Source organism: Trichosurus vulpecula, chromosome 5 (assembly GCF_011100635.1).
Source record: "Trichosurus vulpecula isolate mTriVul1 chromosome 5, mTriVul1.pri, whole genome shotgun sequence".
NCBI classification, from domain to species: Eukaryota; Metazoa; Chordata; class Mammalia; order Diprotodontia; family Phalangeridae; genus Trichosurus; species Trichosurus vulpecula.
This window is the reverse complement of record NC_050577.1, coordinates 264,444,918-264,505,725: the sequence shown is the minus strand read 5'-3', so window position 1 is coordinate 264,505,725 and position 60,808 is coordinate 264,444,918. Positions and strand designations below refer to the sequence as shown.

At 43.8% G+C, this 60,808-nt stretch overlaps 2 protein-coding genes across 2 annotated transcripts; both read right to left on the bottom strand.

Moving 5' to 3' along the window:
* Positions 1 to 1,757: 1,757 nt before the first annotated feature.
* AVIL (advillin) lies at positions 1,758 to 24,066 on the bottom strand. The gene is made up of 19 exons (XM_036761154.1): positions 23,992 to 24,066; positions 22,153 to 22,227; positions 19,866 to 20,062; positions 19,267 to 19,375; positions 18,804 to 18,914; positions 17,463 to 17,665; positions 16,853 to 16,931; positions 16,648 to 16,746; positions 15,546 to 15,699; positions 15,321 to 15,421; positions 14,672 to 14,809; positions 14,389 to 14,547; positions 6,572 to 6,751; positions 5,205 to 5,350; positions 4,902 to 5,046; positions 3,850 to 4,038; positions 3,445 to 3,513; positions 2,388 to 2,513; positions 1,758 to 1,871 (listed from the first exon to the last, which is right to left on the bottom strand). Exons 1-19 carry the CDS (start codon positions 24,055 to 24,057, stop codon positions 1,758 to 1,760), a joined length of 2,460 nt encoding a protein of 819 aa, XP_036617049.1. The 5' UTR covers positions 24,058 to 24,066.
* Positions 24,067 to 28,009: 3,943 nt separating this feature from the next.
* On the bottom strand, positions 28,010 to 57,077 carry CTDSP2 (CTD small phosphatase 2). The gene is made up of 8 exons (XM_036759341.1): positions 56,985 to 57,077; positions 37,879 to 38,027; positions 36,457 to 36,495; positions 35,696 to 35,797; positions 34,599 to 34,655; positions 32,888 to 32,980; positions 32,583 to 32,768; positions 28,010 to 32,230 (listed from the first exon to the last, which is right to left on the bottom strand). Exons 1-8 carry the CDS (start codon positions 57,046 to 57,048, stop codon positions 32,105 to 32,107), a joined length of 816 nt encoding a protein of 271 aa, XP_036615236.1. The 5' UTR covers positions 57,049 to 57,077; the 3' UTR covers positions 28,010 to 32,104.
* Between the last annotated feature and the right edge of the window lie 3,731 nt (positions 57,078 to 60,808).

The following is a 60,808-nucleotide window of genomic DNA, read 5'->3' as shown; positions in this document are numbered from 1 at the left end:
AGAAACCAGAAATATCCCAAGGACACTGAAGTGCCCTCTCTCCTTCTCCCCGTTAAATATATTCACCTTGAGCTCAGGTATTGTCTTTTTATGGGCTGCCATACCCTGCTCCTCCATTTCCTCTTGTAATGATCCTAATTCACCTCCACTAACATTAACATTCCTTGTACGTGGCAGTATACTAGGTGCTAAGGATACAAAGACAAAAAGAGGAAACAACCTCTGTCTTAAGGGAACTTTTTTGGGGGGCGGGGTGGTATAGAGTACACCTTGGGCCTGGCTGACCAGAGCTATAGTGATACACACAAAGTAGCATCATAACTGTACCAACAACTAGGCACCTGGAAGGACTCAGGAAAGCCTTCTTGTAGTAGGTGGCACCCTGAATTAAGTCTTGAAAGGAATCTAGGGATTCTAAGTGGCAGAAGTGGACATGGAGTGCATTCAGAAAAACCTGGAAAGACGTGTGAACCACTGTGGAGTGAATGAAGCAGAAAAAGAAGATAATTTGTGCAATGATTACAATGTTGGAAAGGAAAACAACTTAGAAAATCTAGGAAAAGACAGGGAGAGGGGAGATAGCATGTCAAATTAAGAGAATAGCTAGTAGGCCAGTTTAGTTTAATGGAATGTAGTCTTTCTGGAGTAGTACTATGAAAAAAATTTGGAAAAGGTGGGTGGGAGCCTGGTGGGATCTTCAGTGGCAGGCTGACCTTTTTTGTATTTTATTCTAGAGGTGATTTGGGTGATTGGAGTAGAGGTATGATGTAATTAGATACGTGTTGTGGGAAAAGCAATTTGGCACCTGTGTGGAGGACACGTGGGAGAACAATTTTGCTACCTTTGTTTATAATTTGCATCAACCTCTAAGGTTACAGATCTATGTGTTTGTAGAAGTTACATCATCAGAAACTAATGAAAATGTAATTTGTGTGAAACATGATTCCTTTCTATCTGAAACTGAAAAAAATGCAGAGTTCACTGGAAAATGGCTTGTTGGTTGTGTTTATGGCATCCTTTGAAGATAATTCTCTAGAGAGGCCCACATACACATGTGGTGTTGGACTTGTTACTGAAATGAATACCAAATGGCTTCTTTCTTGCTTGAATCTTTTGGTATGACCAAGATGTTTATTTTTTAGACAGCTATCGGACAAACTTTATTCTGTTACAATAGTTACTGCTCTATTCTCATTCCTACACCCCAAACTTCCCAGTACAAAAACATTCCACAGATGTGAAATTCATGCTGTATTTGTTGTATGTGCAAATGAGGATGTTGATAATCAGTCCCTCATCTTATAGATAGGGGCCTTGATTTGAAAAGATGTCTGGGCCTACCAGGAGGTGTATGAAAATTACTTACAGATTTCAGTGACTTGTGAATTTTTTTTTTTGGCATTAATGATCTTGATATCTAAACCTTATGTCTGAACACCAAAATTAAACCATTGCCCTCATGATAATTTTTTAGGATTGCAAAGTTTGATGTGTGAACTACATACTTCGTGTCTTTGTTTTCTGCTCTGGTTTCTCTAAATTCATACAGATCATGGAAATCAGAATGGATAGTTAGTATATGTATTTAAACAACTAAACAATAGCAAAGATATTCATTCTAGGTAACATGCTGCACTTGGCAAAACTCTCTTGCTGTAAGTAGCCAAGTACATTGTGCTAGACAGATAAATTCTTTCCTCATAATTGGCACTATCTATTCACTAGTATTGCCTCAGTTAGTCATTTGCTTCCATTCTTTAAAAAAGCCCTTTTTCTTTCTTCAGGTTGAGCTGTTTCCAGCCAGGCAAAGCAGCAAATTTTCCTCTCGTGATGCCAAATACAGCAACAAAGTCTTCATCAGAGAGGTAATTCTAGGAGAGAGAAAACAGAACATTTCTGACTAGAGGTTCTGGAAAATCAGGCACAAATATTTTGCTTGAATAAAGTATCTCCTTTATAAGTGCTGGAGGGAGAAAGATGACAATCTATGCCCTTGAGCTTAGGGGAAAAAATCTAGACTTTATCTTTTTGGTGTAAGTTAGTAATCCGGAGTCAGATTTTTGGCTTGAAGAAATAGGCATAGTGTCTAGTATATTCTCATTGAACAGAACAGGGAGTTTATGCCAGGAAGACCATAAAATGGGTTATGAATGATGTATGAGCCACAAACATTGGGCAAAGTGGAGAACTCAACCTAATTCTAATACTGATGCTTCTAGTCTAATTTGAGTTCTCCAGCTGCTTTAAAGAGCAATTTTGATTACAAGATTGTATGCATTATAGGAATTCTGGTTCAGAGGTTCTTCCCAATTAAGGATATTCAATAGGAAGAACCAGACTACGGAGAACAGGACCTTTTTCTACCTAAAAGAAAATCCTGTACTGACCTCCTTTTTGGCAGGGTCTACATCCTTAGGTAGCTCTTGCTGCTGATTTTTCAGCAGCACTTCTATAGGGTAGTATTTTTGTTCACTGCCACCAGCATTCGGGAAGAGGGAAGCACCAGTCATGTCCTAGAAAGAGAGATTTGCATGTGTTTACAGTAAAGGATTGTTCAGAGCAGCCAACTTTCCAGTTGCCCCAACAACCATGCTCTCCTGTTGTTTACTCCTCACCTGGAAGATCACATTATCTGCTAAAGAGCTGGGGAGTTTTTCATGAATTCAGGGATTTTAAGTCTCCTCTGAATACTGGTATTACTTCATTTGCCGTGGCGTTTTGACTCGTGCCTTTCATACTGTTTCAGGTCTACTCAGAACAACATATCCCTGCATGCTATGTGTAACTGTCACAATACACTATTTTCATGATCAGGAGATCATACCTGAAAGTCATTGCCTCAGTGACAGTGTTTGTCCGTGTTTGTGAAGTAGAGTGCTAAGCAGTTTGAATGATTTTTAAATAGAGTGTCTGGTGACATGAGTTTGAGAACTGGGGAGGGGCAAAGATAGTGGGGCAGACTACTTCTGAAAACACATAACCTGACAATTAAAATATTAGTGGTAAATCATTCCACTCTGTTGGATCTCTTTTATCCTTTTAAATGGATATAAGTAATTTAGGGTGTTAGTTGGATTATACAACAAAAGCCAGCGGGGGAGGGGCAGGGCCCAGTGGATAGAGCACTGGACCTGGAGTCAGGAAGGGCTGAGTTCAAATCCAGCCACAACACTTATAGCTGTTACCCTGGGCAAGTCATTTACCCCTGTCAGCCTCAGTTTCCTTATCTGAAAAAAAGGAATAATAGTAGCACCTGTCTCCCAGGGTTGTTGTGAAAGTAAAATATTTGCAAAAGCCTCCTGTAAACCCTAAAGTGCTATGTAATTGCTAGCTATTTAAAAAAAAAAACTAATGGAAATGTTATTTCTGTTAGAAATGGACTGGCCTAGACTGGCTTTGTGCTGTTTTCCCTTTATGATATCTTTGAGAATAAGTCCAACTCACAGCAGTGATTCTCACGATTGCAGCAGTGTCTCCCAGCTCTTCCTTTAACTGTTCATATGATTTGCCTTCCTGTGGGAATATGGAACACACAGGGTGAGGCTGTAAGGAAAGGTCATTTGTCGTCCGGAACGAGTTATTTCAGAGATAGCACATGGGTCAGAGTTGGAGAATCCTTATTTTCATCCATTTGCAGAGATAGATTTTGCTTAACATGATTTCCATTTCATTAGTATAGAAATATTATTCAACACACAGAAATTAGTTGCTTTGTTAGTACCTTGTAGGCATATATAGAGCCTGCTCTGGGGACAATACTGGTTACTATGGTAGTTAAGGAGCGCGATATAAACTAATGCCCATATCCACCCAGTAGCTCTCTTGTTCATTTGCTCCCTTGGCCCTTACACTCCAGATATGAGGGTCCCAAGCCAAGAACCAGCCTGTAAAGATGGGTGGTTCAAAACCCTGTTTGATGATCAGGATAGGTGTGTCAGTCTCCCGGCCACTGGGGTGAGTGTGTAGGTACTCCTGGGCTGAAGTGAAGGCTCCCTCTTTTTCTGTGGCATTAGCTTCAGCACCAATCCATAGGAATACCTGTTGTGTTAAAGATTTAATATTTTATGTTTTAGATGGTGGCATATATGGTGACTGGCTTTGAAGTCAGAAAGACCTGCCTCTGACATATTTTAGCCAATGACCCTAGGTAAGTCACTGAACCTCTTAGTATCCCAGGTAACTTTCTAAGACTGTAAGTTAGACAGTTGCCCATTTGTATTGGTGGAGGAAATTTTCTTCGTGGATGGAATTCACACGTCTGGACCAAAATATATGTAACATGTATTATATAATATAGGTTTATAACTGGATGGTCCCTTAGAGGTCATGAAGTCCAAAACCCTCATTTTACAAATAAGGCAGTAAGTGGTAGAAGTGGGATTTTAACTTGGATCCTCTATCACCAAATCCATAGCTCTTTCCATTGTATTATACCTCTTCTTAAATCTATATATGACATAGGCCTCCTTCCAGGAATTCATATCCTCAGGAAGCTTTTCCTCATGTGGATTATCAGAGAGGCTATTGGGTAGCTATGTTTTACAGATGAAATAAATTGAATGAAGAAGAATGGTGGGTTGCCTTTGAAGAGTGACTTCATGACTACTCTCTAGCCCTTCCTTCTCTCTCTTTTTTACATTTTGGGGCTTGCAGTTAATTTTAGTGGAAAAAAAAGTTCTTTCTGTAAGATAACTTTGGCAGAGCAAGCTGTAAAAATGACCATGCTTGCTAGGCTGAGTTTCCAGGTACCTTACTGCTCTTTCTTACCTTAGAAGAATACAAAAAGGGCAGCTTATCCCATTGACTGTTGCAATTGACCTACTGTCCTCTGACTTGTGAACAGATAAGCCAAAGTGCATGAATCTTTGTCATCTGTTTTGGACCCTACAGATGCTGCTTACCTGGTCCCAGGTATCCAGGAGCATCACATCACTTGGATTCAGGTCATCCTGTATGAAATCTGTGATCTCAGTGACAATGAACCGACCAGTCTTATTGGAACACTCAAAGAGACGGGGCTGGACATCAAGGATTTCCTGTTGGAGTCTGCAAGGTACAGGCTATTATATGAAAACAAGCTTACGTGAAAAGTAATTTTGGAGCTTTATGGGACTTAAAATATCATATAATCTGAATATGATAAGCTATTTGTTAATCCTGGATGTTTAGGAGTTGAAGGGTGATAATTGTGTGCTCAGATTCACCTTTTGTCATTGGCATAAGGGACTTTCCCTCCAAGTGAGTCCCAAAATGCTGCTGGTTCCTGTCCTTCAGCCACAGTGTCCTCAGTGCCATCACAAAGCACTCCAGCTAATTCCTTTGCCATTGCTCGCTCATCACCACTGGAGCCCTGGGGTTAGAATGAAAATAGGAGAGCCTTAGCCTCCCATGGGCTGCTTGTAGAATGAGAAATTTATGGGACTTCACATAGGCTAGGTATTAAGCCGTAATCACCAGTGATTAGGAATATGATTATTTTTAATGTACTGCTTTGAAAGAGGGAGAATTGAATATGGAGGTTATTCTGTTTGTTTTAACCAGGGAAAGGAAGGAATACAGGCAGTTCTTATTTTACATAAATTCACATTATGCAAATATGACTTTATGTAAAGAATTCTGAAAGAAATCTGCATTCTAGAAAAAAGCCTATGTTAACTTATGAAATACACTACTGTGTTCTTTCTGATCCTGCTACTCAGCTTGGCATTTTGCAGCCTCCCTACCACCACCAATAAAACCCCCTCTAAGTGAAAGTAGAAGAATGGATGCTCAGAGAGGCCACCACTGTGTCCATGGCAGGATTGGGGAGCTTGATTTGAGACTGAGACGTTTGCCCTGCCCACCTACTTATGTGTCTGACCCCCCCCCCCATGTCTGTCTTCCATCTGTCTGTGCTCAAGTACTATATATTTGTCCCCAGCTTCTGCATATTCCTCCTGCTCTCCATTCTCTGTCCTTGCCCCTATGTGTCCTTGAACCATGTGCTGGCCACTTCCCTCCATCGGCACACAGCCCCTTTCCTGTCTTCCTCCTTCCCTCCTTTCCCCACATACTCAGGCAAATTCACATTACATAAAAATTGCTTGATGTAGAGGTTTACAGAACAGGCCACTTATATAAAGCAAGAACTGTCTGTAATAGCAAGATTCTTTTATCTTCAGGATAGATTGATATATACCATATTTGCTTCAGTTTGATTTTAGTAGCCATCATCATAGCTCTATTTTAAAGTCATTTTCTAAATGCTTTTGAATGAGCATGCAAATCTGAATTGGGGAATGGAGATGATTAGTTTACAGTTTTAGCTGTAGAGTACAAATAATTACTCAACTGAGATGGAAAGATCTTCATGTCCAGCTTGCATCCTAATGAACATCACACAATAGAGTTTGGTCTACCCTGGTATTTCCTTTGGCCTTATGGTGTGAGGTTCTGGTGAAAAGTAATTATATGAAATGCTTATTTTTCTTTTTAGGATCCCTTGGGGAAGGTGGCTCTTTATTCATTGTCCATCCTTTCCTTCAGTTCCTTTTGGGAAGGAGAAAAGAGGAAGAATGCTATTCCACTTTACCTTTCCATACCAGAGGTAATGTTCATTTTGTGTCCGCAGCAGAAACACATCATTGGAATTCAGGGAAGAGGAAAATGCTGGCACCTCCACAGCTTTGGTATTGTATTTGTCATTCCCTTGGATCTGGAAGAGTCTCACAGGAGGGTCAGGCTCGGCACTTGCCTTCCTAGATGTTCCACCCTATGGAGAAAAGAACCCACTTTGAGCCTGTCAGTTCACAGTGTACCTCTACCTAGTGATGCAACAGAGAAAAAAATAGCTTGGATTAACATAGGAGATCAAGTGCATATCAGAGAGAACAGCCATGGATTTAGAATGTTAAAAGTTTGTTGGTTGGAAACTAGTTGTGAGCTTCTTAATTATTAAATTTTTATTGAATACCTATTGTGTGTCTAACTCTATGTAAGGTACTCTTGGGGATATACAATAATAATTTTATGTGTATGTGTGTTAAGTGATTTCCATTCAACACTTTCTGAGGTATTGTAAATATCCCCATTTTATAGAAAAGGAAAGTAATCTCAGAGAGTTTAATTGATTTCTGCAGGGTCACACAGCTTGTAAATTTCAGGATTGGGAATCAAATTCATGTCTCCCACCATCCCAAGGCCAGTTTCTTTTCTACTATGCTTTGCTGCCTATTTAAGTATATTCAATAAGAGTTCTAACAAATGGCAGAATGAGTAGTTGCAACTAACCCCAGGTCCCCTGCTCTATCAGAAAAGTGACAAATGCACCAAATTAAGTGAAAGAACAGCCAAAAAAAGGGGAAAGAAGAGACATCCTCATAGGACAAACCTCACAGAAAGGAGTAAAGAAAAAGCACCAATACAATGACTATGTAATATGAAATAAAAGTAAAGCTAAATCTCCAAAAAGAAGGAATGTGAATACACCAATAATATCCACACCTCCAGAAGAGGGAGTAGACATCTAACAGGAACCTTCAGAGGGGTCCAGAATCACTATAAGATATAAGGGAAGAACTAGCATTAATAAAATTAGAATGACCAGTGGAGAGAGAATTCAAGACATGAACACATGAACTGACAACATAGAAAAGACAATGGAAAATTTCAGTGAGGCGGATAATTTCCAATGAGCAGAGAGGATCATCAGGAAGAATAAAAACATGCAGTAATAGAAGAAAAAAAAATACAGCAAAACAGTAAATCTAGAAGTTGGAATTTGGTGAGACAGTCTGAGGATTACTAGTCTGAAGAAATAAAGACTTGAATACCATATTGAAGGAAATAAAGAATACTGCTTGGAAATATTGAAATCAAATGGCAGTGTAAATTGCTAGAATCCACAGGTCACTGACAAGGAGGAATCCCAAGTTTAACTCACCTAGAAATGTAGTTGCCAAGTTCTAGAGCTTCAGTGTCAAAAAGAATCTTGTAAATTGCCTGGAGGAAGCAGTTAACATATCAAAAAGCACTAATTTGAGTTGTGCAAAACTACTCATTGATAGTGATAAATGAGAGAAGAGGCTGGAACTGAATATGCTGAAAAAGGGAAATTAGCTGCAACCCCAGATTACCCATATGAAAAAATTAAGGCTGTGCGAGCATGGGAAAAGATGATGCTTCAGTGAGGTCCAAAAATGTATTTCCTGCTGACAGCCTAAATTGGATAGGGCCTTTGACATATCACATGAGTAAGCAGCTGAAGTTAAATATGATGATTTAGTTTTGAATATAAATAGTGAATTAAAAATGACAGTCTATATGAGCAGTAAGGAGGTAGCTTCTAAGTCATACTATAAAGGTCATTAAAAATAAGGGCTGGGGAAAGAATCTTTTGAAATGGGAATGGACAGAACTAGATCATCTGAAGAACAAAAGGAAGGTGGAGAGAGAAACTATATTTTTAAAATCTGGGTACAACTAGTGAAGATTAAACAGAAGTAAAAATAGAAGAGAAAGGGTGATTTTTAAACCACATGCCTGGGGAAGGATTTTTTTTAAAAAGATTGGAGAATACTCTTTATATAATATAGACAATTCTTGCTTTACATAAATTCATATTACACAAATTAGACTAAAGAATTCTGAAAGAAATCTATATTCAAAAAAAAATTATCTTAAATTTGTGGTACAGTACTGTGCTCCTTGGGCTGTGTTCCAGCCCCTTCCCTCTAGATGCATATGGTCCCCTTCCACCTGCCTTCCTCCCCCACATCTTCAAGCAAATTCATATTATATAAAAATTGCTTTACAGACAGGTCTGCAGAATGGTCCACTTAAGTGAGCAAGAACTGTCTGTAGAATATCGAATTATTACAAAGGACTAGATAAGTTTTGCTGTGTTTAGTTGTAACATGGTGGGAGAGTGGTAACAGTTGATGGGTGTTAGTGTAAAGAGATAAGACTCAGTTATTAAATAAACATGGCACTTGTACCCATAAAAAAAATCTGGGGTGGGAGGGAGAAATAATATCAAAGAATCTAATGGAAGGAAAATCAATCTTAACAATTGTACTCTTAAATGTTAATGGGCTGAATATACCCATAAAAAGTAAACTAATTGCTGACTAGATTAGAAAATAAAATCTGTTAATCTGATGCTTACAGTAAAACACATTTAAAGCATAGAGATTTATGCAGAGCAAGGGTTAGAATAAAACCTGTTATTCGGATCAATTTTTTAAAAAGCAAGATTTACAGTTATGATTTTGGATAATCAATAGAAAGCATACATTTTAGAGACCTAAAAATTAAGCTAAATAGTTAAATAGATAATGGAAAATATTAACATTAACCATATGTGCACTGAATATAGCAACTGAATTGTCGAAGCAAAAGCTAACAAATAACAAAAGACCTAGAAATAAGATACTGATTTTAGAAAGCAGTAATGTTCTCTGCAAAGGCTTGAACAGTCAGAAAAAAATTATAGGCTTGGACAGAAAGACAGAAAAGAAAGTATAGGCTTGGACAAAATGTTAGAAAAACTGGATTTGGTAAACCTGTAGAGATTTCTGAATGGATTTTTTTTTAAAGAATTCACATTTCTCAGTCCTCCTATAGTATTTACACAAAAATTGATCATATGTAGGACACAAAGAACTTACAAATGCAGACAAAAGGCAGGAATCTTACATACATCAATTACAGATCCTTGTAAAAGAACTAAAAATGCATAAGTAAATGACATCCTAAATAATGAGTAGGTCAAAGATCAAGTCATGGGACCAATAAGAAAATATATGTTAAACAGAGGGATTTCTTTTTGGTCCTGAAGCAATAGGAAGCCACCAGAATTTGGCAGGGGCTAGGAGGTTTGACATCAGAAAGTCACTTTGGTAGTTTGTGGGATGGATTAGAGTGGGGAAAATCTTGAGGCTGGGAGACCAATTAGAACTGCTTTTTGCAACAGTCCAGGCAAGACTTTGAAAGTTACATCTTGAATTTATTATATTTTTAAAAATAAAAGGAAGCTGTACACAATAGAGATTTATAGTTTCATATGTCAACCTCTTTTTCTGTTATGTATGTGGAAATACTAATTTTATTTGGTTTGTGGTTCAGAATAAAAAAAGAATTAAAATAATCCAGGCAAGAGGAAATGAGAGCTAAAACTAAAGTATTGAGTAAGTAGCGAGGAAGGTGTTGCTGTATGGAAAAGATATTCTGGACATAGAAAGGATGAGATTCGACAACCACTGAATATCCTATTACTAAGGGGATACTTTCAGAAATAAATAAAAAAATATATATGTATATGTATGTATGTATATAAAAGGTCAAGAATACCTAGGGAAATTTTTAAAAATTAAAATAAAGGAATTCAACATTACCGTAGTTCAAATTTTAAAGCTGTAATTATCAAACTATCTGGTAATAAGTAAAAATAAGTTAATCCATGGAATAATTTAGATGAGTGTGAAATTGGAGAAATGCCATAAAATACAGTAGTAAGTGAAAAGCCATAAAAACTTAAACTCTATGAAAGGTGGAAGCCCAGACATGGTGACCTGTTAAAAATCATAACTTAGATACTGAATTATAACTTGGACACTGAGTCATAACTTAAAATACCACGACCTACGAAAGCCATAACAAGAATATCGTGACCCACATGTAACTGGTATGTGATCAATACACAAACTTATGTTTGGGCATAACGTTGGCCTAAAGCCCAAGCTCATTACGAAGCAGAAAACCAAAAATATCCACCAATCAGTTGTGATGCACTCTCTACCTCTTCCTCCCTTTTGTTTTCTATAATTACCACAGGGATTTTGGGGGTTCATTTGTGGGGATCCACTGAACTGTCCGGCTGCCACCCCAGAGCAAAGATTGCTCTTGTTTTTAAGTATTCATAATGATTGATTAAATTACTACCTAGAATAAATCTGGAGATCCTTGGCCTCTTCCTTTGGTATCAAAAAGAACACCCCATGGTTATGGGGGAGGTACAGGGTTCCCCAGCCAGGGGGATTCTGGAGCTTACAGTGAACAAGTCTTAGAAATTAATGCGGTCATTATAAATTGATGAACACAATACTTCGGAAAGAACTCTTCAGCAAGAATTGCTGGAAAAACTGGACAGCAATTTGATGAGAAAGAGGTTTAGACTAGGATCCTACAACAGATTACAGCTATAAGTTCCAAATGGGTAAATGAGCTATATATTTGAAAATCCATTAAAAAGAGGAGAATGGACAGAATTTTTAAAAGAAGAAACTATCACCACCCATTTTTAAAGGTGCTCAAAAACATTAATATTAAGAAATCTAAAACTCATCAAATAGGCAAAAGTGGAATAATTCAATGTTGGGGACACAGGAAAAGTGATGCCACTATATATACTCATAGGAAGTTACTGACAATAAGGAAAAAAACCTGCATATATGAAAACAGCAATATTATTAGTAACAGCAAAATGCTGTAAACAAAAGTGTGGGGCCTAATACTTGGGAAGAGGCTAAAAAATAAAGCATATGAATTTTACAGAATATTACTGTGCATTAAGGAAATGATTGATAAAAAGTCAAACAAATATGGGAAGACCAGTATATAGTGATGACAGAATGATCAAAGAGTCACCCCCCCCCAAAAAAAAACCCCAAACCCGTGCACAATTATTACAGCTAGGCAAATGAAGACAACTTTAAGTGGCAACAAAACTCAGATTAAAAATTTCACAATAATGCTATTAACATAGCACCTCCACCTCTTTTTAAGGTTGCACATACTCTTAACTATGATCAATTTTATGCTTTTTTAAGGGGATTATAACATTGTGGAGGATTCAGTGGTGAGGATGCTAGGGGTTATTGTGTAAAGCATCTCGTTTATAATTGATCATACCATGAATAAAAATATTTATATTTAAATATTGCCTACTGGGTGCTGGGAATTCAAAGATGAAAACTGGCATATAGCCTAGCTCAGAGGAGCATACAGCCTACTAGGGTGGATGAAACACACACAAGTAACTATAATACAAGTTGGAATGTTATGAGCACTTAGGAGAGGACAAGAGTTTGGGGAGACAGGGATCACTTCCAGCTGAAGCATCAGGAGAGGTTTCATGGAGAATGTAGCTCTTAGGACAGGGACAATTTCATCTGAGTCTGTACCTTCAGTGCTTTGCTCGTAGTAGGTGCTTAATAAATGTTCCTTAAGAACTGTTTATTGAATTAAGAAGATATGACCTGAGCTGGATCTTGAAGGACAAGAATTTAAAGAGACAGACATGATATTTCACTCCTGGGAAATGTCCTGAAAAAAGTACAGAGAGGCCAGAGGGACAAGATAAAAGAAGACCTAGGGGTCTAACTGGTGAGAGCACAGAGTTCTGTGCATGGGGAGGAGGAAGAGGAATGTAAAATAATACTGGAAAAGGTAGGCTGGGGCTAGATTAGGACCCAGTTTGTATTTTGTCCTTCAGATCATGGTAGCAACTGAAATTGATGTGATCACATTGAAGCAGTACGATACCTGCATATTATGAAGGTTGTCTGGAAAAAAATAGGTTTTTTGTTTATTTTTGTAGGGCATGGGGGAAGAGGATGAATCTTTCTCCATCTATAGGCTGTTTCTGCCCTGGCCATATCCTTCCTCCTTGCCCTTCTGGAACTTCTGTATCTGTAATTTTCTATACCTGGAATCCTCCTGGTTCCCCTCCTCCTGACACATTACACCTAAGACATCAGAAGCCAATTAAACCTGAGTGGGCTTCCATCTTTGCCTATAAAGATACCTCTTTAGCTTCTTTGAGTGGCACCAAGGTACATGGAGTGGAAATGAACCCAGTGAGAGTTTGGTACAATGATGTACCAAGTCCTGGGAGCCAACTTCTTGCAAGGTCCTCATGGACCCCTTCCTATCATAGACTGAAGATTGACCTGACAGCTCACTAGTACTATTCTTCGATGAGTCCCTTCCCTGCCCAGCCCAGTCCTAGTTTGAATGTGTGAATGCTGGTGACATTGTGCCTGGGATGCGCAGGGGGCCATTGCTTGGAGATGTGGGTGCTGTCCCAGTTTGGGGGAGGGAGAGCCCACAGTTCTTAGTGTTCTTCCCTTGCTGCTGCTGCTTCCTCTTCTACGCTTCCTTGGTTATATCCAGTTAAACCATGTGGCCTTCCATTAAATGCATCAAGTAAAAGGGACTATTGTTTTCAGCATTGACTATTCTATCCAACTGTCCTATCTGCCCTCAAAACAGACTCCAGCAATTGGTACCATGAGTGAGGTTTCTTCCCATCAGATAAAGTGGTGGTCTTTTGCCAAATAGGTTCAATGGACTCTATCCCTCCTTTCTCCATCATTAGACATGTCTCTTTTTTTTTTTCTTCCCTCTCCCCTCTTCCTCCATCTCTTTTTATGGCTGTTCCTTCTCCCCTCCCCCATCCCCCCTGCTTTAGTTGAAGGCATATTGAGATGGCCTCGATGACATGGGATTCCCTGTTCTTTGGTGGGTAGAAAAGGAAGCCCCAAGGAAGGCTTGGATTAGACCGAATTGAAACTTTGGAGGCTGAGACTTTGGTTTTCCACCTTCAGTACTTCCTCCTTTCAGATTTCTCTGCAAAAAGCAATATGATACAAGTACAAGTTGCCATAGTGTTGCTTCAATCAAAAAGTGCCTTTAGTAGGCAGACAGAATGCAGAAATTTAGGAAGATGGGTTCTTCAGTTTGTGCCCCATATGTTTATTTCTCTTCTCTTGAGTGTCTCCCTTCCTGTACCTCAGAGTCCTTTGTCTCATCTCCAGTATTTCTCACATTAATAATAATAATCATCATAGCTAACATTTACATAGTGCTTTACAATTATTTTTTCATTTGATCCACCGAGAGGTATTCGATAATCCTGAGGCCTCCCTCACTTTCTGATTGGATCGTTCCTCCCAGAACCTCCAACTTAAGAAATCATTTCAGACGCTTTGTGACCCCATTTCGAGTATTCTTGGCAAAGATATTGGAGTGATTTGTCATTTCCTTCTCCAGCTCATTTTACAGATGAGGAAACTGAGACTAACAGTTAAGTGACTTGCCCAGGGTCACACAGCTAGTAAATGTCTGAGGACAAATGTGAACCTAGGAAGATGAGTCTTCTTGATTCCTGGCCTGGTGCTCTATCCACTGCCCAACTTAAGGAAGAGGCCCCAGCCAAGGGTGTTCTCATTCCTCTCTAGATGCAGAGATAACTCATCTTTGCCTTGCTCCAGGTGGAAAACATCCCTACCCCACTACTTTTTCAGCTCCCTTTTGTGTATTGTCTTCTCCCGGTAGAATGTAAACTCCTTGAGGACAGGGACTTGCTAGTAATTTTTCTTAGGGAGGAGAGGGGAAAGGAGATCTCACCTCAAAAATGACAAGCTTTCCTCTGAAGATGGCCATAAAGTGGCGTGGTTCTTTCCCCATGCTGACCAACACTTGCACCGGAGCACCCCCAAACTGTCTGTCCAGCTCCACAGCTTGGTAAGCTGAAGCTGCCAGCTCATCCTTGGAAGCATGTCGACCCTACCATAGAGAGAAGAGAGGACAGATACACCGTGGGAGAGATGGACCCCTGAGGCTTGTCCAAATCGAAAGACAGCAGGTGATACATTTGGATTCCACACTGAAGGTTATCTTTTAGACTGACCTGCCAGATGTACAGGATGTAACATGGCTTGTTGTTCACTTCATAAGTATAGAGAACCAGGTAGCAGTCTCCGCCATAGAAGAAGCCATACCACTGACGCTCAATGGGGACTAGTTCCAGATTTTCAATTCTCCAGACCTAGACAAAGGAGCAGGATGCATAAGTCACACAGGGATTGTGTTGTTAGGTGTGGAGTCAGCTGTAGAAATTAGTACAGCCTGAAGGAAATTAGGCCACAATGAAAAGAGATCCAGGCAGAGGGGCAGTTGAGACCATAATGATCATTCAAAAGACATCCAACATCTTTAGTACCATTCCTCTCTTAGGTGCTTTGGGCTATCAGGTGCATCAGATCACGGATTTAGAGCTCTTTACAAGCTGGTAGATTATTTGGATCATTTTGTAAGGGAGAATACTAACAACACAGTTGGGTGGCCTACCTCTCATTACCCAGAGGAACTGGGGGGTGGGGAACCGCCACCTTGAGAACTTTGCTGTTTCTTGAAGGGCATGCCTAAGATCCCGGAGTTGAAAATAGGAGGTTGGAGTGGGGGAGTGGGGAGGACTAGAAGTAGAACCTACATTCCATTTTAAGTGGACTAGTGAGTACGTTTGTTGCCGTCCTTCAGTTTTGAGGGGTTTGTCTTACCTCAACATTTCCATTCCCATCATCAACCATCCTTTCTTGGGCTGCTACATCTGGCTTTGTGTGAAGCAGAGTCACATCAAACTTATCCTGAATGACTTTGGCTGTAGAAAAGATTTCAGGAAAAATCAAATAAGTGAGACACACAGTTATGAACAAAGACCATAGGAACAGTGCTGCCCTTTGGAAATTTCTGTCACAGCTAAAGATTTGGGGAGGTAATCTCACCAATTTTACTCATGCTGAAGGTTTTTCCTAAGCCTGAGGTCTGGTCCTTTACTGTCCACTTCTGGAACAGCTGCTTGAACATGGCAGACTCAGCTCCATCATTGACAGTTTCCACATTGGTGCTGCTTGGATAACCCTTCATCTTAATGAAGCCCTATAGCCCCATGAGAAATAGATTAGTCATTGCTGGATTTGTTTGCTTGCTTGGTGACTCACCCCTTTGGTTGCAGGTGCTAAAACAGCTCTCCTCCTGAAGTCAAACTCATGCTGACTCACTTTTTTTTTTTAAATAATATTGTATTGATATCTTTTGTTTTAACATAGGCTAAAACTTCCCCTGTATATTCCCTCTCCCTTCTCCCCAGCCATCTCTTTTAAAATAATTTTGCTGACTCACTTCTAACTTGAGACTGAATTGCCTACCCTCAGGATGTATTCATAGAAAACATTTTGGCATCTTTCCGTTGGGCTGTCACAATATTTTTTTGTGCTTATGATGAGCAAACTCCTTTACCCCATGTCTCAGCATTTCTATAATTTACTTTGTACTCTATCAATTTGTTCATTTATTACTTTGTGTTTCTCAAAAGGTGCATCTACTGGAGTCCTTTCTCCTCAAATAAGGCATAATCTCCTTGGGATCTAGAACACTATCCTTGATAATTTTTTCTATCTCTCTCCCTTTGTCCTAATGTTCATTCTATAATGTATAGGATGGTCCTCTGTGCACAGTTGGTGGTATCATTTACTCAGTAAGTCAATATCATTCCCCTATTAGAATGTAAACTTTTTGAGGGCAGGACCTGTTTTGGTTTTGTATCCCCAACACCTAGCATAGTGCCTGGTACCTAGGAGGAGCTTAATAAATGCTTATTGATTGATAGGATCATACTATCATAGATCCAAAGCTGGAAGGCATCTGAGAGGTCACCTAGTCCAAGCCTATCATTTTTACAAATGAAGAAGCAGGCCCAGATAGATCGACTTGCCCCAGGTTACAAGTTAAATGTCTGAGGAACCCAAGTTCATCTGACTGCAAATCCAGCTTTTTCTCCACTGCACACAATCATCCGGCCATTTTTTTAATATTAATTGCCCTTACCAGAGCTTTAGACATAGCAGTCTGTTTCTCAATCTTGGTGGCTCCTCTTCCTTTCCAGACATAGATTTTGCTTCCACCATGGTCCAAGATGTAGCAATCCTAAAACATTCCGATGGATAAATGACATTACCACTGGTGGAGATGGGAAGGAAGCCTTAGTCTTAGTTAGTCCATTCCAGGCTGACTCCACCTGTGTTATACTTACATCATGATTCAGTAAATCTTGGACAAGGGGCCTTGTGGACACTTCTGTGACTGCCAGCTGCCCACTTGAGTCAGAGACACTAGAGAAGGGAGAAATGTGGGTTGATTTGGGTCTCTTTCCTCAGCAGAATCTCACTGACTAAATGTTGCTTTCCTGTCTTTCCTTTGGTGGACAGTTTCTTTGTAAGGTTTGGATTATTGCTCCCCTTGCTATGGGAGTGTGTGTTTCATGGAGGGCTAACTTTTAAATTCTTTTTTTGAATGTTCCCTTTATTCTGAAGATTCTACATCTTTCTCCCCCAAATCTTGTCCCTTCCAGAGCCCCAGTGAACTTGAGTGTCTATCTCATGGTGCTATACTAGAGCTAGCATCTCTGCTATCACCTTTACAACTCAAAGAATGAGCAGGAAGCAGTGTACCAACACAAACACAAACGGTAAGATGTTTGAGTGGAGGACCTTTGGTACTAACGTTTATTATAGATACTAGAACTGAAGAGGGGTCAGAAGAAAGCTATAAATCTCAGAACCCAATATAGAGGTAATCCAAGGTATCTAGATTTATGAGGGGACCCTCAAGTCTCCAATCAGGCGTGGGAAACGGCCACTTACTGATATAACATGATGTTTGATTTCTGTTCTTGATCTAAGAGCTCATCAGAGGTTGCAGGCTTGATCAGGGAGCGTTCACCTAGCGTGTCCCGAAGAACCTTCATCAGGTTTGAACTGGCTGCCTCATTGTCTCCCTCAATGACACCGATTTCAGCACGGCCCCCACGTTCTCGGTCCCGAATATCCTTTGCTAGGAGCATTGCCTAGCATAAGGGAATCCAATGAAGAAATTCAGTGTGCCTGTATTACCACAAGAGCTTGGGTACTGTTAAAGAAGCAAGTCTCAGATCCAGGAGATAGGAATTTTTAGCATCTTAAAAGGTCTTGGGACTGAGTCATTAATTCCTCGGGCTGGAAGTAATGTCCTTCCATTAACTCATCTTCCCAGAAAAATCCTCCCCCCACACTAACCTTTCTCTGTTGTGGGTACCATCATCTTCCTAGTGATTCAAATTCGAAAGCTTAGTCATTTGTGACTTTTCCCTCTGCATTGGTCTTTATATCCAATCAGAAGGTTTTTGTTAATTCTGCCTCCATAAAATCCACCCTCTTTTCTCCTTTCACACATTTGCTGTCCTAATTCAGGCCTTCATTACCTCCTGGGCTACTGTGATAGCTTCCTAATTAGGTTCTCTGCTTCCAGTATCTTCTCTCTAATCTATCCTCCCTCTATACAGCCACTAAATTAATCTTCCTAAGGTCCAGGTCTGGCCGGGTAGCCTTTACGCCAAAGCCCCTAGGATGAAATATAAATTCAGCAATCTGTTTCCAACCTGCCTTTTCAGCCATATTTCACATTACTCTCCCTTGTGAACTTTCAGCCAAATTGGGACTATTCACCAAACCTGACATTCTACCTCTCACCTCTAGTCTTTTCACAAAAACGTGCCCCAGAATGCCTAGAATGAACTCACTCCTCGTCTCTGCCTCTTAGAATCTTTATCTTCCTTCAATGGTCCACTCATCTACCATCTTCTCAATGGAAATCTCTCCTATTTCTCCCACATAACAACATGTACCCCCTCCAGTTAAGTGCCTTTCATTTAAGACTCTTGTTTTTGTCTGTGTAGTTCCGGTGCCTAGCATAGTCTCTTTCACCTGGTAGGTTTAATAAATATCTGTTGTGGAAGTTGCTGTCTCCAGGCCAGACCCTACCAAAAAAAGGTAGGGTCTAATTTTAATCTCAGGGAAGATTGGCATGTAGAAATAATGATAATAAAAAACTCATAACAACACTAATACTAAGTACCGAGAAACAAGGAAACTGCCTGAAAGACCTTAAGCCACACCCTGGGGGCTCCAAGGAAAAGAGAGAGCTCCTGTGAGGAACAGCAACAGTACCTTCAGCCGTTCTCCAGTGTTGCTTTCTGGGCCATTCCACTGGATAATGACTCTCCCGAGGTCCAGCAGGAAGACATCACCCAGGTTAAAATTGTCCCAGCTCAGATCCACCTACAGGTTAGAGACAGAGACTGCTCAGGAATAGAGAGCTCCTGTTCAAACACTGTGAACAGATCTCACCTGCCTTAGAATGAGCAGAAGGTATGGGAGCTGGTCAGTTTAGTTTTAGCCTTTTTTGTGTCATGGATCCCTTTGGCAGTCTAGTGAAGCGTATGGTCCCCCTTCTCAAAATCATGTTTTTAAATCCATAAACCAAAATACGAAGAATGACAAAGGAAACCAATTATATTGAAACACAGTTATTAAATTAAAAAAAAAAGTTCACAGACTCCAGGTTAAGAATCCCTGGCTAGGTAATGCTAATCGAGCCCCTCAGAGGAGTTTGACTTTCTGGAAAACTTACTTCAGTAGCTGTTATGTGCCTTTTCCCTTTCACATGCAGTAAACGCTTCACATCATAGGTGTTGGTCTCCACATGCTTCATCCCAGAGGCCACACCTCCCTTCTTGTAGCTGATGGATAGACAAAAGGATAGTTATCTTTCATATGGGTTTTTTTTTCATTTTTTTGCAATTGGGGTTAAGTGACTTGCCCAGGGCCACACAGATAGTAAGTATCTAAGGCCTTTTCCTCCTTCAAGGCTCCCCTGACATCACTATCCTACTAGGAAAAGAATGAACTTCCTACCCACTCAAGGCCCACCTCTTCCAGGAAGCTTTCTTTGATTAACCTCTACCTTTTATCCAGTCTATCAGGATTTAAAACCAATCAGCCTTTTCCTCAGTTATCATTGCTATAATAGATACCCTAGAAGGTTTATCATTTGGGGAAAGGAAGGAACTGTTATGAGTTCTGCTAAAAACAACATTGTGGTTCTTTACTTTCTCTTTGATTTGCCACGCACTATATTATTTTCATCATGGTGCTGTGCTTTGTTCATATTAAATGCCCTGTTAGGGAGAGGATGAGTCCAAGAACAGTCCAGTTCAGATTGCTACTCACATGATTCCCTGTTTGAAGTAGCCTCGGAAAGTCTCTGATTCATGATACTGAACCTCTCGATGCTGCACTGGGCTGCCACCCAGATAGTCATCTAGCTGAGTCGTATAGATGGCAGCACAGCTCTGCTCATCTTGGGAAGAGTCCTTTCCAATCCAGTAGTGGATATCCTGGCACAAGAGACTTCCAGATCTCCGGGTCTGAAGGATGCCCGAAGAGATTGTGGGATTAGGGAATGGCTCATTTTTCTGCTCTGACAGAACTGTGGCATATTGGGGGTGTGGTGGGGGACTGGATTACTGTCCCTGAGCAGGGTCAACTGACCCCAGTAGAAATCTATAATGCATCTAGTTATTCTGTTCAAATTCTGTTGGCCCAAATCTATTTCCACATTTGGAAAAAGTGAGAAATTTTGCTGTCCCTCAAGATAAGTGAGACAATTGACCGAGAAGCCCTAATAAAGTATGTGCCTTCAGAATTTTAACAGCTCCCCCATTTTATTCAATGAGTATATATTAAAATGATATGCAAGGCACTGTACTAGGCACTGAGGACGCAAAATTTCTGTTCTCTAGAAGCCTATATTTTTATTAGTTTATACTCCTAAATCTCATTCCTCCATTATGATACTGTTCTCAAATACTTAAGAACACAATTTGCATTGTTAACTTGCACCTAAGATCAAGCTTAAAACAGCAATAGGACTTTTGTACTGTTATTTTTCAACTGCTGCTGCTGTTTGTCCTTTGTTCTCGAAGAGGACCATGACATCAGGGAGGTGATGCCATGACTTGCAAGTGAATTGGATTTAAGTGAGGGAGGGCTGTGCAAAGTCACTAGCCTCACTTTCTTCTCTGGAGCCATCTGGGTCCAGTGGCCAGATCCTTTGAAGCTAGGGCCTGGGCCTTTTTCATCCCTCCAGGGTATCTGGAGAAGGACTATGTAAACAACGGTGTGCTAGATCTTCATTGACTAACATCAGACCCAGGGACTTTTCTTGGGCTAACGAGATTAATTCTCCACTCCAGCTCAGCCATTCCTTACCCTTTGAACTGAATACAAAAGGTCAATTTTGAAGATTCACCTTGGACTTCTAAACTCTGGGAGCTCTAGAGGGTTAGATCATTGTCTCCCGTGCTGACCTTCTCCATTCCTGACTTCAGGAATCTCCTCTGGCCCTGACCGCTCTCCAGGGCTCCAGTGCTGCATTTCTAACCCCCAGCTGGACATCGCCAACTGGTTGTCCTACCTGAGCCTCAAACGGAGTTGGTCTCTCCGCCTCCTCTTCCCCTTGCCTCCCCCCAAACCTGTACCTCCTAACTTCCCACTCTTTTACCAGCACCATCACTTTCCCATTTTTTTTCATTCAGGATGAATTCAGAGTTATTTTTAATTTTTCCTTCTTCCATATAGCCTGCTCTGTAACTCTTCTTCACCTTCCACATTGCAATCTGTTACTAAGTTTTGCCCATTTTTCTACAGCCGTTGTCCTTTCTACCCCCGCTGATGCCATTCTACTTAAGGACCTTATACCTCCTTGGAAGGCTATTGTAACAATTCCATAACTGATCTTCCTGTCTTTAGGCACTCTCCTCACTAATTCATTTTCTCACAGGACTGCTATGGTGAGATTCTACATGCAATATGTAGGTTTGGCCTTCCTCTGCTCAAAATCCTTTGGTGGCTCCTCATTGCTTAGCCATTAGAATATAAGTCCCTTAGCTTGGCACGCAAGATCTTACACAACCTGTCTCCGAATTACTTCTTCAGCCTATTTCCCTCCTACAGTTTGCATTTGAGCCAAAATTACTACTTCACATTTTTGATCTCCTTTGTTCTTTCTTTGCTCATGTTGGCCTCCATGCCCAGAAAAGTCTCTGTCTGTTGGATTCCTTCCCTTCTTTCGAGGTTCCATGCAATTGAAATCATCTCTCATATTTCCTCTCATATTCTCTCTGTCCCACTGTCCTCAAAGGCAGGTGATTTCATCCTGAATATCCCTTTAAGCTCTCTTAAGAATTTAGCATATCATACCTTGTATTATTGTTGCTTGTATATTTCTTTTATAAGATCTTTGAGAGTTGGAACTATATTATCTTTGATCTTTGTAAACCTAGAACATTGCAAAATGCATTTGTATATAGATGTTTGGAAAATATTGGCTTGTCCCAAGGTTCCCTGTGGGCCATTACTCTCCATCACCAGCAGGTGTCTCCATGGCTCCTGCGAATAGATGACCAAGGGAAGACCAAGGGAAGGCTAGGGAATTAGGTTACTAGGGTCTGCTCACCGACAGAACCACATAACAGTCTCCCTCGTAGAAATTGCCATGAAGGCTCAGTGGCACCAGCACCAGTTCCATTTTCTGCAAGGACAAAAAGTGAGGGGTCACATGCCGGTCTGCATTTCTTCTAATCAGGGCTCATCTTTGCTTTACCCAACCCAAGGGGTACAAACCTGGCCAATTCCTCCTCTAGTCCGGGGGTAATGCTCCCCGCCCCAGCCCTGCCAGGGAGCATGACAAATGAACTGTTCTGACCCAGACATGTGATTTCATTGGTAAAGGGAACGGATAGGGAAACTCTCTCCATCCTTGCAGAGAGTTGTCTGAAGCCCTGAGAGGTGAAATAATTTGCCCATTGTGGGGGCTGAGGAAGGGTTTGAACCCCAATCTTCCTGACTCCAAGGCTGGATCTGTATTCAATAGGCCACACTGCCTCTCAACAAAAAAGAAGGTATAATAATGATCCTGATCTCTTTGTAGCATGGTGTGGTCATTACTTATGCCTGGGAAGCAGAGCCCTGGGTCCAGGCCAGTCCCTGGAGCTGAGACTTGTCCAGATTTGCGGAGGGAGATAAGTCCCCTGCAGTCCCCAAGCAATTCTGCCACACAGGTGCAGCTCTTATGTCACTACTAAACCAGGACAACTAGGGAGTCCCCCACCAGCCACAAGGTAAGAAATTATCACTTGGGAGTATCACTTCAAGTCTTGCCCTTTGGGAATGAGCTGATTTTGCTAAAAGAGGATCAGCTGTTCACATGTATAATTGATATCACATTGCTAGCCCTGTCATTGGGGGGGGGGGGCAGGTAGGAGAGAATTTGAACTCAAAATTACAAAGGGATAGCTACAGGCCAACCCAAAAGCCCAATCAGGTGACGACCCCAGGCTTTGTGATTTATTTTCTCTCAGTGATGACAGAAAGAAAATAGGTAGAATGATAAACTAACCCTACAACCTAGGGCAAATTCAGTAGGTGGGAATCCACCCTGTGCCTCTGTGAGGGTTTGAGGAAATGCAAGCAGACCCTGGAAGAGATAGCCTGACCATTGGTGCAGTTATGTGAAAGGAGTGTCTTCTTCTTCTCTTCCCCCAACTATGGTTGCCATTGACCCTGCTCCCTTGCCTGCTGTCAGGGCTACCTCACTGCCACCCTCCCAACCCCCAATGGTAAGGGCTGGAAGCAGAACTGTAAGGAGCAAGGAATGGGAATGACAATCTCAGGAGTGCTTGGGAGAGGAAATGTCCTGCCCCCTTCCCTTCCCCAGATGGTAACATCTGAACTTAAAGAGGCTAGGTAGTCTTTTACAGAATGTTTTCTCCAGAGGTAGGGATCTTAGCTCTGGGAACAAAGCAGCACTCCAACTCCTCAGAGAGGAAGTAGGACACTCTATTTCAATTAGTGAAGGAAGTCTACTATGGGAAGTTTTGCTATTACTATGACAAGGTGAGTGTGAAGAGCCTCCAAGCCTTATGGGCCTTCATTAAAAATACAGTCTCCAAGTTGAATGTAAAATTAAGATCATTCTTATTGTCTAAGTTGCTGGTGTTCAGCATATAAGAAATGCCTTTATCTATTTCCCTTAGGTGCCTGGGGCAGTCAGTGATAGCCAAGTACATTCATTCACTTTACTCCAGTCTTTTATTATCCTTCCAAACCAGAGATAAGAAGTCTAGAAGCTTTTCAAAGTAGACCAATTCTGCCAGACACCAACATTCAAGAGAGCCTAGTGATGGGTCAATGCCACAGACAGGCCCTGCCTTGAATATGCACCTTGGCTTATGAGAATTGCTAAGTAGGACGGAAGCTGAGAACTTCTGTCTTTGACCATGGGGGCCCAGCTTACCTCTATTCTCCAAGTGATCACTCCTGGGTCATTGCCCACTGCCCTGAAGGCGCCACTCAGAGACATGGTGTTTGTCTTCTCAGGACTAAACTAAAACGTAACTGAGGAAAAGGTATAATGAGGCATCCCAACACTGAGTATTTATACATTACTTCTCTTCTGAAACACTGGGTATCTTCCCAACCACACAGTTTATCCTTCCATATCCTTGTGGGACATTCCTAACCATCTCACAGATGAGAAAAGTAGTAACAGCATGATATTTATATCAGGATTTCAGGTTTACAAAATACCCGATGGACACTGTCTTATTTAATCCTTATGGCAATCCTGTGAAGTAGGTACTACAAGAATTATTCTCCCTATTTTACAGATGAGGAAATGAATGGACCATGGTCACACAGTTCCCAAGTGTCTAAGGTGGGATTTGAACATCACTTCTTTTGACTGGAAGTCCACAGTTGTTTCTGAAGAAGTGACTTGACCACAGGCTCACAATGAATTGGCTGCTGATCTAGATTGAACTCAGGAATCTCGGCTTCCATTTCTGTTCTTTTTCAGTTTACCTTTATCCCTTAAAGTCTTGTCTTAATTCGGAGGGGGGGGCACAAAAAAAGATTAAAATTAAGTTCAAAACAGTTCTTTCCTCTTCCTTCGCTGCATGCCATGCCTTGAATCTGCTTGTTTTCCCTACTCCCCTGGTAAGAAGTCAGTGGGGCGCAGTGGAACACGCATGTCCTGAAGACATCAGGAAATCTGTCACTTACTACAGTGGCAGTGGGGCTATGGGTCAATGTGTGAGCCTGAGTTTCCTCATCAGCAAAACAAAGATGATAATAAAATTTGTACTTCCTATGTTATGAGCTGGTTGTGAAGAGAGAGCACTTTGCAAACTCTACAATGCTGTGTAAATAAATGGAGGCTACTATTTTTCTGGCTCCTCCTTTCACTGAATTTTTAAAATAACAAACAAAAGCTATGTACATTTGCCTGAGTCATAGGAAAGGTTCCCTGGTGCCCCATGAATGAAAAGGGAACCGAGCAGCAGGGCTGGGCAAAGCACAAAAGGCCCCAGGTGCAAGGAGTAGTCAGGCACTGGGTGTGGTCCAGACTCCTGAACTCGATGTATCCACCGGGTGGTAAGCATGAGGTGCTCAGAATGTGGGGATGACTGACTCCATCTCCTTTTCCGAGTTTCTTTTTGGAGGAAGTTTTGGCTCCAGCCAGCTGTTTGGCCCTGGGGTGAAGGGAAGTCCCCGTAGGCCATATGGTATCTTTGTTATAATATTTTATTAAGCACCTATATCTAATCTTGTGTTTTTTACATAATTTAGAGACATGGATTTGGCATCTAGGCTTATAATCTAAAAGCTGTTACAGCTGATAGAAATAGAAGAAAATTCCTTCTTACTTACAAATAGTAAAGGAATACGATGACGGGGTTTATAAATAAATGCAGATACACACTAAAGGAAAACCAACCCTACAGGAATTGTTACAGGTTCTTGGAATTGGTGATGGGATAGGGTAACATGAGAAAATCTAATTGGATCCTCTTCCTTATCATTCATCTATCAAGCCAGATTTGGAGAACCAGCATCATTCTAGGGAAAGTCTTTGAGAAAGAGCACACCCTCCTTAGAGAGAACTCTGTTCTCTGCTTTTGCTTTGGGTTACAGGATGGATGGTGACGAAAAGCAGATCAAAGCAAAGGAGTCACTAGATAACTTGCTCTGCCCCACCTTGCACGGAATTTACCCTGGACCTAATGCCCTGTGTCTAGTGGGTACGGAGTATTTTCTCTCCCCTTTAGTGCCCGTCCCTTGCCCCCCAACATTAATTTAAAGAGTGGGCACACAGACAAGGAAGGGAAGCACTGAAGAGGCTTAACTTTTTTTCATCCCCAACTTTTCTAGTTCCCAGAGTAACAGGGCCAACTCATTAGCAAACCAAAAATGAAGTAAGAGCAATATATTCAACTGAGAATCGATCCTGTCTCTGTTTGAAGCCATGTTTCCTTTTCAGATGGCAAATGTAAAGGTCAGAGACCCGGTGGCCCCAAAGAAGGCACACCTTCCACGAAGGAACCTGGGGAAGGAGTTTGAAAAATAATTGGTCCATAGTAGGTGGGGTTCTATCCTGCCCCCAAACTAACTGCTTTTACCTTCAGCCCCTAGTCACTAAAGGCAGATTACTGTATAACCCATCCTGGAAATGGGGACACAGGCCAAAAAACCTGTAGCCCTATGAAGAGATACAAAAATGTTACCTTTGTAAAAACCAAACTAACTGGAATTGTTTAATTAGGAACATAGGTTTCTGAAGTCAAAGCAGAGTCAAGGTTTTTGAAAGGAGTATTTTCACACCCCTGGTTTATTCCTTTTGGCCACATCCATTTGGCAGTTTCTACCTCCAGTAACTACTGCTATTGCTAATCCCTCTGACTCCTCCCTAACCCTCCCCTCCACTCATTTGCAAGGAAGGACTTGAAAATGAAATTGTACAATTCAATTTAAAATATAGAATTCTTGAAACCCCCAACCCCACAACTAGGCACCTTCCTTACTCAAGTCATTTAGTACGTACAAAATCATTTTAAAATTGAATTTCATTTTGTTTTGAGCCATCTGTAGTACTTCTTGTGATAAAGCAGACACCCAGGGGATTGCAACTGCAGCATTAGAAACTGTTACCCTAAGCTGGGGGATACCTTTGCACCTCAAAATGGATTATGGGTGTCTCCTCCCATTACTTCACCCACCGCATCTTTCTCCAACAGAGAGATGGAAGAGCCGAAGAATCCTCTTAATCCTGCCCATCCTTGCCAGAACTTGACCCACACCCCTATCTGATCTAGTTCATTTACCCTTTATTTAAAAAAATCTTTTAAAAAGAAAAGTAATTTAAATCTTCCAGGATCTGTACAGGATTGTTCCCTCTGAATTCTAGAATGATATTCACCCATGAACCAAACCAGCCTTACCTGGTCTTTTCCCCAGACTAGACTCCTCAGCTTCCCTGTGAGTAGAAGGCAGGTGGCTAGTAATGACCAAACTCATCCACAGCCACAGAACTGGGAGGGTACCAGATCCTTGTTCTTTGCCCAGGATAGCTGACCTGACAATGGCTCATATTTGCTTATATTTGCACCTTAACCGCATTTTCTCAGTTCTGACCAATCACAGCCAAGCTGGCCCCTGGCTGGACTTATGAAGAGAAGGCTTTATGTGTGCCTATTCAAAATAGCAAAAACCAGGAGACTTTTAAAGGCCTCTTTTCTCTTTTAACTCTGTTTCCACACCCTATTCTAATTGATTTTTCTAAAGTGCGCAGCCCATCAATAATGCAGGAAGTGGGGTGGGGTGGAAGAGTAGATATGAAATTAGCCATATTATAGATGGGGATACATTAGGCTGATAGATACTGTATGACAGATAGAAGCCAAAACAAACAACAGACACAGTGCCAGGAAATCCTGGACTTGCTCTGCTGAGAATAAGACCCTGGGAACTTGGAGCGAGAACACGGCTACCACAGGGAGGAATAACATGAGGGGTACAGAACCCTAAGATCTGAAGGGAAGTGTGGAAGGCAGATGATGTTACTGGGAAAGAGGTTTTTTTCCTACAAAACCCTCCTTGGGTTACCCTCAGTCCCAAGAGAACGGCTCAGCTCTTTTCATGGGGAGGTGAAGTGCTTGAAATACATGGGACCTCAGGTTCTTTTGGACTCCTCAGTCTCTCACAGAAAGTCAACAGAAAACGGGGATCAATGCTCAAGAACTAGATGGAGGTGGAATAGTTGCATATGGCATGGTGTGGGAAGGAGGTAGGAGGAGTTCATATAACCCTTGGGGAGAAGGCCAATGTTGAGCCCAAAGGCTTTTCTAGGCTGCAGTCAATTGGTTCAAGTCCTGCTGGCACTGCAGATGTAAATGTAGCATGTCTGGAGAATGGCACCTTGTATGACAACATGCACAAACTGGCTTGAGCACACAATCACAGTGATATATTCCTGGTTGGGTTTTTAAAAAAAAAAACCTTTTTATTATTTAATTGCAAGTAATACAAATATTCCAAAAATATAAACAGACACTTAATGGCGTCAAACATTTCAAGTTTTGGAATAAAACAAATTTCTCCAAGAAACCATTAATCTGTAACCAGGGTAGTCAGAATCCTATAGCATGGGTGATATGGGGACACAGTCCCCCCTCTACCCTCCAAATCCAGCATTCCCTCAAGTGGAAAAGCAGCACAAGACAGAGGAACTCTCACACCTAGGGTCCTTCCAAGCAGAAAAGCTTGCCTTTAAGGCTGGAAGAGAAAGGTGTGTCCTCTCCAGGGAAAAAGGTCTGGATTCATTAGAGAAGGGGGCTGGCCAACCAGCCCCCCTGCAGAGTTCAGGTTTGAGTGAGGCCAACTGCTTTTTAAGAGCCCTGTTCTGCAGAGGAGCCTGAGTCATGAATGGACTCCACGACAGCCTGGGACTCTGCAGTAACACACAAGCCAAACACCCTGGGTTCCCCTTATTCTCCCAACACCCTGGAGGCAGTGGGAATTGTAGAGGTACCTAGTCTCCAATTTCCCAAACCTTACTCGTTCAATACAAAGGGAGATGCTCTGCCCATGGCTTGGGCATGGAGAATTCTTTAATATGGCACAAGGGGCTCCCAGGAAAAAAGGCATGGGGCAGGGCAGGGCCAGGAGGCTGGCTATTTTTAGACTTTCCATGATTAGCACATCCGAAGTTTCTGGGTTTTTATATAAAATGGTAAAGGTAAATTTACAAGTTTACAAAATAGTCAACATCTTTGGGAGGCAGGAGGGAGCTAAAAAGTCCCAGACAACACTTAAGGCAAATTTACCCAAGAATATTTCTTTCCCTGTTCAACACTTGAGTTCATGGTCCAATTCTCAAAAATCTTTCAAGTCCAGGACACTGCTCTCTCTGCCTCCCCAGCCTGGGATCAACAGGCCTCTGAAGAGCATCCTCTCTACAATGTGCAGAGCTCAGATGCTTAACCCTGACCCTTTCCCAAAATGGCCCTTTGTTTAAAGCTTCCCCCTATGAGAGGGATGTGAACATCAGGCTGTTTCTAAAGAGAAGCCCAATCAGAGACAACTATTGTGTCACTGAAGAAGCAACTTAAAGAACAAAATTTGGCAGAAGGGTGTATTCCTGGAATGGTTGGTCTATGTGTGGGATGATCTCTCTAATGAAGCTCTTCAGCTGAGACCTAGTTTACATGGGGCACCCCAGCTGAGCTCTGCTCATAGCCAGGTGAGGTAAAGAACTCTGGTCACCCTTTGTAGAGAAGACCTCCACTTGCTTAAGGACTCTTGACCTTTTCAAAGTAGGGGTGGGGGTAAATTAACAGCCCACCAATGGGCAAAGGGAATACTTCTTCCCCTAGCCCTGGCTCATTCCAGAGTAAACCTAGTAATAACTCCTCTTGGGACCAGGTACTGTTTCAAACTACTTTTGGCAGGGCTGCCATGAGGTCCTGTTCAAATCTGGTTGAGGTGAATGAGTGATAGTTCTCTAAGGGAACATGCTTTAGCTGGAAGACCATGAAGATTGGATAGAGGGGCCAGGACACATGACATATTTACAGCTGAGTAAAAACTAGTGGCTATAGTGCAGGGATGCCAAGTATACTGGGCTTCCTATGGAAAGACAGTAAGTGTATGTACCAGTGGGCCAGGGAATATTGGCATTTGTTGCAGGCCACTTAAAGGGCATCTCAGTAGAAGCAAGATAGGAATGTCAACATTACCCCTCCCCCATCTTCTTTAGAACCATATTCAGGGCAGCAACGGGGTGGCACAAAAGGGCCTGGAAAAGAGGCTTAGGAATGTTTTTCAGCACAGTCGTCTTTCATTATTGCTCAGGTATGCTTCAGGAGGTCAATGTCTCAAAACCCCTAATAGCAAAGGCAGGTGGGCTTGGACCAGATGTCGGGAATGTTTTCACTACTGCTCACTCAGTCTTGAGAAGCTAGTAGATAATGGCCTGGAGATAGGGAGGATTAAGTTCAAAATCTACTCCCCTCCCCCCAACTCTTCTGTGATTGCTGGCCATGGAATCGGGCATTAAGTATGGGACTGATGATTAGGTTTATTTTTTTGGTTGTTGGTTTGGAGGTTTCTGTCAGCACCTAGACTCACCCTACATAGAGTAGAGAACCAGTCTTAGGAAAAGCTGCCACAGAGAAGTAGAGAGAAAATGGACTCAGGAAATTTTGTTCTAGATCTCCATAGCTTTTAGGTCCCTGGACATGTACTCCCTGGTACCATCTTGGTAAAAAACCAAGGAAAAAAGATGGAAACATTACAACAACAATGGAGGGAATCAGAATTGGCACCAAAGATTATGTTAGAGAGGGACTATAACCAGAATGCACACCAAAACACAATAAAGTTGCTCTCCCCTTGATCTTTGTCCAGTTGGCCATTTCCTGAACTGCCCCCCTCCCCGCCAAGAAAGCATTTGAAAGTCAGAGAGAACGGTGGGGAAAAATCCTGCGTTTTAAGTGCACTGTACCTGAAGCAGCGTGGAGTTTCTTCAGGGAAGTGGGCTCCTAATTACTTCTTAGGTGATCTTTTGGTTCCGAACTACAACCATTCCAGCAGAAGCCAAGACTAGAGCAGAATGTGATTACCAGACAGTGCTGCTCACTTGGGGTTCACCTTATGAAATCCCCAAAGTGCTTCCCAATAGATCAGAGCTCTCCAAACTTGGAAAATGATTCCATTTTGTACATGTGGCTTAATAAGAATGAATGCTTTTTAAAAAAAGAGCCCCTGACATCATGCCGACTCTGAAGTGCCTATCGATTGTGAAACCTCACACCTAAGCATGCCCTGGGTCTCCCTTCTCCTTTCTTTTCTGTGTTACTAAGGCATTTGCAGGAAGCTAGCATGCCACAACAAAGAGAACCATTTGTTGGTTCTTGTTTATTTCCTACCTACCGGATACAGGCCCATGCAAAGGCCTCACTAGTCCATTCCTTTCCCAAATTCAACTGCTTGGAATGGGAAATGGGAAAGGATTCTGCTCAAGGAATTGAAAAAGTTTCAATGGCATTAAGACTGCTCCTTCCTGTTCCTTTGAAGAAGGATCCCTGAAAAAGAACTGTTCTCTAGACTTCTCTCAAGATCTATAATCTGATCCATGACTCAAGAGTAATAGAAATTCTGGCTTTGAAAATTCCTCTTGAGCCTCTGACTCCCTCATCCCCCAGCTTTCAGCTCAGAGCCCAAGCTTCTTACAGCAACAAACCAAGCCCCACAATCCATTTTGAGAAAGAGAACTTTAAAACAAAGTCCCATCAAATGAAATCAATTCTCTGTCCTGCTTTGAGGGTAGGGAAGATTTCTTGCCCATGGTTTCAGAAATGTAACTGGGTTGTGAAGTTGAGGGAAAGGCCCCTCACCCCCCAAATCCCAAGCTAGTGGGAGAAGGCCAGGAAGGAGCTCTTGACAGGTGGCAGTGATGGCCCCTTGGACCTGACCCTCATGAACATGTTTGTGAGGCCAAGGTAGAGGCTTATAGGATGTCTTTTTTCCAAGGTCACCATGGGTCTCGAGCAAAGTTTTTGAATAGTGTGCATTTGGATCTGATGCCAGTTTGCCTACATATTATGCTGAGAGTAGCATATCCCCACCTCCTTGGCACAGGCCCCGCATACTAGGGAAGACTCGAAGTTTGGCAATAGAGCACTAAATGGTCTTTGTTCCCATGAGAGGTCAATGGCTCTTGGATTGACCCTCTAGGAGACTACTGAGCTCTGGCTCAGGGGAGTTCGACCTTTGATCGTTCGACTCTTCCCCAACCTGAATCACCATGTCAAGGCGAGAAGGTGTCGGTGTCATACACATACACACACATACATGTTCACAAGTGTGTCCCTCTAGTGCCCAGGTCATGGAGCAGGGGGTACTAGTTGTCACTGGTCTGCTGTTTGCCCATACTGTCATCTAACTTGCCCTAATTCACTTCACACTTGTTTCTCCCTGCTTCCTGTTTCTGCCATCCCTTCCTGGCTGATAGCAAAGGCACAGTGTGTCACAGTCCCCTGCAGTCCCAGACGCTGCTGAGCTTGAGAAGGCTACAGTGCCCTCAGCTGCCCAAGGCTAGTATAAACATCTTCTGCTCCGCTTAGCTCCTCAAAGATGGGGATCAAATTCAGCAGCTCTGTGTCTGTCATGTCGTCAAACCAGGACTGCACAGGCACCTGTAGAAGAGGAACAAGCAGAATGAGGAGGCAGAGGTGACCAGCATCCTTGGATTTTGGCTGAAAAGTTCACCGGATTCCAGGATTTCCCTCTCTTCAAAGTAGGCTGAGTTGTGTTAGCCTTCCTTAAGTTAGAAAAGGTTATCTCTAGAAGTTAAAAAAGGGACTAAGATAAGCTTCCTGGGTATCCCATGAGCTCTAGAAGACAAACCCTTCTGAATGGCTCTTAGCGCTGCCTTTTCCCAGCTCGACTTATTCTACACAATAAACAGGATGGAAGCCTATTAACCCTCCTCCTCCATCTCAACTGTTAGCCAGGGGCTGGAAAGAACTGAGACTCAAGCGCACTCACTGCGTTCTCTGGGTGGAAGATGTATGAGGCAGGAGAATTGTCTAATATCAGGGTTTTCCTCAGGTCTCTCCCTAATCGGCTGAGGTCCTTGACATAGCAGCCCTGATGGAACACACAAGACTCCCGGAAGAGGCGGGCCCGGAACACGCCACACTGGTCCAAGAGATCGGTCACAGGGTCAGCATACTGTGTAGAAAGAGGAAATCTATGTTTGGCTCAGCCCTTCCTTCCCTGGGTGCCCCAGGTTATCTAGCAGAGGCACCAATCTTTTCTCTGCCTGCTGCCCCCACTCTGTCCCAAGATACCTTGGCCAGGCTTGCAGTGAAGAGGACACACTCAAACAACTCCCCCATTCGCCTCAGGAACTCATCCACATAAGGCCTCTTAAGCACATAGACCTGAAGAAAACCAGAGGGAACTGTGAGAAGGGGAAAGTTGGAAAGGTTGGCAAGTTTTAGGTGAAAGCTTAAAACCAGTCATCTGACTCTTTTCCCAACCTGTTCCAAAGAACAACAATGTGTGCTCAGACTTCACTTGTCCTAAGCCGCTGGGCTGCCATGAGTAGAAACCTTCAGCCCTACTGACCAAGGCTGGGCTGCTCAGCATCACTCACCTATACTCTTCTTTCATCATTAGGTTCCATCTGCCAGCTTAGGGCCAAGACCATTTCCAAGGCCCAGGGTAGAAAATGAAAACATGGTGGGCAGGGCTGGAAGGTATGTCCTGGGAGTGTCTGCTTCTGGCAGGGTGTAGTCAGCTGCCTCCAGAAACAAGTAATCAAGAATAGGCCAGCAGCTGGACACAGCCTATCCTGGATTACTTGAACCTGGCTGCAGCCTTTGCCTGATCTTCCTGTCTTCTTCAGCTCTGGCAGGATAATCTGTTGGAGTCACCAGTGGGCAAAAGGCGGCCTTGCTCTCAAATTCTACCTCCTCCAGAATCATTGCCGAATCGATGGGCAAAAGCTCCCAGTGCTCACCATCCTCGTTCCCAATCTTTCCTCTTACAAATACTTGCTCGATCTTTCTCCAGCTGCTCCAATTATGTACTTACCCCCTTATTGTCCTCCACCCCTAAAACATTTATCTGTGGCTTCTCAGAACATCTTGGTTTAAATGTTTTCCCTTTTGGGGTCTGTATGTTATAATTACTTGTGAGACTTTACAAAGTCTTAACTGGCCTCCCTCTGCAGATCATCTTACACAGAGGAGCTAGAATAATGTCCCCGAAATGGCAGTCATCATGTCAGTCCACAGCATCCTACTGCTCCCAAGGGCCTTCCCTCCAAGGCTGGACCACTTCCTCAGCCTCCTCTCCATACTGTGCATATGCAATCTGCAGAACAAGTATGCTTGTTCGTTCATTCCGCAAATGCCATTTTGTTGGAGGACAATGACAGCCTCCTCCTTTCTTTACCGAAGCGTCACACCCAGCTCTTTCCACCTTTAAACCTCACTGGAAGCTCTTCTCCAGGGATCCATCCCTCAATCATCTCCTCTCCCTGCTCAATTTTTCATCAGATCATTCCAAGCTTGTCTATTCCTTGTACTGTGTCCTCCTTTATACAGCGTTTTGTACATGGTCAGTCTTTTTCACGAGTTTATTTTGTGTCCCTAGCTCGAGGGCCCTGAGGGCCAAACTCAGGTCTCTTTAAGCCCCAACAAAGAGTGCTTAGCAGACCAAAAGGGGCAGCATAGGTGCTTACAGAGTGCCAATCCCAGTAAAATGGCTAACAAAAGACTTGTCAGGCTATGACAGTGACCACCAGGACAGCCTCATCACCACGAGGATGGTTTTCTTCAAATTCTCAATAGGCCATAGGGACATCAGTGTCCAACCCAAAGTCTGTCCTGACCCTCCCAGGCTTTCTGACTGGTTGTTGCCCCGGCCAGGCAGACAGCCTGATGAATCGCTCATCTTTAATTCACTTCCACTATCACATGTTGCTTATGACCTGATCCACAGTGACTTCTGGCCCCAGGCCTCAAACCCATCAACATGCAGAGTCTTGCTTACCTGGTGAGTTGTCCCCTCAATCTCCACAGGCACTATAAAGTCAGCATTGTTGATTGGCTAGAAGGAAGAAAAGTCAAGGAAGGGGTCAACATAGCAGAAAATGGGGAGCCTATTCTCAGCGAGTCAGTCTTGGACCTCCTGGTAAAAATGGCAAGGAGGATTCCTCCTCTGCTATTGTTTGGTAAGAAAAACAAAAGCCCAAAAGGCCACTCATGCTTAGAGTACTGCAAACCCCACATCAAGCACCTTAGCAACTAGCAATATAGGGCCCACACCACACCCATGCCTCCATATTTTCATCACTGCTTTCTCTTCCTGGGCATGAAAAAGAATGTTGTTTGAACACTTGGAAGCCTAAAGGAAGATTCTTTCTTTCTCTCTTTTCTCCCCTGAACTAAGCAGGGTATATCTTAATTAGGTGCTATGCTCATTCCTGGCCAGACATTTCTACTTGTGTTGCCTTTCCCCTCTGCCCCACTAAGGTTGCTGTTGTTGCTGTTTCGTCAGTATTTAGGTGAAACTGAAAAGATTCTCATGAAAACTAAGAGAAAGGCAAGAAAAGGGGGAAGCTAGGTGGTACAGTGAGTAGAGCACTGGCCCTGGAGTCAGGAGGACCTGAGTTCAAATCTGGCCTCAGACACTTGACACATTTACTAGCTGTGTGACCTTGGGCAAGTCACTTAATCCCAATTGCCCTGACTTCTCTCCAAAAAAAAAATGGATGGAGAAAGGAAAGAAAAGAGGGCTTTATTCAACTTATTTAGACCTAGGGCCTATACCCTGAGTTAGGTGACAACAGCATTAACTTGTGTTTGGCTTAGTGGAGGGTGAGTTAAACCTAACTGATGTGGGTCCAGATATTTATCTAGTAGTCACAGAACTTGGGAAGCTGAGGTACACAACAAAATAGCAAAGGGAACTCTCCCTCCTGCCTGTCTGTCCCTCGTTCTCATCTAACAAATATTTATTAATCACCTACTATGTGTAAGATACTCTTCTAGCTTTTGCCTGCATTCTCCTTACTTCCATCTCAGTGATCATGCTAACCTCCCAAGCTGAACACAGGAATAGCAAGGGGGCCTGAGAAGTCAGATTACCTTGAAGGAACTATGCACGAGGGTCTCGTCCAAGTCAATGACCACACAGATTCTTCCTTGATCTTGCTGTGTCACCTCTGGAAGCAGGCATGTTCCTGGGATCTGAAAACAAAAACTCAAGCTACTATGACTTCTCCAAATGAGAAAACTAGGTTTCCCTCAGGAAAACTGGGAAGGACAGAAGCACTGCCACAGCCTGCCCAGTGGTATGAAAGTTTGGCTAAGCAAGAGAACAGACTTTAGGATCCACCTAGAAGATGAAACCCTGAGAAGAGAAAGGAGCCAATGGGTGGACTGGATAAAGAATTTTAAAAAGTCTTCATGAAAACTCTAGGCAGAGAAGACTCCCTAGTTTCCTAACCTCCCCCAGACACAAGGTCCAGAGGGGAGAAACCTGACAAGTTCTCCCTGGGATAGAGAATTGGCCACAGGAAGAACTGTCATTTTGGCATATGGGGCAGGGTCATCAATTTCAAGATGGAAGGGCTTGTAGCATTAGTAAAAATACTTTGCTCCCTAAATTCTTAGAGCTAGAGGCTCTGAGAAGGAAGCATTCTTTACCACCACCAGCACCACCACTACATCCCTGCCCCCATAATGTACTCACTGTCCAATAGAGACAAGAGCTTCAATGCCCCAAAGCCAACACCAGGGATTTTCTAGCTTTATTCCTATAAAGCTCGCCAGAGGGCAGGAAGTTGGCCTGGGCACTTGTTTGTCTCAGGGCCAGACTTAGAATGGCACTACTAGAATTTAAATACCTGGTAAAACTGGTACTGAAGACACTGGAGCAGATCTGACTAGAAAGAGAAAGGGAAAAGTGTCAGTGAAAGAAGCTCCTGTTTTCCCCTTCCAGTGTTCTGAGTCTTCTGTTTCAGACACCCACCCTAAAAAGCACTTCCCCTTCATATTTCAACCACCTGGTGGAAATGAGAAGCAATATTATAACTTCTTCCTCAGAGCAGTGTAAGGTGGCTCCCTAGAGCTAAAGCCAAACTAGTTATGCAAAAGAGACCTTTGGAGACATGGGCAGCTACAAAAGAAGTAAAGTGGGTACCAGGGTCTAAATGAAACATAGTTCCTGTTCACACATTTCCTGGGACTAACCTGTGAATTCTCAGCTCCCTCTATTTTTTAAAAAAAGATACTAAGGAACAGAGCTAGATTAAGGGACTGGCCCAGGACATAATGTGTGTAAGGGATAGATTCAAAGTCTGAGCTCACTCATAATATCTGAATTTTGGTCTCTTGCTTTGCTCCTATGTAAGCATATGTATCACATATTTCCCAGGGATATGATAATTGGAACAGTTGGGTTTTTTTTAAGATATTTTATTAAAACTTTATTGTGACTGGGATTGGTACAGTAAGGGTCCTGATGGCCTACCCAAACTTACTCTATCCTTGGAAACACTGAATGATAGTCATTGTAGAGGAAAATGATTTTTTTTTTGAAAATGATTTTTATTAATTTGCTTTCTAAATGCTGTTTTGTCTCAGGAAGATGGTCCCCAAAAATGTGAAGCATAAGTTCAAATTCTTAGGACAACCATAACCCCAAGTCTAAAAAACTCAAAAGCTACAAAGGGGTGTAAAAGCTGCTATCCTAAATTGGCTAGATCTGGCCACGGGGACATGAAGATAGAAGACATGTTCTCTTTCTCTGAGGATTGTAGAGGATTTCTCTGAGGAAAAAAAAAAGAGTTAATGCTGCAAAGTCTACTATACAGAAATGCAGATTAATTAGTATAAGCTAAGTCCATTAAATGCTAAGGAGAATGCTATACGTAAAGGAAGGAGTTGAGGTAGGTGAGGTTAATCATGGAAGGCCTTCATTAAAGGAAGTAAGACTTGGGGATTGATTTTTTTGAGGAAGAGAATATGGGTGTGGGTTTTGAGCTTTGCAGCTGACCTGACAGAGGCAACTACCAAGAGGGAGGGACCATGATTTCCTAAGTTCTATTGGGGCAGTCAACTAGGGATGTAAGTGGGTTACGGAGTCATGGGGTCAAGGCAACAGTGGCTGGCACCCAGCAGTCACACGTGATAGCCTGAACATGCAGAATCAGAAAAATGGCAGACAACTTTAAGGAACTACTTCTGTCTACTTTAGGCCAGGGCTTTTCATTCTCACAGTCCTTCCTCTATAATCCCACCCCTACTTCTCAGGGCATCCTTATTACCTTGGCAATAGTGTTGGTTTCCTCCTTATACGAGGCAAGCTCATTGCTGCAGCCTGACTGGCCAACATGTTGGGCACGGAAGCAACAGAAAAGTGCCTTGAAGATGTTACGTCCACGAGGCTTCTTGGGAGAGGACTTGGAGACCAGACCTAAAACAGAGACGGTGATAAAGTGTGAACTGCAGTGCACACATCTGGATACCACTCCTCCCATTCCTAGGGATGCCCATAAGGGAAGAGTCTCTTGTACTTATTTATTCCCCCAGCATCCTTACTCAGTGGGCAGAGAAGCTCAAAGGTGCTAGGGCAAGGGACTGAGGTACTGAGGATTTGCTCCTAGTCCCAGAAAATGAAGCCAGGGCAGGAGCTCAGGCATCCTGTTCCCAACTTGATGTGCTACTTTACCCTAGAGCTGTGGCTTCTGGCACGCACTATGTTGAGCCATTCACAAAGTGATGAAGACCAAAGAAATGGCAGTAATTGTGACACAAAACCAAAGTGTTTCAGGTACAACCATCCCTCTCCAATAAAGAAGGGTCAGATTTCCCAGCCCATTAGTTGATTTACCCAAAGTGGAGTTCCCATTCAGCATCAGGCTAAAAGCCCCTGGAAAAACCACAAACTCTGAGGATTAAGCTTTATTTTCCTTTGAATCCTCTCCCCCACAGCCAATTTCCTTGGAAGATGTATAACTAACATTCAATTACTCAATATGGATTATCCACTTGCAATGGCTACCTATAACAGTTCCTGGATGCCTTGCTCACCTTTGCTCAGCACACTGTGTTTCTTTACCATCTAACCAATTTAAATCTAAGAAATACAGTTAATTTAACATTAGGTTAAGCAGAGCATTACCTGTAAGATGAACCCAAGATTACAATGTACTTCTGATCTCACTCTCTTCAATGTAGATCTGAACCTATCCATGTCTGTTCATCCTATGCAACTCTTGTTCACTTCCTGTCATAAATCCACCACAGGGGGTCTACCCCATGTGCCAGAGACCTAGTCTCTGTCTAGAAAAACATAGTGGGTTAGTCAGCCACACTTGTTACGCAGTCTGGTGCAGTGGAAAGAGCACTGACTTAGGGTCAGCAGACCTAGATTCAAACCCTAGATCTACCACTATCTTGATGACCTCAGGCGAACGACTCTACTTCTCTACGTCTTCGTTTCCTGATCTGTAAAATGGGGCTGACATTTTTACTAGCTAGCTCATGGTCTGGGGGAGGACTGAAAGCATTACTTAAAGTAAGACACATCTCTTGTCCCTTTCCACCTCAATCCTGTATCCAAAATGTCCCACCTCAGATCTACCTCTGCAATTCCTGCTTTATAAATAACAAACTTCCCTTCATTTTAGATTTCTTTCTCTCGTGTTTCTTCCATTTCCTACCACACACTGACCTGGTTCACTCTTCATACCCCGACTCCTATACTACATTCTTCATCATCCTTTCCAGTACTGATCGCATCTTCTCTCTCACTACCACCCTCTGCCTCCCCCCAAATCACTGATGCCAGAAAGAGGAGTCAGAGCATTTCTTCTCCCAGTTGCAGCAACTTCTTTTTTTGAGGTTCACTCTATCCCAGTTTATGGGCCAATCCAGATCCTGGTCATAGTTATCTATTGCCCTTCAGACATTTCTCCTATTTTCTCAATGTATTCTGGGTCACATACTCCCCCTCCATAACAAGTCCTGCCCTGACCCTAAGGACGTGAACATACTGTTCCTTCATTCAGCCTAACTTCCAAGTTCCTCACTCTACTCAATTCCCCCGACCTATCCTCCATTCTACCTCAGTGATACACAGGGATGGTCACACCCTTAATCTTTTCATCACCTCTAAGTGTTCACTTACAGGATTAAGAACCCTCAACTTCCTTATTCACTCACACTGTCTTATTGGTCCCTCTCTTCCTAAACCTAACTCCTCTTAAATCTATTTTTTATCTTCACTATCTCTTCCAATCTCTCCACCCCCTCAGTACTTTCCTCCCATGGCATCACCCCTGCTCTGGCCACATGCTCCTCCTTTCCCAATCTCAACTCTAAAGTTAACCAGTTCAGGTAGGTGCCTTTGCCCCTCATCCTATCACTGCTCAGGCCTTAGCAAAACAGCTCTGGGCTGCTCTAATATACCGGGCTGCTGAGTTCAGCTGGAGGAAATCACGCAATGATGCGAATTTCCCCCACTCAGCTCCATCCCCCTTCATCACTGTAGCTATTCACCCTCCTCGTCTGTTCTCAAGTTGTCCACACCCCTGCTCCTCCCACATTCTCCACTACTTAGCTGAGTAAATCAAGGCTCCCTCTTCTCCCTCTATCTTTATCTTAAAGTCTTCTGATATCATCTCCTGCTATTCTGTCTTTACTCTGGTCTCAGATGAAGAGGTGGCCCTTCCCATCAAGGTCAACCCCTCTACCTGTAGCCTTGATTCCTTCCCCTCCAGTAAATTGTGTACACTATCATCTCCACCTCTGATTTCTGGTGTCTACTAGCTCCTTGTCTGCTGCTTACCGATATACCCAAGTCTTCCCTATCTTTGAAAAACCCTCACAAGAACTTGCCATCCCCACTACCTAATGACTATTAGATAGATATCCTCACTCTCTTTCCCACTTTCAGCCAAACTCCTTGAGAAATAAAATCTATTACTTGATATTTTCACTTCCTCCATCCCCTCTCTATCTCACTCATCCTGGAAGTGCGGTGGCTATTCACAAGCCCAATCTCAACTACTGCTCAGCACGGGAGCTTGGACCTGTTCAATTTCTGTCTTGGTATGGACACTTGGATTAGCTAACCCCATCACAGCTCTGAACTCCAGAGCTCAGGAGATTCCCCAGCCTCAGCCTTCCCAGTAGTAGAGATTACAGTTGTTAGACACCATGCTTGGCCCTTCACTTTCTTCTATACCCTCATCAATTTGGCCTCTGACCTCACCATTCAACTGAAATTGCTCTCCCCAAAGTTAGCCATTGGTCTTTAAATTGCTAAACTTAATGGACTGTTCTTAAACCTCATCCTTTGAGACATTTCTCCAGCATCTGACCCTATTAACTGCTTTTTCCTCTTGGATATATTGTCCTTTTTGGATTTTCCTGACACATTTCTCTTTTGGCTTTCCTCCTACCTGACATCCCATCCCCTAACTGTGGGTGTACCCTAGATCCAGTTCTAGACCTTTTCTCGCTTTGCTTTTTGGGCAACCTGAGCTCCTGTGAGTTCAATTATTGCCTCAATGCAGATGATTCCAAGATTTATATATCCGGCCTTACACTTTCTTCTGAGCTCTAATCTCATACCACCGTCTAGCAGACACTTTGAAATGGATGCATCCTAAAATCAACATGTCCAAAACAGATCTCATTCCCCCCACCCCCCAAACTCATTCCTCTTTTGATTTCCCTATTACTATTGAACGTACTACCATCCTTCTAGTCAGTCAGGTTTACAACCGTGGAGTCATCTTTCACTATTCGCTCTTACTTATCGCACATATCCACTCATGGAAAATGTTTCTATCTATGTGACATCTCTAGCATCCATCCGTCTTTTGCCACTCACATAGCTACCCTTCATTACCTCTCACCTCACCTCAACTATTGCAATACTGTCTCCCTACTCCTATCCATCCTCCACATAGCCTCTAACATGAGTTTTCTGAGGTACAGATATGACCAGGTTTCCCCTCACCAGTAAACTCCAGTGGCTTCTTATTACTTCTAGGATCAAGTATAAATTTCACTGTCTGGTACTGGTGCTCATGAGAAGCTTGCTCCTTCTTACCTTTTAAAGGGTTCTTCCTCTCCTTTCTATGTTCTATGGTCCAGCCACTGGTTTGTTTTTTTTTCTTTACCTGTGATTCTCTGTGCCTTTGCACTGGTTGACCGGTATGACTGGAATACACTCCTTCGTCACTTTCACCCCCTTGAAATTCTTCCTTCAAGAATCATTCTAAACCTCATGTTCTCCATGAAACCTGCCCTGATCCCCTTGGCCCCGTGTCCTCCCTCCTTTCGGAAACTGACTTGTATTTATTTTGTGTATATTCATATTATCTCTCCTTTTAGTATATAAGCTCCTTAAGGGCCGGACTTTTTACTTTTGTCTTTGCACTCTCCTTCCTTTTTATAGAACTTTTCACTTTAACAAATGCTTGCTGATGGACAGAAACAAAAATGACTTAAAAGTTATTTTCCATTTCTGAATATCTCTTACTTTGCTCTCTCTCAATTAGCACAGCTAATGAAAAGTTGCTTGTGGTCTCAAGAACCAAGCAATGCTAACTCCTAGTCAGCAGGTGGTGCAAGAGACCCATTCAGCACAGCAAATGTGGCCAAGGCTCCAACAAGCCTTACTATCTATAAGGGATTTATTCGAAAGGAAATTCACATCTGAAATGTCCTGAGTTCCGTAGTCTATCCTAGGTCTGTTAGGCCATTGATCATCAATTCTGAGTTACAAAGGAACTAAGACCTGATCCAGACCCTTCATTTTACACAGGGGGAAAACGAGGTCCAAAGAGTAACTTATCCAATGTCACACAGAGCTGGGATTGGAAACCAGATCCACTGGGCCATCTCAAACAAGCATAATATGGTAGTAATAGCTAAGATTTATCTAGTGTCTATGAAGTCAAAGTCACTTTCTTTACAATGCCCTACAGGTAGGCAGTATAAATATTATCTCTGTTTAAGAAGAATGCAGTGGTCACCATTCCAGGTCAGAGTTACTGTTTTCCACTCTGCCTATTGCCACCGAGCCAACTGGTTTGCCCTAAGTGAAAGTTACATGGAAGCAAGAAAATCAAAGACTAAATAAATGTCTCAGTCTTTGTAGGGCAGAGATTCAACATAAGCCCCTGTGGTGTTGATGGATTTTTTTTTGGTGGCGCAGTAGAGAAAGGATGAAGCATAGAAGGTGAAGCACTTGGAAAGATCACAGACAGCTCATGGATTCTGGCCCCAAATGTTCACCCGGAGTCTTCATCCTCTGCCTTACCAGAACTGGATTCTTAGAGCAGTAGTTTCCACTTCTTAAGAGCAGCCTCTATGACAGCCTCTTCTGAGAAAAGACAAAACTAGGAACTACTCTTTTGGACCAAGAATGAAGCAGGAGTAGGACAGCTACCCGTCAGCACTAGCTACCAGACAACCCTGCTCAGTAACTTAACTCCCATTCAACAAGAACAACAACATGAAAGATAGAGGATTTCCGGCAGGTGCAGCCTGGGGTGATAGAGAGACCACAAACAGATGGTTTAAGTACCCACAAGCTTTCCAACCAGCAAAGTTCAGAGTGCTCTCTTCCCCTGTACTCTCTGCTGTCCATCTACCACCTAAGGTGGGCTGGGGCCAGAGTTCTCTTAGATTAGTCCAGTATCTAAAATCATGGAAACAGTAAACATCTTACCAGCAATCATCCTACCATTTGGTTTTCTCAGTGCTTCAACCATAGAGGCTCATTTCTATCTGCCTAGCTCCATTCTAGAATCTCAGAATTGGAAGGATCCCATAAAATCTTGGTTTTAGGCATTTCCAAGGTCTAAGTATAAGATGGCTGAAGTGATACTTGGTGCTCTCACTCCATCTCTACTGAATGTCTACATAAAGCCAACTGTTCAGACACAGAACACAGCAGCAAGTACTTAAGGGTAAAGCTCATTGGCTTTTTCTGTTGTTTTAATTTTAAAAAGAGAGTGTGTGTGTGTGTGTGTGTGTATTATATAACTAGAAATCTAGTTCTGACTAAGGCAGTCATTTTTTATATCTGCTCTCCTCTGACGGCAATGACACAGCAAAGAAGAGGGAGACACAGCTCAAAGATTAAGACCAGAACCATAGTCCACAGCTGGAGACTTAGCTCTCTGCCTAATGTTTTTTTTAAAAGTCAAACATCCTGAGCTCCTCTACATAACAAAACAGACCAAAAAAGCATTCAGCATTTTCTAAGGACAGAAGTCATCCTAAGAGTCAGGGAGCGAAAGGGGGGAAGTTAGCTGGCTCTGGGTCACAGAAGGGCATTGGCCAGGCCCTTTAAGCTCCTCCTCTAGTTAGACAGTTCTGTCTGACTAGCAAGATTAGCAGTGTTGGGCCTATGTTCAGATCAGCTGGCCAGGGCCTTTCCTCCCTCCAAGCTCTAAAATCTCAAGGGATTGAGGATCTCAGGGAAGTGTAACAAAGATCATCAGTTGATGAACTTTAGAAGACACAAAGAGCTTTGACCCCAAAGGCAAGACCAGGCCCGATCCATGATTTAAAAAGGACCATGGTCCTGAAGGAAATGAAACAAAAGGTAGATCTTCTAGAGCAGTGAGCAAAGTCAATTTCACACTCACAATTGGGCAGTGGGAAGGGTGGAGGAGGGAGTCTGTCTGTGGTCTTGGCTTTGTTTGTTTGAATGCTTCATCTTTTGCTTCCCTCAATTCTCCCCAAAGTTTTAGTTTTGGAGGACCTGTTCCTTTATGCCTGGCCCTCACCTTGCCATGTAACACTAACAATTCATACCGTTTCATGTTAAAGAGTGATAAAAGGGCCTTGAATTTTTATTCTGGAGAGGTAAAACATGAAGGTACCCAGGCCTTGCCTTAGTGTAATGGAAACAACACCCAATCAGGTGTGGGTTTAGGGGGCAAATCCTGGAGGCTTTACGCCTCAGTTTCTTCATCTATAAATGGTGATAATGATGATCTTATTATTATGAGGGCCAAAAGAGCTATGTTGCCCCTAAAAGTAACTTGGGCAAAGTGCTACACAAATTCAAAGTACTCTTAATTTGGGCAAAGATACTCAATTATTTTACTCTTCCTGTAGATTATGACACACTTGAGGGCAAGAGAGGCTAGCAAGAAAATGCCATGGGCTGATAAGTGAGCTTATAGACCCTCCTGCTCCAGCCTAAGTTCTGCTCTGCCTGAGCAGGCAAAGAAATGTTCAGGGGTTGGGGAACTCTGCTCCAGCCCAGTCTCACTGACCTCCCTGGGTTTGCTCTGCAGAGCAGAGACCATTCGGGAGGAGTGCAAGGACCATACAGAGCAGCCGATGGGGGCTGGGAGGGGTGGGGGGCCCTCAATTCTGGCTTTGTTTGGCTGGTTTAAAGGGTAAGAGGGCAACTACACACCAGAGTGGGATCTGAAACTTCAGTCAATTAGCCTTTCAAATCATTCCTTTCAGTCCAGGCTCAGCTTTGTGTTCCTCAAAGCCAGGTGCAAGGAGCTGTCTATCTTCAAGCAGGGTATATGGGAGGGGGAGGGCCAGGGCTAGGGTACATTGGGGCTAAGGGGAAGATGTTCCCTTCAGTCAGGGAAGAAGACTGCTCTGGGCCAGGGACACTGGACACTTCTGACTACTCTATATAGCACACACCAGGTCCGTCATTTTACTATAAGCTAATTGCTTCCAAAGGCTGAAGAAGAGTGAGGTTGGGAAGTCTTCTCCAGGGAGCCAACTCCTCATTTCTCTTTTTCCAACTCCTATTTCATGAACGTTCTTAATTTTCCCTCCTAAAGGAAGTCCATGATCCCTCTAGGCACCTCTTCGGATCAGGAGTGTTCTGGCACTGGGAGAATCCCCACGTTGGCAAGTCAAGCTGTTGTCAAACACCTGCTTTCTCGGATTCTGACATCTGTTTTCAGGATGGGAGGTACAGCAGACCCAGCCTGGGAGGAGGGAGCACCACCAGTTGGCCACAAGCACAGGCTTCACAGTAGGAGGGCATGAGACCTCCCACAAGACTGGATAGAGGTCCTGAAGAACAGTACACAAAGTGTAAAAGAGGCAGATGCCCAACTGGTGCTAGGACGGAATAAAAGCCTATTTCTGATGATCCCCTGACCCTCTCTCAGAACTCCACCCTTCAGTTAACTTATTCACAGGAGTCTTATGCTAATGAGAAAAAAAAATCAAATAGATTGGACTTGATCCTTAAAATTCCTTCTAGCTCTAAAATACTATGATTCAAGCCTATATTGTACTGAAGGCAAGGTTACAGAAAACCCACATGTAATCCCCACTTAAAGAAATCTGCCAAACAGGTATCCACTGCCATAATGTATTTAGTTGGATGGTCAGTATCTTTGAATAAGAGGGAAGCATCGATAAAAAAACCTAACTGGGTCATTTGGTTCCCATCTCTCTCTCTCTCTCTCTCACACACACACACACACACACACACACACATATACACACACAGACTTTTTTTAAGGGCAGAAATGCCACCTGCCAGGAATGATCTGAAATATTTAATCCTCTTCTGAATGTTGGCAATGTTGCCACCTATAGACCCCCGCCTCACACCTCAGCAATGGTGTTGCCCAAACACTGGTTCAGGACCAAACCAAAGTAGGTTTCTGAAAGTTCTTTACTGTCTGAGAATATAAGCAGCATGGAAGTCAGAGAGGTATGTTTTTTCTTGGTTCATTCCCTCAAACATCTTTTCTCTCCATCCTCTCCCCCAACAGGTTCCTCTTGATGGTTAAGTAAAGAACACGCTAGGATTTGACCACAAAATGGCCTCTTCAAGGGGACTCCCCTAGGCTACTGGCAGAGGAAGAAAATTTGGAGCATTTCCATCTTGCCATTGGCTCAATGCCTTGGATCTTGGGGCCAGGGCACAACTTTCTCAGGATCTGTGCACTGTACCCTCCTTTCCTCCAAAAGACAGATTACTACCCTGGCTCTCTTTGAGGAATCACTCTAGCAATCTCTGGGGGGAGGTGCCCTGAAATGTTAAGTGTCAGGATAGTTACCTCTAAATACTAGGTGAGATACTAGGAAGCATGGGCAAGGAGCAAGCTCAGAGACCACAGCTGGAATCTGAAGTTGAGGACAGGGCAGCGCTGTATCAAAGGAAATACTGTCAAGCAGAAAACAGCAGGGCTAAGTGCAAAGGGCACTAGCTCTGGAGTCAGAGGACCCTAGTTCAAATCCTGTCTCTGATGCTACCTGTATGACCCCAGTCAAGTCACTTCACCTCCATGGGCCTCAATTTCCTCATCTGCAAAATGAGGAGGTTGGACTAGATGGCCTCTGAGGTTCCTTCTAGTTCTACAGCTGCGATCCTAAGTCTTTCTAAGCCACCTGAGGATGCTAGAACAAGAAGAAACTGGGGACTAGATGTGCAGTTTCCTTCTTCAGTAAAGGGAGGAGGAGGAGGAGCAAACAGCTACCTTTTCTAGGTCTCCTCAGTTTCTACTTGTTTAAATAAGCCGCAGAGGACTTTTGCACCTCGTGAGATATGGAGGTTCTCTCTCAGTTGAGGTTTTTCATATGGAATGGCAGCCATGAAGAAGATCTTGTCCTCAACATCACCCTTTCCCTCTGGGAAGCTGATGCTGTGCTCAATCTCTCCTTTGCCTTTACTTCCCTAGCATCTGGGCCATGGACAAGCCAAGGGAGTCCTGGATCCAGAACGCAAATCTTCTGACTAACCTTGTGTTGTTGTGGTGTTTGTCCTTCGTTATTGAAGAGGACCACGACATCAAGGAGATGATGACATGACTTGCAGTTGACTTTGATTGAGTGAGGTCTGTGTAAGGTCACCAGCCTCACTTTCTCCTCCAGAGCCATCTGGGTCCAGTGGCCTGACATTCATCAGGACAACTAGAGATGCCCCAGGATGCATAACTAACTGCTGACTAACCTAGTCTTGAAATGGATGTGGGTGTGGTGTTAGAGTCATTGCTTTGGCCCCTGGTCTCCTTCCCTGCCCACTTAGCATCATTAAATGGCACTACAATTCTGGTTCTAGAGATGGCAGCTTCAGGATTCCCCAAATGATATCTATATAGTGTCAACTTTTCAATAGCTCTGACAAAAACAAAAACCACTAACTCAATTCAAAGTCTGATGGATACTTGTAAAAAGGTCTATGCACTAAGCAGGGATGAGGGCAGATGAGAAATAAAACTTTCCTGGTATTTACTAAGCACTGGGCTCTGTTTAGTTCAATTTTCCCTGGGGAACTGGGGTGGGAGGGAGAAGAGCCATTCCTTGGGTCAGTAGATATCTTGAGTGAGCTGAAAACAGATGTACATATCCACCTCTCTCTGCAATGGTTACTATATAACTGGATGCCCATTTCCTTTGATGCTGGTGGACCCTAGAGCACCAGGCCTTTCCATCCTTCTGACAAGAGTCCCATCAAGGAGGAAGAGAGGGACTCTCCTCCCCCAAAGGGATTCCTAAAAGAGCAGAGATCTGTTCATCTAAGGGGAAAAATCCTGGTAATTTCTGAGATATAAGACACTTTCTGTCAGATTTCAGCATCAGCCTCTCAAGAAGTAGCTGTCCAAACAACTCAGAGGGAAGAGCAGCTGTAGAATGCTTAAAATAAATGCTGATGCATTTATTTTATCCAGTCCAGATAAAGGCTGGGAACACAGGCTTCCTGCTGGGTCTTTTCTAGACTCACTTCCTCATCTAGGTGGCCCTAGGGCTTTTGTAAGATATCCAGATAGTCACACCAGGGAAGAAAATTCAGAAACTCAAGTGGCAGGTAGCATAATCCAGTGGAAAGAATGCTGGAATTAGAGTCAAATGACCCAAGTTCAAGCCTGTTTCTGCCACCTTACTGTGTCACTGTGTGTGGGTCCTTGGGCCTCATTACCTCATCTGTAAAATGGGATGTACTAAATTAGCTGATTGCTAAGGTCCTTTTCTGCTCTACATCCATGTGCTCCTATGGGAAAGCATTCTCCTTTCCTTCAGTATTCTTACTAGAATGTAAGCTCTATGAGGGCTGGCAGGATTTTATTTTTTTAATCTTTATCTTAGCTCTAGTGCTTACACACAGAAGACATTGAATACTACTTGTTGAATTTAATAAAACTGAAATTTAATATCCCTTTGAACAGACAAGGATGGAAAGACTGTCTGGACATTAAGTATTTAGAAAAAAACAAGTAGACACACTAGAAAATGTGGTGACATTTACCCCCAAATCCAATATGAACAGCAGTGGCATCAAGACCTTCCTCAGATACTTTACTTACTTCCACCGAACCCCTGCACAGGTACCAAATGCCAACTCCCAGAAGGCAGCGGAGTAGATGTTTTGATGGTCAAGGGAGAGAAAGCTCTTCCTTTGTGGTGGTGCTGGGGGCCACTCTACCTTCAGGAGATGCAGAAAGAAGTCTGCCTGGCAGGCCCTGGAGATAAAAACACTCCTCCTCACTGGCCATTTCAGTTACCACCTATTATTTCTGCTCTTCTGAGGTCTTGGCTGGAATCGAAAAATCTAGTCAGTTCAAGCGGAAATGGAAGTGTGACTCCTTGTTTATATCTAAGCTTGTTTTAGTGGGGTGCTGAACAGCCTGGAAGGTATGTGGAGGAAAAAGGAGTACAATTTTTTAAATGATGGGAAATTTGCTTCTACCAGTTCATATGTCCTGATTACTGTATTTCCTTTTTCTCTTGCTTGCTGCAAATTGGTAATTATTAAGAACTTTTGGGCCTGGGGGTTTTAGACTATGGATGTACCATGGTGGATTGTTATGTCTAGGACATCCTTTGAACTCAAACTACCCAACAAGATCAAAGAGCAGATAGCCTTTGGTGGGGTTCTTCTGAGTTCCAGAAGCTTAGGGAGCAAAAGGGGGCTGGTCTGTAGTTTCTCATGAAGGAAGAGTAAATAGTAGCCAGTCAACCCGGCAGCTTTTAAAAATTAAAGCCTGGCATAGAGAAAGCACCAGTTTGGGCCAGGATGAAGGTCGACAAGCTGAGCGGAGATCCAAGGATGCCCATGAGAGTCATGGTAGGCTGGGTTTGGCTTTTAGAATTTTAGCTAAATAAGTCAGGCAGGCCCAACCTGAGCTGGAGAGAAATCTTTTAAACACACACACACGTACACACGTATATGTATATATGTGTACATACACCCTTACAAAAAGCAATTATCCTTTAATTGCTTTACCCAACTCAGGTATCATGAGTTCTTTCTGAATTATTATTACCCTTTCTCATTATAAACAAATAGCCTGCATTAAAACTTAAGGTCCTTGACATGGCTGTGCTCAAGGCCAAAAAAGATAGGCCAATAAAAAGGTATCTATCTCCCAGTAGGAACATTTAGCTATAGGGATTTCTGTCCCCCTCTAAAGAAGAGACTGGCTTAGGAGGCTGATCTGGTGGCAGGCAAAGAGCCCGTGTTCTCTGCCACGAGGAAGGTTCAGATTCCACAAAGGCAAACAAAGCAAGAGTCTTCCCTCTCCCCACTAACATTCTTTACTTATATAAGAGGAACAGGGACTCAACCAAATTAAAGAAAAATAGCCCATTTTTAAGCATGTCTTTGCATAGTCCTTAGAGTCATTAAATTCTTTCCTCTTTCTGCTCTGGTCCCTTCATCTAATATAGCTTCATCTAGACTGGCTGAAACTCCTGGGTCATGTGAACGTAAGATTTTCGAGTTAAAAAGGCCTTTAGAGACCATGTAATGTAATACTCCAAGTCAGAGAGGTGGAGTGACCTGCCTGAGGTCACGCAGGAAGTAGGTGACAAAGTCACCCTCATGTAGGCCTTCTGACTTCAAGCCCTATGCTCTTTCTACTCTACCATCCCAGGCCACAGGATGTTCCTTCAGAAGGTAGCTCAGAGAGTCAGTGAAATACTGAAGATCTGAGTTTGTGGATGGGGGAAGTCACTCACCTCTCTGTTTGCTCACCTGTAAAATGGAGATAATGACCCTTTTATCACCTACCATATAGGGTTGTTACGAAGACAAGACTTTCTAAACCTTTCAGTGATATATGACTGTGAACCATCATTATTATTACCTCCCTTATGCTCACTTTTCCAATGTCCCAGACTTGCCCCCTACCCTCCTTCTGGAGGGGGTGTGTGTGTGCATGCTATTCCACTTATAACTCAATGATTTCCCACCCCCCCCAAGTTTTTTTCAATCTGTGATTTCCTGTAAATACCCCTTGGCTTGAAGTGAGCCTGGCTTCCACATGTGCTGGAATCACATTTGTTGCTCTGGGATGATTAGGGTGGCAAGGAGCAAAGTGACAGAATACCAAATCAGATCATATGTCAAGAGCCAAAGCAGGCTGCAGGACAGATGCACAGAAGAGATACCATGCACCGAGCATTTTTAGGGGCTAAAGTAACTTACCAGGTAAACTCTACTTGGAGTTTAGTAGCACTCAGCACAATTTCTGCTGTTTCCTTTAGGAGGGAAGAAGCAGGGATTCCAGGGTATTCCTGCCCTCCTTCTTGAATTCAGAAGTTGGGGATTCAACCAACTCAGAACAAATTTACTGCTCCCTCTTATGTGGTACATGGAACTGGCCAGCCAAGATATATAAGCTTTCCTTTTTACTCCCACAGAATGAAGGATGAGGAACCTGAGTTCATAGGATCTTATGGGTCTAGACCCAAAATCAACCTTCTAGATTAGCTAGTCTAACCCTTCAGTTCAGACTGTCAATTTAACGTGTTCTGTTTTTTTTTTAAATAGCAAATGGCAACAACCAGGAAACTATATTGGAAGAACCTCTGTTTCTTTTTTAAATCCGTCTCCTTTTCACTTCCAATGCTAAAATTATTGTTTAAAAGGAGTCCAAATCTTATAGGGAAAAAAAAATCATAGAATCCTAAAGCAAGCTGAAGTTGTCTTTTAAAGTATGGTAAATTGTTACTGCAAGTATTTATTATCACATTCACTTTTGAGACTCTGAGCAATTGCCAGAAATACAGCATTCCATTCCAACTCTCCAGCTGTCTCCCCGAGCTTGCCCTGCCCTCTTTCCTCACCTCCTACCTATATTGAACCCTTGGTTTCTTCAAGACTCAACTCAGGTACTATTTTCACGAAATATTTGTAAGTGCTCCCTCTTCCCTCAAATTAATTTGTATTTACTTATCTTTGTACATACTGTATTCCCCTCTCCCATATGGTCCTTGACAGAAAAGAGGTTGTTTTTTTTCCTTTGTATCTTCATTGCTAGGTGGTCAATGTTTGTTAAATTCCATTTTTAGATATGCTTCCATAATAAAGCATTGTTTCCCACTACTAGCATCCCACTGCCCCCCACCTCCCGTCCCCCCCACATCTTGGTTATAAATTCACCTGACAGTGTGGCTGAAGTATAAGTGTAGAGGGAGAGTCTCTTGTTGGGGAAAGGGGAGTGTCTGGACTTGTGATTTCATCTGAGTGAGGAATTCTTGGTGTGAAAACTCTCTCCACTGTGGAAATGAGCATCTAAGTCTTAGTGGGTTTGGGGGTGGGGCACTGAGAGGTGAAGTAACTTAACAGGGCCCTTGAGTTTGTAGGAGTCAGAGGGAGGCTTTGACCTGGCTTTCCCCAACTCCAACCCCCTATGCCAGGCCTCTTTGCCACCTTGCTTACTACTGGCAAAATCCTACAGCAAGGTCTATTGTTGCAAAGGAGGAATTTGTGGAACAAGGCTACTCTAAGCCTCAGAGATGGGGGGAAGGGGGTGGGGGTGGGGAGAACACATTCCTCTGTCAGGAGTCCTTCTTTATCACAGACTCTCCTAGCCTCCTTCTCTGAAAAAGGTACTTGATGACACACTTGATCTAGGACTATTGGCTGAAGTTCTCTGTCCTGCCCCCCTTCAGCCTTTTCCATTTCAAAACAGTCTAGTCATCTAAACACTGGAGCCAGAAGGAAGGAAAAAAAAAATTGTCTACAAGAGGGGTTTCAGGGGAAAGGATAGGGGCAGGGGGAGGTTGTACTTCCCTTCCTCCTTACACCCATAGGGTTTTAGACTCCTGCTTTTCTCTTGTTAATTTATTACTGAGAGGCTGGGGCAGCAGCTCTGCTTTACCTTTAGGTCCTGCAGATTGGGATTTCTAATAAAATACCAATTCTGACAAAAAGAAGAAATCAATAAGTTCTGTGGAGTTTGACAGGAAGGTACTTTTTACCTATAGTATGTGGACTTTCTGTTCCCATAGATTTCCTGGAGAGAGCTGGGGAGTGAGAAGACAGGAAATGCTGCCGAGGACAGTACCATGAGACCTTGGGAGTGGCTTTCTTTGGACACTCCAAACCAGTAATCAATTTAATAAAGCACTGAACATGGAAGGCAGCAGCAATCCCATCCAAGTCTGGTCCCCCCAAAGTGCTGAGTTAACAGCGACTCCTGAAGGTAGGTTCTCAAACAGTGAGCAAAGCTAAGCATCAGCCCCCTAAGGATCTGGCTGCTTGGGAAGGCTCCAAGGTAGACAGAAGAAGGAGCCTGTCTGGATGAGGCCATAAGGAAAGGGTGAGGCCAGGCTGAGAAAGGGAAGGGAGCTGCCCCATGAGAAGCAGGGCCCTGAATTCTAGAAACTGCTGATGGTGGTAAAAAACACTTCCCAGTATGATAACCAAACATGTCAAGTGCTCAGATCCAAATCCAGATTCTTTTCTTGGTTCTAAGGGGTTTTTTTTGGTTGTTTTTTTAAATAGCACATGAAACGGAAATGTCTTTGGGTTTAGTTTTGTTTTTGCCTGAGAGAAGCTGGATTTTCTTCCTTACGCAGGAGAGGAAAACAAACTAGAAAAAGGTGGCACATATTTTAAGCTGCTCATATTTTAGGTTCCAGATTCAGAAGAATCCACCTTCACTATCGATGCCAGTTTCCTGACGTGACAACAGGAAACATAGGTTAATTCTCTCCCTGAGGGGAATGACCACAGACATCAAACAAGGAGGTCCCACTGGAGGTACCAGCCCTGTGTGTTCACTGGGGTTATATTGGGTATGTCTGCTCTAGGCACAACTTCTCTCCTCTGCTCCCCGAACACACAGCTAGGCAATCACTCCCCCCATAGTAAGTTAATCTCAGGACAGTCTCTTTTTACTAAAATTACATTTTGACATTTAAACATTTTCAGCCCAGTGTCCAAAAGGCCCTAGTATGCCCAGCCCTGAAAGGGATGAAAGGGATTCCTCTCATCTGTCTTGAGAAGTTGAACATTTTCCTCTGCTGCTTCCAGGAATTTTGCTCAGTTTTTTTCTGTAATTACTTTTGAATCATAAACAAACTCCAGCCAGAAACCTCAATGCTCAAATAAACATAAATACACACACACACACACACATATAAAAGTACAAGTAGCTTTAGGTTGTTTTACATTTAAATTTTTAAAAATAATTCTTACACATATTTAAAATTTTTTTCTGTATTTTAAAATCCAGATGGCCTTTGAACTCCCTCTACTTTGAACAAACCTTGGCTAAGAACAGTTTAAGAGTAAACTGCTCCAGGCCTCCTTTTTCCTTCTCCAAACGTGATTTATCCCAATCTCAACTGGTTAAAGACAAGGGATCCGAAGTATCAACAAGCATTTATTAAGGACTGACTTAGTGGTAGCGCCTGGCGCTGTCCTAAAGTTGACTTGGAATTTGTTGTATTAGGATCAGATGTACCAGAGTGAAAAGAACTAAGAGGGAACATTGGAATGTAATGGTGCAGAAGGATGGGGAGAGTTGTGTGACTTAACTACTGGTTTGAAAGCTCTTATCTGTCTCTGGGCAGGTTCAGAGAGCAACCCAAGAAAAACTAACCAATGTAAACAGCTGAACTGCCGACCAGGACCTGGATTCCCTGATTTCCAGTCTTCTTCAATATTCACCACAACAAAAAATGACTTGTACTACCTGCGGGACCCTCAGCCTCAGTTTCCTCTGCTGTAAAATGAGGTGGTGGGACTTGTACAGTTTTTTTCAGCTCATATATTGATTCTATAATTAGCAGAACTTCATCAAGTCTCCTTTTGACTGCGGGCTACTGACCTCCCCCCAAAACCAAAACCCCCATACCCCAGTAACAACCAGTTGCGGGGTAGGAATTTTATCAAGGGAAACATAAACCTTAAGGAGGCAAAAAGTGTTCCCAGTGTGACATTATCTAGTGCTTCTCATTTTCCTTATGTGTATGTGGGGGGGTGGGGGGGAAGGCAAGGGTGGAGGCATCATATACACCCAAGTGATACCTTCTCTACCTTTTAATCATGTCAGATGAAAGAGGCCAGGCTTCTGGGGGCCTCTCCCTTAAGAATGATCAGGAAGGATTCCCACCTCTCTGGACCTCAGCAAGTCATCACAAAGTTGCTAAAGGTCTTGACTCCTCTCCAGCTTCACCTTAAGTGAAGGCAGGATCACAATCAGACAATACAGTTCAAGAATAAAGTACAACAAATCCAAGTAGTCAAAGATTTTAAATTCTCATATGGAGGAGACAGATTTGTGTTTGCAAGTACAACAACAATTTTTAAACACAAATTGGACATATAAACGCTGCATGTGGTTCTCTAGAAAGGTTTTGCCCACTGGGAAGACATATTTACTTAAGGAAGTGGTCAGCTTAGAGAAGGGAGAAATGCATGAAGGGGGCACAAACTAAGCCCCAGTTCATTCAAAGAATGGAACCCAGCAATGGCTAAAACCCACAAAACCAGTTCTATTTGCCCTAAGAAATGAAATGACAAGCACTCTGGGGCAGTTACACTGGGAGAATGGGCAAATTTCAGACAGTGGGAGTTATTAATAGCAGGAGTGATGTGAAGGGACATTAATTACCCACAGTTCAGGCATGGTACCAGGAGCCAAAATCTCCACACTCCCAGAATCAAAATACCCTTTCTAATGCCTTACTTTAGAGCTCTATAGAAATGGATGGGACATTCTCCCCCTCATCAGAGCAAGGGTGTCTAAACTTAATCTTTACTTCAAAGGCTCTTCCCTCAACATTATCTACTCCCCTTCCTCACCAAACACTGAGCAACTCCCCCTTCTTGGCCCAGACAGACCCAGTGGCTTCGGATTTAAAGGGTGACCCACGGAAAACAACTCTCCTTCCTCCTCCTAGGAGAATTTCTTCCTAATCTTTACACCTCCTTCCTCTCCAAGACAGTTTCCACCCATTTTCCTCTTGTTCCTTTCCCAAAGGAAGGGATGTTTGGAAACAGAAAGATCTAAAATGCCTGACCTCCTTTGCCTTCCTTCCAGCCCTAAAAATCTATGATCTCTCTACCTTACTTGGCCGGTTTTGCCCCCAGCCCCCACAATCTGGGGCTCATCGGCATCCTTCAGAGGAGGACCCAGGCCGTGGGAGAGCCTGCCTCCTTCCTCGCTCCCTCTGACAGGACCACAGTCCGGGGAGAATCCAGGCGCTTGACCCGGGAAAACTCCCACTTTCTCACTGCGCGATTCGGAACCACGCCGGGGTCTGATGCCATCAGGCGAATTATGTAACCCGGGACACAAGCTCCCGAGCTAAACAAACGCGGCTCTGTGCAACGCTGCTTCCCGGGGGAGCCCGGCCGGGGAGGGACGGGAAGGAGGGGCCTCCTCTCCTGCCTGCCCGGAGCCGCTCGGCCAAACGGGCGGGACGGGACCCGGCTAAACCCGGCCGCGGGGGACGCGGGTGGGGGCGGAGATGGGTGGGGCTGAGGAGCCGGGGTCCCGGGTGGGGATGCTCTGTCGGTCTGGACAGCTCCTCCTCGTCTTCTTTCCCCCTCCCCACCCCCATCCCATCTCCATCCTCGGGCTCCCGGGCTGTGAACTTGGGTCCCAAGTTCTAACCGGGCACGGTCACGGCCACAGCCGGGGCTGCAGGGAGGACCTCAGGGTTCCCCAAACGGAGAGACGGTGGAGGACGGGGGAGAGGCGCGCGAGGGAAACCCAGATTGCTGCTTCATTTTAGCTCCCACCCCGTTCCAGAACGCCCCCTCCCCACTTCGAACGCGGGCCCGGCCGGGCTTGGGGAGGGGGGTGAGTGGGCGGGACGGGCGCGGGGCCTCCTAGCGTGGGTGCCCACCCGAGGCACCCCTTTCTCCCCCCACCCGCCTTGGGCGGGGGCGGAAGGCCCGGGCCTGGGTGACAGCTGCCGCGCAGACCCGCCCCTCCCCCCCCCGGGGGTGGCGGCCGCCCCGGGCCCCTCCGAGGGGGAGGGTCGCCACGGCCATTCCATCCCCCGCTCCCTTTCGGGGATGCCCCGCCCCTTCTCCCCGTTGGAGCGCGGCGCCGGGACGCGGCGGGGGCGGCCGTGGGCCTGAGGGGGCCCAGCCACAGCTCGGGCGCCGCGGGCTGGAGGGGGCGGCGGCGGCGGCGGCAAAGTTTTGCGAAGTTGCCGGCCTTACCTTGCTTGGTGAGCACCAGGGCGTCTTCCCTCCGCGCCTGGGTGATGATGGAGCCGTGTTCCATCTAACAACCCCGCGGGCCCGGGATGGGTGGATGGGTGGGCGGGCGGGGACGGGGGGCCTGGGCGGGGGCCGGTTCTGGGGCTGCTGCTGCTGCGGCGGCGGCGGCGGAGGCGGCTCCTTGGGCTGTTCACATCCCCCTCCGTCCCCCTCCCCAAGGCAGAGAAGGGAGGCGGCCTGCAAGGAGGGCCGGCGGCCCGGGCAGCGGCTCCCCCCCACCCCCCCCAGGTCCCCCCAGCCCGGATCCCCCGGCAGCAGCTCCGGGCTCCTCAGTTGGGGTCCAACATGGAGAATCCGGAGCGAAAACAAGAGGAGGAAATGGGACACGGGGCAGTTTCCAGGCCCCCCCCTCCCTCCGTACTCCAGATAAACAACCCGCGGCTGCTGTACCTTCCCCCTCCTCCTCCCCCCTAACTCTCCTCTTCTCCGGGCTTTTCCCGCTCCCGGACTCGGCCTGTGCCACCCTCACTCGGGCAGCGCGCTTAGTCCCTGGACCCCTCACGTGTGATCGAGCTGGGCTGGCGAAGCTTCCGGGGCTTCAGCAATTTTGTTATCCAAAAAAGAAAAAAAAAAAGCGAATCCCGGAGGGGGGTGGGGTGGGAGGCGGGCTGGCTGGCGGGGGGAGACTTGAAACCGCTCCGGCGCTGCGATTGGCCAGGCTGGAGAAAGAGGGCGTGGCCCTGCTTTACTATGCGGTGCGAGGACCCAACAACATTCCAGCCGTCTCGAGCCACGCCTCTCCGGATCCCAGGCTGTACCGCCTCCCTCTGGCCACGCCCCCTGCCTATTTAAACAGAGAGTCTATGGATCTCCGGTTTTTAAAAATTTTTTTCAGCGCTTCGGAGCTGGAGAGGAGCTGTCAGTCTGGGTCACCTCGCCTCGGTGACTCCGCCTCTCGGGGTCCCCGAGGCTGAGCAACTTGGGGCGGTGTCCTGGAGGGTGGAGATTGCACTGGAGGGATCCAGAGCATGGATGCTAGCTAGGACAAGCGCACAGCCTGCCCCTCCATACCTCGTGCCACTCTTATGATGGCTCTTACAGGGACCCTGGAAGTCACCAATCCCATTTGTTCGGTCTTCCTGTCCCCCAGGCCAGACAGTTCCTAGGGAAGAAGCTTAGAGGAAAGGAATTTCCCCAGTCTCCCTTCTTATCTTTTATTACCCCCCCCACCCAAACGCCCCCTGTTGTGAATATCTGCTCGAATATAAACTCGGATCTTCCCTCCCCTTCCTTCCTCTTGCTCAAGACTGGGCCGGTTTCTAATTATGGAATCGTAGGATTTAGAACTGGAAGGGCCCTCAGCTAGGGCCTAAATCTTGTACTATAGACACTCCTCTGATTTTTTCCGACGAGGAAAACTGAACCTTTTGGCCCAGGGGTCTTTCTATTCAGATCATCTAGATATCCTCTCTCTTCCTAATTTCCAGTATCTTTAATATGCCGACGACAAATATGCCCAGACCTCTTCCAGCCTTAAAAAAAACACACCCCCAAAACAAAACAGCCCTTTGCCTAGATCCTACGATTCCTCAGCTATCACCATGTTTCTCTTCCCTTTCACAGTCAAACTCTTAGAGAAAAAAGCTATCTCTATTAGATTCCACTTTCTCACCTCCCACTCACTTGTGGCTTTACTCCCTGCCAGTCATTGAAACATCGTGGTTACCAGTAATTTGTTAGGAAGGTAGTAAGAGAATAACAGGGCAGCATGTAGAAACCCCCAGAAGGAGAGTGAGCAGAAGAAGGGTGCTAATGGTATTTTAATAGTGTCAAATACTGATCCTCATCCTTTCTTGACCCCCTCCTTCTGGATACTTTACTTAGGGTGGGGGTGGGGATTAGAAGATGCTCTCAACTGCCTGTCAGACTTTTTGTCTCCTTTTCAAATTTCTCATTCATATCCCATCTGCATCATGGTACAGGGTTCTAGGTTCTAGAACCTCTTGATTCACGTATTACTTTTATGCAGATGACTCCCAAATTCACGTATCCAGCCCCTCACCTCTCTCCTGAGATTCAGTTCCATATCTTCACCTAGATGTTTCACAGGCATCTCAAACCAAACAAGTCCCAGCACAGAACTCACGATCCTTTAAATCCACCCTTCTGTTAAATTTCCCTGCTTTGTTGTTGAGGGGGTACCATGCCACCATTCATCCAAGAGTTATCCTTAATTTTTCTTTTTTTTTCTTTAAATTTTTTTTTAAAAACATATTTATTTTTAGTTTACAACATTCAGTTCCACAAGTTTTTGAGTGTTAAACTTCCTCCCCTTCCACATGCAATCTGATATAGGCTCTGCATATCATCCTTAATTTTTCAACCTCACACCTCAAAGCCACTCAGGTGTCAAAGTCTTGACTTGATTTTACCCTCATCATTTTCCCAATCCATCCTTCTCTCTGCTCTAGCCTAATCTAATCCCTCAGACACCTTTTTGCCTTTCCTACTGTACTAGTCTCTTGATCAGTCTCTCCATGTCTAGTCTCTCCCTTTTATAAACTATCCTGATAGTGTTGCCAGATTAATATTCTCAAATAAGAGTACAACTGAATTGATATTCCTAAGTGATACATATTAAGTCATAGTTCTTTGCCTGACACATAGCAAGTACTTAATAAATGTTCTCTGTTTGGCATAAAGCCTTTCCCAATCTGGCCCCAGCCTATCCAGGCTGATTTGTAGAATGGAAACTCCTCAGGGGCAGAGACTATCTTGCTCACTTTTAAATTTTGATGCCCAGTGCCTAGCACAATGCTTGGCTGTAATTTCGCTGTCACTCTCCCTACCTGTGAAACTTCTTTTACCTTCCAGTTAGAAGATAAGGGTTGGGCTTCTTTAGGACTTTCTTCCACCTGAACAGATCACAGTCTGCAACCTTATGTGACTTTAGCCCTACATATAATCATTTGTTTTTTTTCCCTTTTCTATCAGGTTGGCCAATCTGATGGGTTTGAGATGGTACCTCAGATCTGCAGGCATTTTATTAAGATGTGCTTAACACTCTATGGGTTCTAGGCTTACGAAGACAAAAATTAAAAACACTTCATTATTAAAGAATGTACTAAATTAATCCACTTTTCCAATCAATAGTTTTATATAATCAAAGTAAGTAGAGAGAGACTTTGTCAAGGCAATGTGGAGGAGTGGATAGAGAGGTGGCCTTCAAGCTGAAAATCCTCAGGTTTCAAGTCTTACCTGGTTGTGTGTTCTTGGGGAAGTCATGTTTTATATTATATTACTTCTAAAACAGTGGGGTTTTTTTGTATGTTCTAGATTCATTAATCAGTAGCATCCTAGCATAGTGGATAGAGAGCTGGTCTAGGGTTCAAGGCCTCCTACCTACCTGTCCGTCTGCCCGCCCGTCCGTGCATCTGTCCGTCTATATGTATCGCCATGTTTGTGATCCTGGGCAAGTCAATAAAACTGCTTATGGCTCCCTGGTAACTTAAGACCATATAATGTGCAGAGAAGGAGCAGACCATCACCAATAGAGAAGGGACCTCCTGTAATATCAATTAAGTTGGGACTTTCTTACTGTTTTAAAATGATTAATTAAATGTCTTTGATTGAATCTTACTAGGTGCTAAGCCCCAAGCCCAAACCCCTATTAGGTGCTAAGCCTATGTGAGTTTGAATTGGTAACTTAGGTGGGGCCAATGAAGGGAGGTGCTAACACCAGAGCCAATCATGGGAGCCTAAGTTCTGGTAGACCTCTGAAACTGTATAAAAAGGGAGAGCAGAGTTATTTACTTAGGGCTCTC

What these genes read in the sequence shown, in the direction of transcription:
- AVIL (XM_036761154.1), bottom strand. Translation starts at nt 24,057, where the DNA reads ATGTCTCTGAGTGGCGCCTTCAGGGCAGTGGGCAATGACCCAGGAGTG. An exon ending in TGATCACTTGGAGAATAGAG is followed by an intron (nt 22,228 to 23,991) that starts GTAAGCTGGGCC and finishes TTGTCCTTGCAG; the next exon opens with AAAATGGAACTGGTGCTGGT. An exon ending in CTGCTATGTCTAAAGCTCTG is followed by an intron (nt 15,700 to 16,647) that starts GTAAGGGCAATT and finishes ATGGGGCTATAG; the next exon opens with GGCTTCATTAAGATGAAGGG.
- CTDSP2 (XM_036759341.1), bottom strand. Translation starts at nt 57,048, where the DNA reads ATGGAACACGGCTCCATCATCACCCAGGCGCGGAGGGAAGACGCCCTG. An exon ending in CCTGGTGCTCACCAAGCAAG is followed by an intron (nt 38,028 to 56,984) that starts GTAAGGCCGGCA and finishes TCTCTGTTTTAG; the next exon opens with GTCTGGTCTCCAAGTCCTCT. An exon ending in TCTTCCACCCAGAGAACGCA is followed by an intron (nt 32,231 to 32,582) that starts GTGAGTGCGCTT and finishes CCTCTTCTACAG; the next exon opens with GTGCCTGTGCAGTCCTGGTT.